A 72089-nucleotide genomic window follows, 5' to 3' on the forward strand; every position below is an offset into this window, starting at 1 on the left:
ACTAACCAAAAGTCTATCAAGTTTTGAATGAATGAATAACTTCAGCGATAAAATATTCATGTGCTCAATACCATTGAGCAATATAAAGGAAAAATACTTTTACACATAAGAGCACAGCTACATCTCACAGACTTAATATTGAGAGAAAGGTACCAGATACAAAGGAGCACACCGTGCCTGGTTCCATTTTATGGAGAGCAAAGGCAGCAAAACTAATCTATTCTGATAGATTTCAGAATAGTCATTATTTTAGGGAGGTATTGCCTGGGAGGAGCATGAAGGAGCATTCAGGTTGGAAATAATCTACATTTTGAAACAAATGGCAGATTCATGCATAATTACAACTAAGGATTCTGTGTAATGCTATAGGTATGGTTCATAGAAGAAAAGCAAACAAAGATAAAGACCTTTCAGGCTGCACTCACTCAGGCGGGGAAGGCCAGGTGCTTATGGCCACTCCCACGCTGATCATTCCAGGCCACGCTGACCATTCCAGGGGCCCGGCTGGGCTGGGCAGGGCAGAGTAGGGTAGGGTAAGGTCAGGTTAGGTTCCGCTGGGCTCTTTTCCCTCCAGGAGCCAAGTAGGAGCAGGATTGCTGAAGTCTCCATAGCAGGACACTCTGTCCTCTGCCTTCCCTTCCTCCTGGTTCCTAAGAGAAGCTTGCATTGCTGTTCTGTGGTTCCAGGTTCAGGTAAGTGATTCTGGGAAAGACGTAGCTTGGAGCGTCTTGTCTTTTTTTTTTTTTTTTTAATGTTTTATTTATTTGTTTTGTGTGCGTGTGTGTGAGAGACAGAGAGAGAGAGAGAGAGAGAGAGAGAGAGAGAGCGTGAGAGCAGGGGAGGGTCAGAGAGAGAGGGAGACACAGAATCTGAAGCAGGCTCCAGGCTCTGAACTGTCAGCACAGAGCCCGACGTGGGCCACGAACCGTTGAGATCATGACCTGAGCTGAAGTCGGACACTTAACCGACTGAGCCCCCCAGGCGCCCCTGGCGTGTCTTGCCTTCCAGTTGATTTGCCGAGGCAGCTGGTGAGAGTAGTGAGAGTGGGTTGAGAATGAGGGACGGGAAGCTTACCCCCCTCTGTGTTCTTGTGCCCTTCCCCAGAGGAGCGGTCCGGGGGTGAGAATGGCTTTGTGTGGGTTGGGGTGGGGGGTGAAGAGCATGTATGGTCGCCCTGGTGTTCTGTGTTCTCCTGATTCCCACGCGTAGCCTGGCAGCCTCTTTCTGTGATTTCTCAGTCCTCACTGTCTTTATTTCCTCCCTTCACATTCCCTGAAGTCTCTGTTCTCAAACATACGCCTCTGATGCAGGACGCCAAGAGAGGACATGTCAGAGTCGTCAGGTAGTTGCTGTGGGGTTCCGGTCAGCCAGCTCAAGCTCCTGTCCTCAAAACCATCCCAACTCCAGACCTTGTCAGTACAAGGAAACCTGCCCATGGGTGGTCAATTGCATGAGCCCTTGTTGCTTTGGTCCTCATCACCAGTGATGGTCACTGAAGACAGGGAGGGGTAGGACTAGATGATCCACAGAACAAATAACTTCCTCCCTTGGCAAAAATGGTGACACGTGAACTAACAACTCAGTATTTACAAGCAGTCAACTGGAAAGAATTTCCAGAATCGAGCAATATTTGCTCACCTAGGCTCCCTCCAACTCTAAGCAAAAAGTACAATTAATGAAGCAAAGCATACAAATTATAGCAGGCACTGTGAAGTCATTAAAGGTGCTCCATTCCAGGCATAACAACCTCTTAATGATATCTGTTGCTCAGAGAGCCATCACCTTTGAATACTATAACCTGTGTGGTTGCACTTTACAAACAGTGACAAAGGCTTACAAGGCAAATAGATAGTGAAATATTACATAGCAAGTAGTTTGGTGGACAATAATGATGCCCGATGAGTCCTGTGTCTCTGTGAGCACACCTTTTGTAATGGATCTTTTTTTTCTCCCTTCAAAGGTTGAATTTATATCTCTACATGCTGATCTTTGGCTGGCTTGTAACTAGTTTCTTTTCTTCTTTTATTTCTTAATTTATTTTGAGAGTCAGCAAGCAAGCAAGCAAGCCGGGTGGGGTGGGGTGTGTGTGTGTGTGTGTGTGTGTGCGTGCGCGTGCGCGCGGGTGCACACATGTGTGACAAAGAGACAGAGACAGAGAGAGACAGAGAATCCCAGTCAGTCTCTGTACTGGCAACACAGAGCCCAATGTGGGGCTCAATTCCATGAACCACAAGACCATGACCTGAGTGGAAATCGAGAGTCAGATGCTTAACCAACTGAGCCACCCAGGTGTCCCAAATAACTTGTTTCTATTTACAGGATGTTTCAGATGTGACATTGCTCACCTTCCAAGGCTAAGCCTTAATATACCTTGTGGGTTTCTGTGTTTGTCCTTTAGGAACCTTGACCTGTCCATGCTCTGAAGAATTTAGGAATGAGTGACCCAATGGAGGGATAGGCCCAGCGAGTCTAAGCTGCTATTGCAGCTGGTACCAGGTCCACGTGAGAGGGCATCTTAGATCACCCCGGCTCAGCTGTGTGTATTTGCATGAGTGACCTCAGGTGAGCTCAGTGGAAGACACTCCTAGTCAACTTAAATCATGGGAAATAATAAAAGATTATATTTTTAGGCACTTACATTCAAGATGGCCTGTTATGGAGCCAGAGCTTGAGTTCAGTCTTGGTAAACTTTAGCCTGATGAGATCAGACTACTTATTTGGTTCATGGGTTTAAGCAATTTATTTAACTTCTGTGAGCTTCACTCTTCATGTATAAATGTGTGATATAAGTAAGTACTGTCTTCTTAGGTTTTTTAGTTGATTAAATGAGGTAATACATGTATTCTTAACCAACTCTCTGTATTGTCACTGTGGAACAAAGCCTAGTGGGAAAAAAGTACTAGAAATGCTTATGTAGAATTCAAAATTTTACTACATCTGACTTAAAGTTTTTTTTGAACAATCCTAGGAAAGGCTTTGAAACATTTAAAATACACAGTGGACCAAGAGTCAAAACATTTCTCACAAATAATCAGCAAGGATATGATGGAATCTATCATTGAAATCAAATAGTGTTTCCAATATATTTACTGATGGCATAATGTTTTTTATAAAATACTTATGTGGAAAAAGTTTATGAGAAAATGGCTTAAAGTTTGATGTCAACCTACAACATTTATATAAACACAGTTAAAAATATGAAATAATGTACTTCTAAATTTTAAAATAAAGACTTTATCTGCATTATAGGGTTACTGATATTTATATGCTTCCTACTTTTTAGGTGTTTTCCAAATTGTTGTACAATGACTAGAAATTACCCTCATGGTCAGAAAAAAAAGATAAATTAATAAAAATGTTTTTCCTTGACAGAATTTTGAAGAAAGAAAAACTTGTCAGGATGTAACATTTGTTCTTGGCAATTATTTTCCCACTTTTGAGCTCCCTGAACCATTTCAGTTAGAGTCCTTGCCTTTCCATTTTCCTTATTCTTAACCCTCATAAATGCTAACATTAGAAATTATGAAGATAATATATTTACTTTAGACATGTGACAGAGTTAGAGTTATCAAGGAACTTCCAGAAGGAACACATAATCACTAAGTGTTAGCTGAAATTGTGAGGATTTTAGGACCTGTGATATGTTTTGACTAGAGTGCTTTGGGACCATATATATTCCTCCTTCTCAACTATTGTATCTGTATCAGTTTAACTATCGATGCATAATTAAACTGTCCCAACGCAATGTGTAACTATTATTTGTTACCTCTACAGTTTGTGGTTTGTCAAGAAATCACTTGATATATGCTGGGCCTGGCTGAGGTGAATCTGCTCCAAGTTTGTCTCATTATGCTCTGGACACCAAGAGGTGAGTCTGGGCATACCTTTCCCATGGTACTTGCAGATGCAAGAATTTGTAGAAATATGCATGAAGCCTAGGTTTGGAACTGGCACCTCATCAGTTCCACTTTATTCTGATTACCAAGTCAAGCTATGTGGCCAAGGTCCGTTTCAGGGAATGGGCAAGGAGACTTACTCAGCATGAAAGGACATTGCAAAGTTTCGTTCATGGCAGAGGGCATGGGTACAGCAAGGAGTGAAGAATTGGGGACATGAATGCAGTCTGCCATGTGAGACTTCTCTCTATTTACTGTATTAGGAAATAGATTTATTCACTTTGGTAAACTAGCTTTACTTAGGTTTATGCAAGATGTTATATTCAGAGTAATTAAAACTACTTTTTAGTAAACAAAATTATCTTCACCATTTGCAAGTTTAAATACCGCTAATACTGCATTTATAATTTTAAATATCTATGTGCTAGGTGATGCATCCATTATTTCAATTAGCACAATAACCTTTTGAAGCATTTATTGCTACTCCATTGAAGACAAAAGAGACATGCGTGCAAAAAGGTTCTATAATTTGCCACAAATAGTACAGCTGTCAAGTGGCTGATACAGCATTGTAAATAATGTCTGGCTACCACAGGATGAACAGTCATTAAACCAGTGTCTCCTAATTTACTCTCCTTTCGTAAATATTAGAATTATATATTTCTTAAATCCTATGTTGGACTAAATATATAAAAAGAAAATAGATATCTTTGTTTCCTATTTGAACCTCATTGCTGACTCTATCCCCACTGCATATGTTACCGGTATTTTCATGCTGAGAATGATATTATTTGTTGAGGAAAGAATTACAAACCACTGCAAAGCCATTGAGCACTTCTCATGTGTCCCCGTGGTCTCATTCTTACTTAGATGTGTGTAGGGAACATAGAAGCATAGCTGTCTCTACTCCCATTATTTCAGGTACATGTGGGAAAATTATGGACTTTGTGCATGTGAATCCCACATGCAATTTTGAAAAATTACTCCCTTGTCCATATTCTACCAGATCTAAAATGAGATGCCCAAGGTACATGCGCATAGTGTTTAACATCTGGTCATTTTCTTGCGCTGTCTCCTGTTTCAATAAAATCCTTGGAATATTTCCAATTGCAGTCACATCAATTCCCAGAATCCTTGTAAAAATTTACTTATAAGAATATGATGTAAAGATTAAACTGAAAAGTGCTATGTAAGCAAAACATTATTACAGTCGTGGCTGCCAGTAAGCATTTGTGGCATCTCAGACTAGCCCATTGTTCTAATCACAGTGTAGCCATTTATTTCATTTCTCTCTTCCTGTGAGGAGGAAGAGATACACTCTAGCCCATTTATTGGTGCTTGTACTGTACAAGTCACTATGCCAGGCATTGTGACAACACGTGAATGTGATCCTTGACCTTGAGGAACTCAAGAGAGGAGAGAGTCATTTATGGAAGCTCTTAGAAGGACAACTATGAATGGAGCTATAATGGAGGTATACAGAGTTGTATGGAAGCATAATGAAGGAAGATAGGACAAAATGTCACAAGCTAGCTTTTGAGGTCTGAGTAGGATTTTGATATGATAGAGAAAATAAACATGGGTGAAAGAACAGAAAAAATGGATTACATTATGTTATGTAGACTCGTGGAGACAAAGTAAACTGTGTAGGCAAAGGAGCATGGGTTAAGGCAAGGGATATAGAGTGACGGAAGGGATGAAAGAGGAGAGGTAACTAAATAGGTAAGCTCAAGAGTGGAGGGATTAAACCCCTTACTAATGAATCCGAACTTTACCTTTTACATCAATTGCCTCCACGTACTTTATTAAGCAGCTTTATTGAGGTATAATTGATGTACTAAAAAATCTACATATATTAAATTTATTTAATTTGCTAAGTCTGGACATATGCATACACCTAGATACTATCCCCACAATCATGCCTTGTTTGCCTACTTTGTGATATGAATGCTTAACATGTAATCTACCATCTTCAAAATCTTAAATGCACTATTACCATATTGTTGACCATAGGCACTATATTGCACTGCAGACCTCTAGAATTTATTCATCTTGAATAGCTAAAACTTGGGAAGTTATTGTTCAATGAGTACAGTGTTCTACGTTTATTCATGTGCTTTGCTTGCTTACATTTAACAGTTAAAACAATTGAGAACACACCCAATACCACTATATGTATGTTGATAAAATCCATACATGAATTACAAATGGAGTGTATATCGCATTAAAATATATGGAAATAGACTTTGAAAATGGAGAGATGTTAATCAAAGAACACACCCTTCAGTAGTAAGATGAATATATTTTGGGGGTTTAAAGCATTACATGGTGACTATATTTAATAGTATTGCATAACATACTTGAAATTTACCAAGACAGTAAATCTTAAGTGTTGTCACCACATTAAAAATAAATGGTAACAATGTAAGATGATGAATGTGTTAATTAGCTTGATTGTAGTAATCATTTCACAGTGTGTGTGTGTATTAGATCATCACTTTGTACACCTCAAATATCTAGTATTTTTGTCATTTATATTTCAATAATGCTGAAAAACAAATGGACTCTATGAGCTAAAAAAAATAAACCATTCAGAAAATTATTAATGGACTAAATTGTTTTAATGAATTAATGTTAAATGTGATTAAATAGGCTTAATTATTACTACTTTTTCAAAATTTTCATTTTAACTCTAGTTAACACAGCGTTATATTAGTTTCAGGTGTACAAAATAGTGATTCAACACTTCTGTACCTCACAAAGTGTTCATCATAAGTGTATTCCTTAATCCCCATCCCTTATTTCACATCCCCCACCCGCCTCCCCTCTAGTAACCATCATTTTATTCTCTATAATTAAAAGTATGTTTCCTGTTTGTCTTTCCCTCTAGCTCTTTCTTTCTTTTCCTTTTGCTATTTTGTTTCTTAAATTCCACATATGAGTTAAGTCATGGTATTTGTCTTATTTTGCTTAGCATTATACTCTCTAGCTCCATGCATGTCATTGCAAATGGCAAGATTTTATTTTTTTAAGGCTAAATAATATTCCAGAGTGCACGTGTGTGTGTGTGTGTGTGTGTGTGTGTGTGTGTGTGTGTAATATCTCCCTATTTTGGCTATTTTAAATGCTGAAATAAACATAGGCATGCAGGTATCCCTTTGAATTAGTGTTTTTGTATTCTTTGGGTAAATATCCAGTTGTACAATTCCTGGATGATAGGGTAGTCCTACTTTTAACTTTTGAGGAACCTCCATACTCTTTTCCAGAGTGGCTGCACAGTTTGCATTCCCACCAACAGTGCATGAGGGTTCCGTTTTCTCCACATCCTTGCCAACACCTGTTGTTTCTTGTGTGGCTGATTTTAACCATACTGACAAGTATGAGGTGATATCTCAGTGTAGTCTTGATTTGCATTTCCTTGATGGTAAATGATGATGAGCATCTTTTCAAGAGTCTGTTGGCTGTCTTTATGTCTTTGGGGAAATGTCTCTTCATGTCTTCTTCCAATCTCTTGACTGGATTATTCACTTTTTGGGTATTGAGTTTTATAAGTTCTTTCTGTATTTTGGATACTAACCCTTTATCAGATATGTCATTTACAAATATCTTCTCCCATTCCAGAGGCTGCCTTTTAACTTTGTTGATTCCTTCCTTCACTGTGCAAAAGCTTTTTATTTTGATGTAGTCCCAATAGTTTATTTTTGCTTTTGTTTCCCTTGCCTCAGGAGATCTATCTAGAAAAAAGTTGCTGTGGGATGTCAAAGAGGTATTGTCTATTTTTTCTTCTAAGATTTTTATAGATTCAGGTCTCACATTTAGGTCTTTGATCCATTTTGATTTAATTTTTGTGTAAGGAGTAAGAAAGTGGTCCCATTTTCCCAGCACCATTTGTTGGAGAAACTGTCCTTTTCGTAATGGATATATTTGCATGCATTGTGGAAGATTGATTGGTCATATGGTTGTGGGTTCATTTCTGGGTTTTCTATTCTGTTCTATTAATCTATGTGTCTATTTTTGTGCTAGTACATTACTGTTTTGATTACTACAGCTTTGTAATAGAATTTGAAGATCAGAATTTTGATGCCTCTAGCTTTGCTTTTCTTTTTCAAGGTTGCTTTGGCTACTTGGGGATTTTATGGTTTCATACAAATTTAGGATCATTTTTTTCTAGTTCTGTGAAAAATGCTGTTGGTATTTGATAGGGATCGCACACAATGTGTCAATTGCTTTAAGTAGTATAGACATTTAAGCAATATTTGATTTTCCAATCCATGAGCATGGAATGTCTTTCCATTTCTTTGTGTTCTCTTCAATTCCGTTTTATAAGTGTTTTACATTTTTCAGAATGCAGGTCTTTTACCTCTTTCATTAGGTTTATTCCCAGGTATCTTATTATTTCTAGTGCAACTGTAAATGGGATTATCTTCTTAATTTATCTTTCTGCTGCTTCATTATTGGTATATAAAAATGCAACAGGTTTATGTGCATTGATTTTGTAGTCTATGACTTTACTGAATTCATTTGTCAGTTTTAGCAGATTTCTGGTGGAGTCCTTCCGATTTTCAATATCTAATATGTCATCTACAGATAGTGAAGGTTTGACTTCTTTCTTGCCAATTTGGACGCCTTTTCTTTCTTTTTGTTGTCTCATTGCAGTGTCTAGGACTTCTACCTATGTTGAATAAAAGCGGTGAGAGTGGACATCATTGTCTTGTTCCTTACCATCGAGGAAAAGCTCACAGTTTTTCCCCATTGAGGATGATGTTAGCTATGGACTTTTCATATATGACCTTTAATATGTTGAAGTATGTTCCCTCTAAACCTAATTTGTTGAGGGTTTTTATCATGAATGAATATTAAACTTTGTCAAATGATTTTTCTGTCTATGAAATGACCATAGGGTTCTTATTGTTGTGGTGTATCACACTCACTGATTTGAATATTGAACCACAGTTGCAACTCAGGAATAAATCCCATTTGATTGTGATGAATGATTATTTTAATGTATTGTTGCATTAAGTTTGCTAGCTTATCCTGAAGATTTTTAGATCTGTGTTCGTCAGGGATATTGGCTTATAGTTCTCTTTTCCAGTAATTTCTTTATCTGTTTTTGGTATCCAGGTAGTGCTGGCCTCATAAATGAATTTGGAAGTTTTCCTTTTTTTTTTTGGAATAGTTTGAGAAGAATAGATATTAATTCTTGTTTAAATGTTTGGGAGAAATCACCTAAGCCATCTGGCCCTGGACTTTGTTGGGAGTTTTTTGATTACTGATTCAACTTCATTGTTCGTTATTGGTCTGTTCAAGTTTTCTATTTCTTCCTATGTTTCTAGGAATTTATCCATTTCCTCTATTTTGTGTAATTTTTTAGCACGTAGGTTTTTATAATATTTTCTTACAGTTTATATTTTTGTGGTGTTGGTTGTTGTTTCTCTCATTTGTGATTTTATCTTAGTCCTTTCTCTTTTTTCTTCATAGATTTGGCTAGAGATCTATCAATTTTGATTTTTTCAAAGAACCTACTCCTGGTTTCATTGTTCTGTTCTATTGTGGGCTTTTTTTTTTTTTTTAGCTTCTATATCATTTATTTCTGCTTTAATCATTATGATTTTCCTTCCTTCTGGTTTTTGGTTTTGTTTGTTCTTTTTCTAGCTCCTTTTGGCATAAGGTTAGAATATTTGAGTTTTTTTTCTTCTTGATATAAGCTTGTATTGCTCTATATTTCTCTCTTTGGACCACTTCTGATGCATTCCAAAGGTTTTGGACTATCATATCTTCATTTTCCTTTGTATCCACGTATTTTAAAATTTCTTCTTCTATTACCTGGTTGACCCATTCACTCTTTAGTAGCATGTTATTTAACCTCCGTATACTTGTGGTCTTTCCAGACTTTTTGTTGTGGTTGACTTGTAGTTTCATGGCATTGTGGTCAGAAAAGATACATGGTACGACCTCACTCTTCTTTAATTTGTTGAGGCCTAGTTTATGGGCTAATATGTGATCTATTCTGGAGAATGTTTTGTGTGCAGTTGAAAAGAATGTGCATTCTGCTGTTCTAGGATGGAATGATCTGAATATATCTTTGAACTCCATCTGGTCCAGTGTGTCATTCAAAGTCAACGTTTCCTTTTGATTTTCTGTTTGGACGATCTGTCCCTTGATGTAAGTGGGATTTCAAAGTCCTTTGCTGTTATTGTATTGTATCAATCAGTTCCTTTATGTTCATTATTAACTATTTTATGTATTTGGGTGCTCCTATATTGAGTGAATAAATATTCACAACTGTTATAACTTCTTGTTGGTTTGTACTCCTTATATAGTGTCCTTCTTTGTCTCTTGTTAACAGTCCTTGTTTTAAAGTGTGGTTTGGTATAAGTGTTGCTACTTCTGCTTTCTTTTGACATATCTTTACATGATAGATGTTTTGTCATCACCTCACTTTGAATCTGTTGGTGTCTTTAGGTCTAAAATGAGACTCTTGTAGGCAGCATTCAATCTGTTGGTGTCTTTAGGTCTGAAATGAGTCTCTTTTAGGCAGCCTACAGATGGGTCATGTTTTTTATCCATTCTGCCACCATGTCTTTTGATTGAAGGGTTTTGTCCATTTACATTCAAAGTAATTATTGATAGATATGTATTTATTGCCATTTTAATACTTGCTTTGTAGTTTCTGAGATTTTCTCTGATCCTTTTTTGTCTTTCTCTCATTTATTAAGGATATTCTTTAGTGATGTAATTGGATTTTTTTCTCTTTATGCTTTGCATATTTATTAGTTGTTTTTAATATATGATTACCATTAGGTTCATATATAATCCCATCTGGTAATATAATAATAACATTCTTATTAAGTTGATGGCTATTAATTTGGACCCATTCTTTTCTCCTTCCCACATTTTAAGTATATGTTAAATTTTATATCCTTTTTTGTTCTAGTTCCTTAACTGATTTTTGCAGACATATTCATTTTTTACTGATTTTCTTTCCTGCCTTTATACCGTATTTTTGGTCTTTCCTTTCCACTCAAAGAATCCTTCTTAATATTTCTTGCATGACTGCTTTAGTGGTCACAAACTCCTTTAGTTCCGTTTGTCTGGAAAACTCTTTCTCCTTCTATTCTGAATGATAGCCTTGCTGAATAGAGTATTCTTGGCTGTAGATGTTTCCCATTCAGCACTTTGAATATATCATGTCACTCCCTTCTGGTTTGCAAAGTTTCTGTTGAAAAATATGCTAGCCTTATGGGTTTATCATTGTAAGTTACTGATTTCTTTTGTCTTGCTGTCTTAAGTTTTTCTTTATCACTATAATTTGCCAATTTAGTTACACTGTGTTTTGGTATGGATCTGCTGTTGTTGATTTTGATGGGAGTTTTCTGTGCCTCCTGGAATTGGACATCTGTATCCTTCCCCAGATCAGGGAGGTTTTCAGCTATTATTTCTTCAAATACATTTTCTGTCTCCTTTTCTCTCCTTCTCCTTCTTCTTCTTCTGGGACATCTATAGTACAAATATTATTGCATTTGATGGAGTCAATGAGTTCCCTAAGTCTATTCTCATTTTGCATAATTTATCTCTTTTGTTCAGCTTCATTGCTTTCCATTACTGTGTTTTCTAGGTCACCTTCATTCCTCTGCTGCTTCCATCCTATTGTTCATTCCTTCAAGTGTGTTTCTCTTCATTTTTTGAGCATTTTATCTCTGCTGAGTTATTCCTCATCTCTGTGTTAAGGGTCTCACTCATCTCTTCCACTCTTTTCTGAAGTCCAGTGAGTATCTTTGTAATCAGGCATTTTAGTTATGTATGTTTTGCTTAGATTCTGGTCACGGCCTTTTTCTCTGGTTTCATTTGGGATAAATTTATCTGTCTCTTCATTTTGTCTTCCTTTCTGTGTCTGTTTCTGTGTGTTAGGAAAGTCAACGGTGTCTTTTGCTCTTCGAGGTAGCAACTTTATTAAAAGGAGATCATAGAGTGCTCTGCAGTTTCCCAGACAAACAAAACTAAAGGAGTTTGATGACATCTTGTTGTAAACATGAACCTTCAGGAGAGTATCCTATATGTGCTTACGCCCTCTTATTATGTCTGAGTCACTTTTCCTTTCTGTGCAGTTGTCTGCATTGACTCTCTGCCTATTGTGGGCTGTGCTTACTCTCTCTGATGCCAGTGGGTGGGATTCAGGCAAGCCATCTCTGAGAGGGCATGTCCACCAGGGAACTTTAGAGTTGGGCAGGGGTGTTAGCAAAAGCTGTGCCGGGCCACTAGTTCTATGCCAGATCCCCTGAAGTGCTGTGGTGACTGGGGACTGTGCTCTAGGGTGGCTGGAGGAATGATGCTTGGTATGGCATGCAGTGATGGCTGGGCAGGGCCGGATCCATTGCACAAAGCTGGCACAGCTTGGTGGCTGGGCAGGGCGTATCCACTAATAAAATTTACCCTGAGTCCCGGGCTGAGTCTAGCAGGCTTGGGAGGAGTATAGTGTACCGCTAGCAGGTTAGGTAGCAAGTGCATCTGTAGTACCACCTCTCAAGGTGGCTCTGTGGTTATGCTGGGGGAGGGCGGGGGAGGGAGGGGCAAAGGAGGAAAATGGCACCTGCCAGCTTCCTCATTTTTGAAATCCCCTAACATACCCTGAAATCAGTATAAACGCATCTGTCTCCCATTTGCTTCTGGTGTTGTGTAAACTGCCATTTTTATGTTGCCTCTCTGCACAGTCTGCTGCCATTTTATGGGCAGCAATGCAGCTCTCACTCATCCTCTTGGCTGGCCCAGTGCTGAATCCGCTGACTGTTAAAGCTCCAGCCTCCAAGTCTCACTGGTTTGACAAACTCACAGTATTCAGACCTTCTGGTTTTTAAAGCCACACTATGGGGATAAGTCTTCCCCATGGGAGCTCGCTGGTGCCTGCGCCCATTTCTCTGCCCTCTCCTTGTGCAGAGCTCCCTCCCTGTGGTCAGCCTACTTCTGCCTTTCTGACATTGCTAAATTTTCAGATGCAGCTTCTTCTCTTAATTTAGTAGTGGGGTTTGTCCTGCCAGTCTTTAGACAGCTCTCTGGTTCATTGACTTGGGTGTGGATGGTACCTTATTGTAAACATGGAACAAGGAGAGCTCAGTGTCCTCCTGCTTCATCGTCTTCCCAAGCTCAATCTCCCATTATTACTACTTTGTAAATCATGGTTTAATGATCTGTAGTAGAGCAATTCAAAAGACTGGTATGGAGTTTATATCTACATTTTTGTTTTAAATGCTGACATACAGGAAAAAAATAACTCCTAGAGATCCATAGATCCATATGAAAGAAGTACATCATGGTGTACATTTTTCAGTCCCAAATACAAATTTTGCAAATTTGTATTCATGATGTTGTTGAAAATACTACTTAGAAGTAATGTTTATATATTTTATAGATATAAATTTGAATCTCTTTACTTGAAATATAAAAGTCTGTAAAATTGTGTTTTTATTGTATACAGATAATAGAGACTTTATAGGCAACATACTTATACTGTTTCGGCCAAAAGGAATTTAAAAAATCACATGGTGATGAAAACATTCCAAATATTCATCTTTGAAATGCTCTTTCAGTAGTACAAGTTCCTATCATAGGCCTTCACTTTTTAGTCATAGCTAAAATATTAATATGTCACTTTTACTTGGGAGGTTCAGATAAGCCTAAAGAAAAAGCATCAGTTTGGCAGCTTGTTTTTAATTTTTAAATGTTTTTTATCTATTTCTGAGAGAAACAGCATGAGCAGGGGAGGATCAGAAAGAGAGGGAGATACAGAATCTGAAGCAGGCTCCAGGCTCTGAGCTAGCTGTCAGCACAGAGCCTGATGCGGGGCTCAAACCCACAAACTGTGAGATCATGACCTGAGCCAAAGTCTGACGCTTAACTGACTGAGCCACCCAGGCGCCCCTGGCAGCTTGTTTTTAGTTGTGCTTGAGTCATGACTGTTATCTACAATCTGTGGTTTATTTCCATCAATATCTTTAAGCTACTGTCCAGTTTGTGACAGTTTCATTATTAGATAAAATAATGTGAAAATATAATTGTGCATAAGTAAAACGCAATGTGTAACATTGTGCTCAAAGCAAACCAAAGGGTAAAGTGTGTGGAATTCCCACTCTTCCCTAAAGATACCTTGAACTTCCATAAAGAGACAAAATGAAGATGTATGTATGTCAATGTACACTACCTTCAAAGAATATATGAAATATAAATAGTGCTTATTTTCTCATAAAATTAATACATACACATTTTGTAATATTTTCTTGCATACAGCATGTGTGCCAGTGGAGAACGTGCCAATTGATACAACAATGCCTAAAAACCTCACACTTGGGAATGCTTGATGAAGATAGGATAACAAAATGCACACCCCAAGGTTTACCAAGGCAGTGATATCTTCCAGCTCCCTCAGTTTTCTGGTCCCCTAACGTGCTCCAAAGAAAGTGCTGCAGTATTATAGAAATGACAGAAAATATTGTTAATACCTATTTAAATCATAAGTCCAGTTTTTCCACATTTATTAGTATCCTTTAAATTGGAAAATGTGTTAAAGAAGAAAGTTTTTAAATATTAATATCGATTTTAATATAATTATAATAGCAGATAGAGAGTGCTACATTTTAAACTTAATCATAGTGTTTAATTAATTTTGAATAAGTAATCCATTAAGTTCATTCAAAACAGAAAGGATAAATAAGAATTACAGTGAAAAATTTCTCTCCCTCCCTGTCTCCCTCTTCTGAAAAAGGAACCCCTATTAATACAGTTTCTTATGTTTCTTTCTAAGTTTCTCTATGCATAAGAAAGCAAGTGAAACTATATATTCTATTCGGTTGTTCGTTTTTTTTTCTTACATAGTTTATTGTCAAGTTGGTTTCCATATAACACCCAGTGCTCATCCCCACAAGTGCCCTCCTCCATGCCCATCACCCCCCTTCCCCACAACCCCATACACATTAGCCCTCAGTTTGTTCTCAGCATTCAAGAGTCTCTCATGGTTTGCCTCCCTCCCTCTCCCCCACTACTTCCCCCCCCTCTTCTCCCTCATGGTTCTCCGTTAAGTTCCTCCCAATCCACCTATAAATGCAAACATAAGGTATCTGTCCTTCTCTGCCTGACTTATTTCGCTCAGCATAACACCCTGAAGGTCCATCCATGTAGCTACACATGGCCAGATTTCATTCTTTCTCATTGCCATGTAGTATTCCATCATATAGATAAACCCCATCTTCTTGATCCATTCGTCCGTGGATGGACACGTAGGCTCTTTTCATGTTTTGGCTATTGTTGAGACTGCTGCTATGAACATTGGGGTACATGTGCTCCTGTGCATCAGGACTACTCGATCCCTTGGGTAAATTCCTAGCAGTGCTATTGCTGGGTCATAGGGGAGTTCTATTATTAATTTTCTGAGGAACCTCCACACTGTTTTCCAGAGGGGCTGCACCAGTTGACATTCCCACCAACAGTGTAGGAGGGTGCCTATTTCTCCACATTCTCACCAGCATCTAGAGTCTCCTGATTTGTTCATTTTACTCTGACCGGCGTGAGGTGGTATCTCAGTGTGGTTTTGATTTGTATTTCCCTGATGAGGAGGGATGCTGAGCATCGTTTCATGTGTCTGTTGGCCATCTGGATGTCCTCTTTGGAGAAGTTCTGTTCATATCTTCTGTCCATTTCTTCACTGGATTGTTTGTTTTTCAAGTGTGGAGTTTGAGGAGTTCCTTATAGATATTGGATACGAGCCCTTTATCTGATACGTCATTTGCAACCAAGTTTTCCCATTCTGTCAGTTGCCTATTAGTTTTATGGATTGTTTCCTTTGCCATGCAGAAGCTTTTTATCTTGATGAGGTCCCAGTAGTTCATTTTTGCTCTTGATTCCCTTGCCTTGGGGATGTGTCAAGTAAGAAGTGCTGCAATTGAGGCCAAGGAGGTTGTTTCCTGCTTTCTCTTCTAGGGTTTTGATGGTTTTCTGTCTCACATGAAGGTCTTTTATCCATTTTGAGTTTATTTTGGTGTATGGTGTGAGAAAATGATCTAGTTTCATTCTTCTGCATGTTGTCCAATTCTCCCAGCAACATCTGTGAAAGAGACTGTCTTTTTTCCATTAGATATTCTTTCTCGCTTTGCCAAAGATTAGTTGGACATACAATTGTGGGTCCAATTTTTAATTCTCTATTCCATTGTTCTATGTGTCTGTTTTTGTGCCAATACCATACTGTCTTGATGATGACAGCTTTGTAGTAGAAGCTGAAGTCTGGGATGGTGATACCTCCCGTTTTGGTTTTATTTTTCAGTATTACTTTGGCTATTTGGGGTCTTTTGTGGTTCCATACAAATTTTAGGATAGTTTGTTCTAGTTTTGAGAAGAATGCTGGTGCAATTTTGATTGGAATTGCATTGAATGTGTAAATTGCTTTGGGTAGTAATGACACTTTAACTATATTTATTGTTCTGATCCATGAGCATGGAATGTTTTTGCATTTCATTGTGTCTTCTTCAATTTCCTTCATAAGTTTTCAATAGTTTCATCATACAGATATCTTATACTTTGGTTAGGTTTATTCGTAGGTATTTTGTGGGTTTTTGCACAATTGTGAATGGGTCAGTTTCTTCATTTCTCTTTCTGTTGCTTCATTATTGGTGTCTACAAATGCAACCCATTTCTGTTACATTGATTTGGTACCCTGCGACTTTCCTGAATTCATGGATCAGTTCTAGTAGGCTTCTGATGAAGTCTGTCGGATTTTCTATGTAGAGTATCATGTCGTCTGTGAAAAGTGAGAGTTTGACTTCTTTGCCAATTCCGATGCCTTATATTTTCTTTTGTTCTCTGATGGCTGATGCTAGGACTTCCAGCACTATGTTAAAACAACAGTGGTGAGAGTGGACATCCCTGTCATGTTCCTGATCTCAGGGGGAAAGCTCTAGTTTTTCCCCATTGAAGATGATGTTAGCTGAGAGCTTCTCATAGATGGCTTTTATGATATTTAATTAAGTTCCTTCTATCCCAACTTTCTTGAGGGCCTTCATTAAGAAGGGATGCTGTATTTTGTCAAATGCTTTTTCTGCATCTATCGAGAGGATATGGTTTTTATCTTTTCTTTTGTTAATGTGATGTATCACATTGATTTTGTGATTATTGAACCAGCCCTGTAACCCAGCAATGAATCCCACTTGATCATGGTGAATAATTCTTTTTATGTGGTATTGGATTCGATTTGTAAGTATCTTGTTGAGGATTTTTGCATCTGTATTCATCAAGGATATTGGCCTGTAGTTCTCTTTTTCTGCTAGGTCTCTGGCTTGGGAATCAAAGTGATGCTGGCTTTGTAAAATGAGTATGGAAGTTTTCCTTTGATTTCTATTTTTGGGAATAGCTTGAGAAGAATGGGTATTAATTCTGTTTTAAATGTCTGGTAGAGTTCCTCAGGAAATCCATCTGTTCCAGGGCTCTTATTTATTGAGAGATTTTGGATAACTGATTCGATTTCCTCACTAGTTATGGGTCTGTTCAGATTTTCTTTTTCTTCCCATGTGAATTTTGGTAGTGAGTATATGTTTAGGAATTTGTCCATTTCTCCTAAGTTGTCCAATTTGTTGGCATATAACTTTTCATGGTATTCCCTGATACTTGCTTGTATTTCTGAGGGGTTTGTTGTAATAAGTCCTTTTTCATTCATGACTTTGTCTATTTGAGAGCCCTTTCTTTTCTTTTTGAGAAGCCTGGCTAGAGGTTTGTCAATTTTGTTTATTTTTTCAAAAAACCAACTCTTGGTTTCGTTATTCTGTTCAACTGCTTTTTTGGTTTCTATATTGTTTATTTCTGCCCTGATTTTTATTATTTCTCTTCTCTTGCTGGGTTTCAGGTGCTCCTGTGGCTCTCCCTCTAGTTCCTTTAGTTGCGCTGTTAGATTTTGTACCTGCGCTTTTTCTAATTTCTTGAAATAGGCCTGGAGTACAATGTATTTTCCTCTTCGGACTGCCTTTGCCACATCCCATAGAGTTTGGATTGTTGTATTTTCACTTTCATTTGTTTCCAATATTTTTAAATTTCTTCTCTAATTGCCTGATAGGCCCATTCGTTCTTTAGTAGGCTGTTCTTTAACCTCAATGTTTTTGGAAGTTTTCCAGACTTCTTCCTGTGATTGATTTCAAGTTTCATAGCATTGTGATCTGAAAGCGTGCATGGTATGATCTCAATTCTTTTCTATTTGTTGAGGGCTGCTTTATGTCCCAGTATGTGATCTCTCTTGGAGAATGTGCCATGTGCACTTGAGAAGGAAGTGAATTCCATGGCCTCAGGATGTACAGTTCTGAATATATCTGTCAAATCCATCTGGTCCAATGTGTCATTCAAGTCTATCGTGTCTTTAGTGATTTTCTGTCTAGATGATCTATCCATTGCTGTAAGTGGAGTATTAAAGTCCCCTGCTATCAGCACATTCTTATCCATAAGATTGTTTCTGTTTGTGATTAATTGTTTTATGTATTTGGGTTCTCCGTATTTGGTGCAGAGACATTTATAATTGTTAGCTCTTCCTGATGGATAGACCCTGTAATTATTATACAATGCCTTCTTCATCCCTTGTTACTGTCTTTACTTTAAAGTCCAGTTTGTCTGATATAAGTATAGCAACTCCCGCTTTCTCTTGACTTCCAGTAGCATGATATACATTTCTCTATCCCCTTACTTTCGATATGAAGGTGTTCTTAGGTCTAAAATGAGTGTTTGTAGACAGCAAATAGATGGATTTTGGTTTTTTATCCCTTCTGCTACCCTATGTCTTTTGATTGGAGCATTAATCCCATTTACATTCAGTTTTATTATTGAAATATATGGGTTTAGAGTCATTGTGTCCTTTGTGGATTCATGCCTGTGGCGGTGTCTCTGGTATCTTGTGTTCCTTGCAACATTTCCCTCAGAGAGTCTCCCTCAGGATTTCTTGGAGGGCTGGTTTAGTGGTGACAAATTCTTTCAATTTTTGTTTATTTGGAAAGACTTTTCTCTCTCCTTCTATTCTGAATGACAGGCTTGCTGGTAAGAGGATTCTGGGATGCATATTTTTTCTGTTCGTCATATTGAAGATTTCCTGCCATTCCTTTCTGGTCTGCCAACTTTCAGTAGATAGGTCTGTCACCACTCTGATAGGTTTCCCGTTGTATGTTAGGGCCCTTTTCTCCCTAGCTGCTTTCAAAATTCTCTCTTTGTCCTTATATTTTGCCATTTTCACTATGATATGTCATGCAGATGGTTGATTCAACTTATGTCTGAGGGGAGTTCTCTGTGCCTCTTGATATTCAATGTCTACTTCCCTCCCCAGGTTGGGAAAGTTCTCTGCTATAATTTGTTCAAGGACTCCTTCAGCGCCTTTCCCTCTCTCTTAATCTTATAGAATTCATATGATAAAGATATTATTCAATTTGATAATATAACTAAGCTCAAAAACTCTCCTTTAATGTTCCTGGATCAGTTTATCTCTCTTTTTCTCAGCTTCCTCTTTTTCTATAATTGTGTCTTCAAAATCACTAATTCTCCTTTCTGCCTCTTCAATCCATGCATTGGATGCCTCCATTTTATTATGTATCTCATTTTAGCATTTTTAAATTCATCACAACTATTTTTAAGCTCCGTAGTCTTTGTAGCAATAGTTTCTCTGATGTCTTCCATGCTTTTTTCAAGCCCAGCGATTAATTTTATGACTAAGGTTCTAAATTATTGTTCAGTTATGTTGCTTATATCTGTTTTGAGCAGTTTTTTAGCTGTCATTTCTTCCTGGAATTTCTTTGGAGGAGAGTTCTTCCATTTCATCATTTTGGTTAGCTTTCTATCTCTTGTTAATTTTAAAATGTTGTTATGCACTCTGCCCCTGTGGATGCTGCTATATTCAGGAAGGCTTTTTGACTGTCCAGGGCCTTTCCATTCAGGAAGTGTTCTTTGAATGGTGTCACTTCTTTGTCTTGTGAGACTTTTGGTTATTTTGTTTCCCTACTCGTAGTGGTATTTGGGACTCTCCACCATGTGTACTTTGGCTTGTTTCTTGAGGTAGCCCTGGAAAAGAAAACAGACAACTACACAGGGAACAAAGGTACACAAACACATGGACAAATCCAATAAACATGCAAACTGTAAGGAAAAAAAAAGAAAAAAGGAAGGGACAAAAAATAAAACAAAAAAAGAAAGAAAAGAGGAAGGGAAGACAAATAATAGAAATTAAGAATTAATAAAAAATTGAAAAAACAAGAAAAGGAAGGAAAAAACCCAAAAGATAAAGAACAGTGAAAAGGCATAAAACCAGATTTCCCAGCTACAAATAAAGAGCCAGGTGTATGCAGTGCTGATGGAAAGCGTATATAAAAAGAGAAATGAGAGGGTGGGGAGGACGAGAAATTGGAAGAGAAATGACCAAGGCAGAGAGACTAAGAGGCTTACTTCAGAGGGAGATACTGTAGCATATGTTTAGAGGCGAGGAGAAAGAAATGAAGATGTTACTCAGAGAAACTATATAGTCTGATTACTCCAGAGAGAGAGAGATAAAAAGGTAGCAGTGGAGTGTACATGTAGAGAATGGATTAAATGTGACTGATTAAACAAACCAGTGACCAGAGTGCCCTGACCAGCAGAGTGGGGGGTTATGAATGAGAAAAGGGAGAATATATCTGAATAGAAAGAATTATCTAGAATTAATCATGGCAGTGCATCCATGTTGGCCTTGTCCCAGGCTCAGGTTAAAAAAAAAAAAAAAGCAGCTCTCTAGCAGGGATGGGGGGCATGGGCATGGTTTGGTGTAGGCTGGTCTTAGCCTCCATTGTGTCCTGCTGGCCACTCCCTGAGGTCTCACCTTGGTGGTTGTGGGGAGAAAAATGGTGTTACCCCAGTCCTTTCTCCAAGTGTTGCAAATCACTCCTTTGGGTCTGATCTCCCTGTGCTGCAAGCATAGCCAAGGTGGGCTGTGTTCTATGCCCCATGCCCCACCTCGTTTCTTGCTTTATTGATACTGCCCAAAACACAGTCCAGCAGGTTGCTGCTTCCCTGCTGATGGGTGGGGGCGTGTGGGTGGGGGGATTGTCCTAGCCTTAGATCTGCTGGGGTTAAGCTGCGGCACAACCTGGGATCCACCGCCTCCTTGCTGCTGTGGGTCAATCCTGGGGAACTCAGCCTAGGCCCACGGCCTCAGCAGAGCTGCTGGGGGTCAAGTCTGGGGAACTCAGCCTCAGGCCTGCAGAGTTCATGCTGCCTGGGATGGTGCTGGGAGAGCAGTAGAGCAGTTTTTCCTGGTGCCCTCTGGGACCAGGGGCACCTAGTTCAAAGTCAGCACCACAGCCAGAACTAAAAAGCACTCACTTTCCAAGCCGAGGTTTTTATCTTCTGCAGGGACAGTTCTATGAGCAGTTTCAGCTTCTCTTTCTTTTCCCCTAGACTCACCGCAGCTGCCCGCAAGCCGGGCTCCCTCCCCTCCCTCCGTGTCTCTGGTCCTGGCCTGCTTTTAGCTTCCCCAGTTCGCACTCACACGCTTATGAGGTTGCCTTCCCAGTGTACCCTGTCTCTTTCTCTTCCCAAACTCCTGTAGCTCAGTGTTCCATGACTTCAGGCCTTCCCTGTTTGACAGATGGGTACAAGCGAAATGCATGGAGCTCCCTACTTCTCCGCCATCTTGCCTCTCTCCAAGAAGAAAGTTTCTTTAAGCCAAGTAGGGTTAATTGATCTAGCTGTAAGCAAAAGAGTTAATACGTGAAAGTAGGAGAAAACACATATGTGAAGCCAGGAACAGTAACTAGTAACTATAATATGAAAAATTGCTTAACTCCCATGAATGTCATGATTTAAGCTAACCTATATTTTGTAGACATAAGTTTTTCAGAGAAAGGTCAAGTGCCTGTGATGGTATGTGAATCAGAATGCTGAAATTGTGAACAACCATTGTAGACCATACAGATTTTCAAAATGAGTCAAACTGAAATTGCATGATGTGAAAAACAAGGCTCTGGGGTGTGAGAGGTAAGCTTTTGATGGTGTTTGACCAGGCAATGCGGCAATAATTGGATTCTGCCAATGGATAGAAAATAATTCCGTTTCCTTGCCCTCAAGGTATTCACAGTTTAATGGGACTTATGGACTTATACAGATTATTACAAATATTGCATTGTGAGTAGCACTCCACTCTACTCTGTGAAGTAGTTTCAGATCAGTCTTGACAGGATATGATGTGGGTCTTAAAAGATAATAGAAACTTACACAGTAGAAATGGAGGGAGCAGTGTTCTGGTTCTATAAAGGAGGTGGGTAATGAAAGACATGGTTGTGTTTAAAACATTAAAAGAACATGGCATGTTCAGCAAATGGTGATAAATCTGATTTGGTTGAAGATTTGTGTATTTGTATAAAAAGAGTATGGATAGGGGTGCCTGGGTGGCTTAGTCGGTTAAGCGTCCGACTTTCGCTCAGGTCATGATCTCGCGGTTCGTGGTTTCAAGCCCCGCATCGGGCTCTGTGCTGACGGCCAGCTCAGAGCCTGGAGCCTATTTCAGAGTCTGTGTCTCCCTCTCTCTCTGACCCTCCCCTGCTCACGCTGTCTCTCTCTCTCTCCTAGAAATAAAATAAAAAATATTAAAAAAAAAAAAGAGTAGCAAGATCGGGAATAGACTGTAGATAGCCTTTTAGATCAAACACAGGAATGAAGATTCTACCATTACTCTGCCTTATTTTACAGTATCCTAGTAACACATCTTGATTTGACTTGTAACAGGTACCTGGTGTACATTGGGACCAATAGTGGTCCTTATCAGATGACAAACATTAGCATTATAATTATGCTTGACACCCTGTTTAGCCCTTGGGTTTGGGTTCTGCTTCCTTTATTCCTAAGCATTAGCTAAATGGTCTATGAGAATATACAGATCTGGAAACACAAAAGTTCAGTTCCACCAGCCTCTTCAATCATTATTCTTAGGTTTTGTCACCACTAGGATCTTCTGAATGGACATTTTGCTATCAGCACCCGATGCCTTCTAAGCAGCAGAGTACAACAAACAGGCTTTGGCATCAGACGGACATTGGCATTATTTTCCTTTTACTTACTAGTAGTGGTAAAGAACTTAAACTTTGAGTCCTATTTTCCTTAGCTGTAAAATTGATGTAATAATGCCTACCTCCTAGCAGTGTTATAGCTTTTAGCAGCTAAACGAATGTTAATTTTCAAGGCCATCCCTCAGTTTTATGGGTAATGTACTGTGGCCTGCTTGGTTGCTTTTTCTCAGATGGTGCAGCCATCCCGTACCCTCGCTCAGTACTCATTCCACCTCTCTCAGCAAATCAACTCTGTACCAAGGTTCCATATTGTCTTTAGCATGCATTGTTTTGTTTTGTTTTTTTTTCTTTTCCAGCTCTGAACAGTTTCCCTTTGTTTGAAGTCTTGTCATCTTTCCAAGGAGTGAGCTACAGGTAAATCTACACAATGTGTGTAGATGTACCTATGGGCACAACTGATCAGTCCAAGTATAAGTAGCTAGGCAAACAGATTCTTGCGAATTCTTAATTTAGTCTAAAATTTACTCTCAAGAACATGGCTTAGTAATGTCAAAATTTGGAAGCAGCCAGTGACCATATCTTATGTCTAGTATCTTCAAAAGCAGAAATGACATGCTTATAGCTAGAATTATATATATATTTTATATGTAAAATATTTTTATATTTTATTTTATATTTATAAATGTATACAGATATATTTATATAAATATTTATAAATATTTAATGTTAAATATTAAAATAAAATAAAATAAAATTTTATTTAATATTTATAAATATATATTTTTATAATTTTATATTATATATTATGTACATATATATATATGAAGCAGACCTAGATATATGAATTGAAAGTAGATTTGGCAAGTTTAAGGGGCATTTCAATATCTAGCTTTAATTCTTAATATCTAGCTGTATTCCTGCACCTTGAGATTTATGATTCATTGAGTATCCTCATAGTCAATCTCTCTTTTTAGCTTCGTACCACTAAGCATCTGTTATTTGCAACATAAAGCTACTTTGTGATACAGGTATGCATATATTTCTTCTCAGGGACTCAAACTGAATCTCTGCTTTTTTATATAAGGTCATATACCCAATACACAGGGTTTCACATAAGTTAATACTAACACTCATTTTTCATACAGGTGCTCATTGCTCCTCCAATTCCAAACATCGATTGCTCTGTGTACATCTAAGTTAATGATTATAATTGAATAGTCATAGACTCAGTTAAAATTTTTTTTTCTAGCCAGGGGTGCTTAAAACCTATTTTATTATTGTTTTAATTAGTTGAATCATTTCCCTTGACTAGTAGGAGTAGTATTATTTTAGGAGGAAATTCTAATATAGCCACATTTCTGAGACTCTGTGTTCTCAAAATTTTTTTCTTAATGTGACTGTTTTTGCTTTGAATTCTGGCTTTAATAGTGTTATGGCAAGGCTAATAATATTGGAACCCACAGTTTCTTTGCTTAAATGACACTTTAAGGGAGATACTGGCAGTATTTTATCTCAGATATCTCGCTTTCAGCACAGAAGAACTTGGACCAAAAATGTGGTATATGAAAAGGCTACTCCCTCAACATCATCCTTCTCCTTTATTTCAACACACAAACATGTTTAAAGCAAGACAAAGAACAATATTTTGAAGTATAGAATAAATGTTAAACTGTGTATTCACTGTTTTTGAAATGAAACAGATAAAACATTATAACTATATCATTCCAGACCTATCAGATTGCTGTTGTAGATCCTACTTGATTCTTCTGGCTTTTGATCTTTATCATCTGTCAGCTTGATTCTGGCAATTTTGTATCCTACTGTGTGGACTTCAATTGCCCACAGATCTATAAAATTGCAGTGCCATTAAGCACCAAGTGAAACCTTTTCTTTCTGATGGCCAACAGAGGGGAGGAAAAAACCAAACCTGAGCTACGCATCTGCTAAGGAATGGGCTTTATATTATACATATACAGAGACCCCTTCCCACCCTTGATAAATTTGAGGATCACAACTCTTCTTCCTTTCAGGAACACAACACATTTCCAAGTATCTTATGGAACAACTTGACTCCTTTATATTTTATGTCAGTTTAAATTCTTAAAGTAAAGTTCATTTTATTTTAATACAATGTTAATACTTTTGAAAACAGATTTTTTTAGTGGGATAAATCATGAAAAGTTGTTGCTTAATTTAAGGAACTACTTTCTTAATTGAAAATAGATGAGTATTTGTATTTGTTTCCTCAAGCAGTTAAATAGGGTTGGAAGGAAGGAGAAGGGAGACAGTATGATAGAATCAGTTATATGGTCAGCATGTTAGGAAGTAACCATGATGTGGAGACTGATGGCTAGACATGTCATAGGACATAAGTCACAAAAGTGGATGGGTTATGAAGTGTTCACCTGATAGAGAACAGTGAGCAAAAGTGAGGAATCAGAATGTCATGGGGTGTCTTAGTCCATTTGGGCTACTTTAACAAAATACCACAGACTGGGTAACTATCTTTTTCTCACGGCTGTAGGAGGCCAGAAGTCCAAGATCAGGGTGCCAGCATGGTCAGATAAGGGTTATCTTCTCGATCCTAGACTTCTCATGCCTTCCCATGCCAGAAGGGGCTAGACCTCTCTCTGAAGCCTCTTTTATAAGGCACTAATGCCATTCATGATGACTTAAGCACCTCCCAAAAGTTCCACCTACTAATACCATCACCTTTTGGAGGTTAGAATTTCAATATATGATTTTTTTTAGGGGGAATACAAAAATTCAAATCCTAGCATGGGGTATATAGCGGAAGAGCAAGTAAGCCTACTTAGTTTGTGTTGAAGGCATCAAAAGAGAGCTAGTGGTATAAAGGAGCAGCTGTCCAGCAGCACACAAGGATTGATTAGAGAAAACACTGATTATATATGATGTGTCTAACATACTGCATGCCAGATCCAAAATCATAGACTCTTGTGTGTAGGAACCTAGCTTATGGATGCTCATGAAATATCAGTATAGTCAGGGATTTTTTTAATGTTTTTCTTTATTTGAGAGAAAGTGTGTGTGTGTGTGTGTGTGTGAGAGAGAGAGAGAGTGCGCACCCATGAGCCTGACCAGGGGAGAGGCAGAGAGATGGGGAGAGAGAGAATCCCAAGCAGACTGCACTGTCAACACAGAACCCAATGTGGAGCTTGGTCCCATGAACCATGAGATGATGACCCAATCCGCAACCATGGGTCAGACACTTAACTGACTGAGCCACTCAGGTGCCCCAGGGAATTTTTATGTACTCATTACAATTTTCTATTTATACAAGTTTCTAGGAGAGATCATAACTCAACACTGCATCCTGGGCACAGTTAGAAGACTGATGAGGCAAGCCCATAAGGTCTACTTACAGGATAGACTAAATCACCTGCTGGGAAAGTGAACTCAATTGAAGTGAAGAGTATGTCAGGCCCACAAGATTTTAGTTCTTTATTCCTTAGTCATCAAAAGGGTATAGTTCTCTGTTACTCATTTTCATGACCCAGTTTTACATGTTTTATATGGTCAACCAACTAGTGAGAGAGGAGAGCTTCAATTAAAAGCCAAAATTATGTGTGATTTAAATCTCTTAATATGTTACAGTGCAAAATGTAACTCAAGGTGGAGAGAAAGTCTGATAAGGTGGCTGCAAACCAAGAGACAGAGGAAGGAATAGGAATCAGTTTGTTCTCTATTATCATGATAGGCCAAATTATTAAAGCATAGAAAGCAAAATTATGCTGATTTTTAAAAATTTGAGTTAGATTTTTTTAAATGGAAGTATAGTTGACTTACAGTATTTGTTTCAAGTGTATGACATAGTGGTTTGACAATTATATACATTAATCAATGCTCACTGTGATCGATTTAAACATAGCTACAACTGGTCACCATGGAAACTTACTGCAATATTACTGACTATACTCCTGTGCTGTATTTTACATCCCTGTGACTTATTTATTTTATAAGCGCAAGTTAGTACCTTTTAATCCCTTTCATCTATTTTGCCCATCCCTCCACCCACCTCCTCTCTGGAAACCACCAGTTTGTTCTCCGTACGAAAGGGTCTGTTTGTTTTTGTGTTTCTTTGTTCATCTGTTGTTTTTCAGATTCCACATATGAGTGAAATCATATGGTATTTGTCTTTCTCTGACTTATTTCAATTAGCATTTACCGGCTAAGTCCAACCATATTGTTGCAAATGCCAAGATCTCATTCTTTTTTAAGGCTGAGTAATATTCCATGAATAATATTCCATGTATACACACACATACATATATATACGTCCACACACATATATATGTACACACACACACACATATATGCCACCTGTTCTTTGTTCATTTATCATTGGACATGTGGGTTGCTTCCATATGTTGACTATTATAAATAATGCTATAATGAACATAGGGTTACATATTTCTTTTTGAATTAATGTTTTTGTTTTCTTTATAAACACCCAAAAGTAGAATTGCTGATTATATGGTAGTTCTATTTTTAGAATTATTTTGGTGGAACATCCACACAGTTTTTCACTGGCTGTTTTAATTTACATTCCTACCAGCAGCACATAAGAGTTCCTTTTTCTCCACAGCCTCACCAACACTTGTTAACTTCTTGTCTTTTTGATATTAGCCATTCTGACTGGTGTGAGATAATACCTCATTGTGGTTTCGATTTGCATTTCCCTGTTAATTAGTGATGCTAAGCACCTTTTCATGTATCTGTTGGCTATTTCACTATCTGTGTGTCTTCTGTGGAAAGCTGCCTATTTGGACCCTCTGCCCATTTTTTAATTGGAGTTTTTTGGTATTGAGTTGTATGGGTCCTTTATATATTTGGGATATTAACCTCTTATCAGATATATGATTGCAAATATCTTCTCCCATTCAGCAGATTGCATTTCATTCTGTCAGTGGTTTCCTTTGCTGTGCAAAAACTTTTCAGTTTGATGCAGTCCCAATTGTTTATTTTTCTCCCTTGCTTGAAGAGACAGTTCCAAAACAATTATTGCTAAGACTGATATCTAAGACTTTACTGCCTACGTTTCCTTTTAGGAGTTTTATGGCTACATGACTCACATTTAGGTCTTTAATCCATTTTGAGTTTACTTTTGTGTATGCTATAAGAAAGTGGTCTAGTTTCATTCTTCTGCATGTAACTATCCAGTTTTCCCAGCACCACTGTTCGAAGAGATTGTACTTGTATATTCTTGCCTCCTTTGTTGTAAATTAATTGACTGCCAGTTTCTGGGCTCCCTATTCTCTTCCATTGATCTGTGTCTGTTCTTGTGCCACAACCGTACTGTTTTGATTACTTAGTTTTGTAGTATACTTTGAAATTGAGGCCTGTGATACCTTAATTTTTTATCTTTTTCAAGATTGCTTTCACTATTTGGGATCTTTTGTGGCTCCATTTCAATTTTAGGATTATTCTAGTTCTGTGAAAAAAGCTATTGGTATTTTGATAGAGAGTGTATTGAATCTATGGATTTATTTGGATAATGTAGACATTTAACAACATTCATTTATTTGTGTCATCTTTAATTTTTTCATCAATAGTTTTCAAAGTACAGGTCTTTCACCTCCTTGGTTAAATTTATTCCCAAGTATCTTATTATTTTGTCACAGTTGTAAAGGGATTTTCTCAATTCTTCTGATAGTTATTAATTTATAGAAACACAACATATTTCTCTGTTAGTTTTGTATCCTGCAACTTTACAGAATTAATAGTTCTAATAGTTTTCTTGTGGAGTCTGTAGGTTTTTCTGTATATCGTATAATGTTACCTGCAAATGGAGACAGTTGTACTTCTTTCCTTACCAGTCTTGATGCCTTTTGCTTTTTGTCTGACTACCATGGCGAGGACTTCCAGTACCACGTTAAATGAAAGTGGTGCAAATGGGCATCTTCGTCCTGTTGCTGATCTTAGAGAAAAAACTTTCACCACCACGTGTAGTGTTAGCTGTGGGTTTGTCATTCGTGGCCTTTATTATGTTGAGGTATGTTTCCTCTATGCACAATTTGTTGAGAGTTTTTATGTAAGTAGCTGTTAAATTTTGTCAAATACTTTTTCTGCATCTAATGAGATGTTCATATAGTTTTTACCCTTCATTTAAAAATGTGAAGTGTGACATTGATTTGTGAATTCTGAAACATCTTTGCATCCTTGGAATAAATCCCACTCGATCATGGTGGATGATTTTAATGTATTGAATTCAGTTTGCAAGTATTTTAGTGAGGATTTTTGCATGTATGTTTTCATCAGGGATATTGGCCTATAATTTTCTGTTTTGTTTTTATTTTGTAGTATCTATTTGATTTTAGTATCCAGGTAATGCTGGCCTTATAGAATGCATTTGAAAGTGTTCCACTCCAATTTTTTGAGTACTTTGAGAAGAATAGGTATTGTCTTCTTTAAGTGTCTAGTAGAATTCAGCTGTGAAGCTATCTGGTCCTGCAATTTTGTTAATTGGAAGAGTTTTGGTTACTGATAACATTTATTAATTGGTTATTAATTGGTTATTATGAATTTATTAATTGGTCTGTTCAGATTTTTCAATGTCTTCCTGTTTTAGTCATAAAAGACTACATTTTGAGAAATTGATCCATTTTTTTCTAGGTTAATTTGTTGGCAGATTTTTAATAGTAGTCTCAGAATCCTTTGTGTTTCTGCAGTGTTGGTTGTAACTTTTCTTCATTTCCGATTTTATATTTTGGGTTCTTCTTTTATTTGATGAGTCACTTAAAGGTGTATCCATTTTTAAAAAATCTTAAAGGTGTATCCATTTTTAAAAAATCTTTTCTGAGAAGCAGCTCTTAGTTTCATTGATCTTTTCTGTTTTTTAGTCTCTATTTATTTCTACTTTGATCTTTAAAATTTCTTTCCTTCTATTAACTTTCAATTTATTCTTATTTTACTAGTTTCTTTTTAGACTTCCTGTTTGATATTTTTCTTGTTTCTTGAAGTAGGCTTGTGTCATTATAAATGTCCCTCTTAAAACCACTTTTGCTGCCTCCCATTGATATCGGAATGTTTTATGTCTATTTTCATTTGTCTCCATGTGTTTGCATGCTTTCCAGTTTTTTTTTTCCTAATGTAGTTTCATTTTCATTGTGGTCAGAAAAGATTCTTGATGTGGTTTCAATCTTCTTGAAGTTACTGAGATTTGTTTTGTGGCCTAACAAGTGCTCTATCCTGGAACACATTCTGTGTGCACCTGGAAAGAATCTACGTTCTACTTTTTTTGGATAGAATGTTCTCTCTATATATATCTATTAAGTCCATCTGGTCTAATGTATCATTTAAGGTCACTGTTTCCTTATTGATTTTCCAACTGGATGATCTATCCATTGATATAATGGGGTGTTAAAGTCCCCTACTATTATTGTATTACTATTAGTTTCTACCTTTATGTCTGTTAATCATTGCTTTATGTATTTAGGTGCTATGTTGGGTGCATAGGTATTTACAATTGTTACATCCTCTTGTCGGATTGATCCTTTCATCATTATGTAATGCCCTTCTTTGTCTTTTGTTACAATCTTCATTTTAAAATCTATTTTGTCTAAATATTGTTACTCCAGATTTCTTTTAATTTCCATTTGCATAGAATATCTTTTTCCTTCCCTTCACTTTCAGTCTGTATGTGTCTTTAGGTCTGACATGAGTCTCTTGTAGGCAGCATATAGATGGGTCTTGCTTTTTTAATCCATTAAGTTACTCTTTGTATTTGATTGCAGCATTTAGACCATTTACAGCATTGATAGGCATGTACTTATTGCCATTTTGTTGTTTCCTGGTGGTTTTGCCAGTTTTTCCCTTCTCCTTTATTCTTTTCATGCTCTCTTCCCTTGTGATTTGATCACTTTCTTTAGTGTTATGTTTGGATTCCTTTCTCTTGTTGTCTATCCAAGTTTATGGTTACCATTAGGTTCAAGTGTAACACTTTATGTATAGCAGTCTATTTTAAGTTGATGGTCTCTTAAATTCAAATACATTCTAAAAGCACTACATTTTTGGCTTGGCTTACACACACATTTTGTTTTTTGACATGTTTCACATCTTTTTATTTTGTGTATCCGAAGATGAATAATATATAGTTGATTTTACTACTTTTGTCTGAGTCTTCATAAGTGGTTGATGCACTACCTTTACTATATGTTTGCTTTTACCAGTGAGAATCTTTTTCTTTCACAATTTTCTTCTAGTTACAGCCTTTTCTTATCTTTTTTTTAATAAAATTTTTAAAATGTTTTATTTATTTTTTGAGAGAGAGAGAGACACTGTGAGCAGGGGAGGGTCAGAGAGAGAGGGAGATACAGAATCTGAAGCAGGCTCCAGGCTAGCTGTTAGCACAAAGCCTGACATGGGGCTGGAACCCATGAACCATGAGATCATGACCTGAGTTGAAGTCAGACGCTTAACCAACTGAGCCACCCAGGTGCCCCCAGTCTTTTCTTTTCTGCTTGAAGAAGTCCCTGTAACATTTTTTGTAAAGTCATTTTAATACTGATGAACTCCTTTAACTTTTATTTGGGGAACTTTTTTTTTTTTTTTTTAAATCTCTCCTTTAATTCTGAATGATATCTTGCTAGGTAGAGTATCCTGGTTGTAGGGTTTGTTTTTTTCTGTTTCAGCACCTTGAATATATTGGCTATTCCTTTGTGGTCTGCAAAGGTTCAGCTGAAAAATCAGCTAATAATCTTATGGGTGTTCCCTTGTAGACAGCTAGTTGCTTCTTGATGCTTTTAAGATTCTCTCATTAGCTTTAATATTTGACATTTTAGATTATGTATCATAGTATGGACCTCCTTGGGTTCATCTTGTTTAGGGCTCTCTATGCTTCATGGACCTGGATCTGTTTCTTTTCCAGGATAGGTAGGTTTTTAGCTATTATTTATTCAAATAAGTCCTCTGCTCCTTTATGTCTCTTCTCCTTCTGGGACTCCTATAATACAAATGTTAGTATTCTTGATGTTGTCACGAAGGTCCATTAAACTATTCTCATTTTTCAAAATACTTTTTTTCTTTTTACTGTTCACCCTGGGTGATTTCAATTACCCTGCCTCTAGATGAATGATTTTTTAAAATATATTGTTAGATTCAATTTACTAATACCATGAGGATTTTTCATCCATGTCCATTAGAGATATCAGCTTGTAGTTTCTTTATCTGGTTTTGGTATCAGCATAATGCTGGCCTAATAGAATGAATTTGGAAGTTTTCCTTCCTTTTTATTTTTTAAAATAGTTCGAGCAGAAGAAGTATTAGCTCATCTTCAAATGTTTGATAGAATTCCTCTGAGTCCATCTGATCCTGTACTTTTGTTTGAGTTTTTTTTATTCCTGATGGAGTTTTTTGATTAATGATATAATTTTATTGCTGGTAATCAATCTGTTCAAATTTTCTATTCATCATTCAGTTTTGGGAAGGTTCTATGTTTCTAGGAACTTAATCATTTCTTGTAGGTTGCCCAATTTTTTGTCATATTATTTTTCATAAAGTCCCATAATCATTTGTATTTCTGTGATATTGGTTGTTATTTCTCTTCTGATTTTGAGTCTGTTTGGGGGTGGGGAAGGTTGAGTCTGGTTAAACACTTATCAATTTTGTTGATCTTTTCAAAGAACAAGCTCCCGGATTGTATGACCTGTTCTATTGTATTTTCAGCTTCTATTTTCTTTATTTCCACTCAGATATTTATTATTTCATTCCATCTGCTGGTCTTGTTTTGTTTGCTAGTGTTTTAGTAGTGCCTTTAGCTGTAAGGTTAGGTTATTTATTTGAGATTTTTCTTGTTTCTTGAGGTAGATCTGTATTTCCACAAACTTCCCTCTTAGAACAGCTTTTCCTGCAGCCCAAAGGTTTTAGACTATTGTATTTTCATTTTTCATTTCTCTCCATGTATATTTTGATTTCTTCTTTGATTTCCTGGCTGACTCATTTATTGTGTAGTAGGATGTTATTTAGCCTCCATGTATTTGTGTTCTTTCTGGATATTTTCATGTGGTTATTTTGTTTCACAACATTGTGTTGAGAAAAGATGCATGGTATGACTTCAACCTTTAATTTGTTGAAACTTGCATTGTGGCTTAATATGTAATCCATTCTGGAGAATTTTCCTTGCGCACTTGAAAAGAATGCATATACCACTGCTTTGAGATGGAATATTCTGAATGTATCTGTTAGATCCATCTGGTCCAGGGTGATATTTGAAGCCACAGTTCCCTTGTTGATTTTCTGTTTGTTTTATCTATCCATTGATGTAAATGGGGTGTTAAAATCCCCTATTACTATATTACTGCCAATTGCTTCTTTATGTATTTAGGTGTTTCCACATTGGGTGCATAAATTATTCCTGTGTGCACCCTGCTGTGCCCTGTTTACATTTAGTCCAACTGCCTGCAATTACTCCCTTTGCCTGCTAGGAGCACACTAGGCAGTGTTTGGTCCCTATGCTATTGAGAAGCCTCTCCAAGGCTACCCCAGGCTCAGAGGTTGGTTGGGTTGGCAGTCATACTAAATGTCTGCACTCAGCCTCTCTGTACGGCCAACAGAGGCTCTGTTGCTGGAACTGTGGGAATGCTGGTGTGGGGGGTTACTTCTTCCTCACCCCAGGGCAGGCATTGTTTTGGAGTGATCCTGTCCCTGCCCGGGCTGCTTGCGCGGTGCGGTAGGACGGGAGCTCCCTTGGAGGAAGGCACACGGGCCGGATGGGTCCACAGGGGAACATGGAGCAGGGCATGTGGTGCTGGCAAGTGAGGTGGAGAGTGTCAGCGCTGGCTCCTGCAAGTGTCCTGCTATCTAGGCTGGGGGAGGGGAAGAAAAATTGTGCCTGCCATTGCTCTTGTTTCTGGAGAAATCTCGGAATCTCGGCCCCAACCCGGTGCACATTTTGAGACTAGTAAATCTTTCATGTACATCCCAGGTGCTTTTCAAACTGCTGCTTCTGTGTTGTATCTTTGGCCACGTTACTTACTATGCTGGCTTTTAAGGATGGGGACTCAGTTTCCTATTGCTCTGGCTCTCCCAGAGTTAAGCCTCACTGGTTTTCGAGGCCAGATGTTATCAGGAATTGCCTTCCCAGTGTGAGTTCCGCGTGCCTGTGGTACCATGTGTGGGGGCTGATCCTCTTGCTTCTCCATGCTTGTGGTGTCCTTCCCATTTGTGGGTTTGGTTCCCAGACTGATCCTTTTGAATGAGGCTTTCTCTCCAAAATTAACTGTGAAAGGTCTGTTTTTGCCAGTTTTCAGATTGTTTTCAGAATGAGTTGCATATATGTCGCTCTTATCTCAGTAGGTCTTTGGAACAAGGTGAGCTCGGGATCCTTCGATCATGCCATTTTCCCTGAACTTCAGATTGACAGTTAATTTCTTTTAATATTTTGAATATGCCACCCCGCTCTCTCACGGCCTGAAAAGTTTCTCTTGAGAGATCTACTCATAGTCTTAAGAGTGTCCCCTTATCTGTAACTTCTCTCTTTTCTCTTGCTGCTCTTAAAATTCTTTGTCTTTGACTTTTGACAATTATTATATGTCTGGGTATATCCCTATTAGGGTTTAATCTATTTGTGGTCTTTTGGGCCTCATACATGTAGATGTCCATTGCTTTCTCCAAGTTTGGGAAGCTTTCAGCCATTATTGCTTTAAATATACTTTCTGTTCCTTTTTTTTCTTCTCCTTCTTGAATTCCCAAAATGCAAATATTGTTTCTTTTTATGAGTCCCATAATTCTGTAGATTTTATTCACTCCTTTTCAATTGTTTTTGCTTCTCTGGCTCAGTAATTTCCAATGTCCCATCCACTGAAGAGCCAAAAATTAAGTCCTCCATTAAGAGAAACCTCGGGCTGCACGTAGCCCCAATCCCAGTCCCAATCTCAGACTGTTCAAGGCTAAAGCCATCCTCGGACCACCCTCAGTTCAGCTAATCAAAAAACATTCCTATGGTCTGAGTCACGGCTGGGAACCGCAGACAGTTATTTTATGCAAACTAGCCAATTTCTCACTGCTTGCCTGATCCCCACGTGGGCCCTTTGAACTCACCTCATAAGTGGTCATTTTCAAAGGATTCTCAAAAGTCATGATTGGGTCCCACCAAAAGTAATGAACACCTCACAGACACTGAATGGTCAAAGCTGTAATTGTAATTGGTGCTTATGTGATGATGCTACATGTACTGTAACACCTCCATCCCTTACTCCTTAAAAACCCTATTCGCTGTTGTTCTTGGCTTCATCTTGCTGCCACGACACCGGTAGGCAGATGAGCCCCTGCTCGAGCTTGTAATAAAGACCCTTTTGTACTTGCATTGGTGCCGGCTCCTTGGAGGTCTCTGGGGACTCGCGAATAGGGCACAACACCACCAGTTCACTCACTGATTCTTCTGCATGATCCAGCCTACTTTTGAAACTCACTATTGAATTCTTCAGTATAGTTATTATATTTTTCAACTCTAAGATTTCTGGGCTTTTTTGGATGGTTTCTATTTCCTTGTCAAACTTCTTGTTTTGTTCATGCATTGCTTTGCTAATTTCCTGTAGTTGTCTGTGTTTTCTTGTAGTTCACTCAGGAGAATTATTCTGAATTTTTTTTGACAGTTCACAGATCTTCATTTTATTAGAGCCATTTGTTGAGCTTTATTAGTTTTCTTTGGTAGTGTAATATTTATCTCATTTTTTATGATCCTTGATTCTTCGTATTGGTATCTGCATATTTGAGTAATGAGGCTCCACTTTCAGACTTTACAGGTTTGCTTTTGCAGGGACAGTTCTTTACCAGTCAGCTCAGGTTTCTGTGTATCTGCTAATGCAAGCATAACTTGTTTTATTGTGCTTCACATATGCTTACAAATTGAAGGTTTGTGGCAACCCTATATTGAGCAAGTCTATTGACAGTATTTTTCCAACAGCGTTTCCTTACTTTGTATCTCTATGTCACATTTTGCTGATTCTTATGATAATAAAACAGTTTAAAATACCATATCTGTGATGGTGATCAGTGACTGCAACTCATTGATAGCTCAGACCATTAGCATTTTTGGTAGTATTTTTAAATTAAGGTGTTACCTTAAGACATAACATTATTGCACACTTAATAGACTTTTATGCAGTAAGAAACAAAAAAATTCACTTGACTCACTTTTTGCAATATTCACTTTATTGTGGTGGTCTGAAACTGAACCTGCATTATCTCCATGGTATACTTGTAAGGGTTTTAGGCAGCTGGGGCCTGCCAGTAGTGTCTGTTTTGGGGTGCAGCAACTGTTTAAGCTCAGAGGATGGGAGTATGTGCCACTGGATGAGAACAAGTAGATAGGACTGCGGGTTTGGTTCCCTGTCCACTTGAGGCTACAGAGGATGGGCTCCTCCATTGTATAAATTGTCTGGCAAGGCTTACTAAATGGTTGAGCCTTGGCACTATATTCAGAAGAAGATGGTGCCCTGAATTAGCTTCCCTGCCCTGACAGGGCAGCCAACAAAGACCTGCATGGCTTGTTGTTTTGGGAGTCCAAATCAGGCATAAATGTGTGTATTAAATTTCCTAGTCAGGATAGACCCCCATTTTACTCTGCAGATGGGGGCAGTCACAGGCAATTCTCTCTGTTCAAATGCTACATAAGGTTGTTGAATGTATTTCACAACTTCCTGTGAGCTCTGGTTAGGTTTCCTGGTTAAGCAGGCTCAGGCCTACATTCAGCCATGAGTGAGGCTGCAAATTAGATTTCTGGCCCAGGCACAGGGGAAGAAGCACCTCTAAAACCCATAAGGTTGTTTTTATAACTCAGGCTGACCCATACCCGAAGTTCCCTGGCAAACAGGGTCACTGGCTTTGCTCTGCAAACTATTGATTCTGTCTGCCCTTCTCCACTGAGCTGCACAGCTGTCAGTTTTTCACTAGCTCTTCAGGTCAGATGGGACTGGAAGACACTCCACAGTGGGTGGGGCTATGGGTCAGCCTCGTTGTCTGAGGTTGAGGCTGTTCAGGCTACTCTCAATTTCTCAGACAAGCTGTCTGGTTGGGAGCTACCCTCAGCCTTGGCTGTAAATTAATCCCTTGTCCCTGCATAGCAGGAGAAGTTTCCATACCTAGTACTTTCTTTGCGCTAGGGGTAGTCCACTTCTAGGAGTTGTCCCCAACCCTTCTGGTCATATGGGACAAGAAGCCACTCTCCATAGCTGGTTTGGCTGTGACTCAGCACCTTGTCTGGGCCTGGGTATACCAGGCTGTAGTGCTAGCAAATTCTTCATTTGAAGATCTGAATCAGGCAGATCGGCACCCTGCCAAGTTCCCTGGTCAGAGTGTACCCCTAACTTGGTTCTGCAGATAAGCAAAGCTGCTGGTTGGGATTACTATTTGGTCCCTACAGGTATGAATTTGGTCTGTCAAGGTCCATGTGTTGGTTGTTGCGAGCCACTCCCCCACTTTGTTATCATGGAATTCCCAGGGGCTGGGCCTCCCACATCCCTTGTGGTGTGAGGTCTGGTTTTCCCACTGCAATAACAGGAGACACAGGGGAGACCTTTCCACATGATGCTGTGCTGTCCTGAGAGAGGGACAATGTGCTCAGTACGTAGGCCACTTCTCCCTTCTGTCTTGGTGTCTGGGGTACAAACGGATGCTTTAGCCTTACTTCCGTGTTCTAGGAGTCTCTCATGGTGTCATGTTCTTGAACAGATATTAGTTGTCCTTTTTGTGAGAAGAGTAAAGTCATGAATATCCTATGTCAACATCTTGAAGTCACTCCTCCCATATATTTTAATTGTGGGCTAATGGAAAAAGACATAGATTAAATATTTATTTGAATTAGGTGAGAGCCAAATTATTGTGTCACATAGTCTAAATGATAGTTTCACACTGGTTTGGAAAAAAGTAGTAAAAGATCAATTGACCACAAGACATAAAGTGATCTCGGCATGCTGAACACTCAGAAAAAGCGAGACACTAGGAATAGTCATTACTATGTTCACACTGTGAGGAGCAATCTCCTTTCTGGAAAGCCTCACCCTTCATAGGAAACTAATATTGTGAATTCGAATTTTATTGGCTATATAAATGTTTTTAATTTGTAAGTATGTTTCAGTCTATAGGCATATAGTCTATTTTTAACTTCATGATTGTGCATATTGAACTAGTCATTGAAATAAAAATAAGTCAACACCTGGGGAAATGTTTAACTTTCAGTGAGATTGTTCAAGCGTAGGAGAAACAAAACTACCTCTCTTCTGAGAAATGCATGGTTTGGAATATTTCAGAACCACTGAAGGCAGGGATTATGACTTGGCCCCAGTGAATCCAGAGTAACACTAGCTAAACTTTGTGCCACCTATTTCTTCAGCTATAATGAAGAAAAAACTGTAAGACCTGTGAGTGAACAATGCCAACTATTTTTTATAAGATTGAAGAATTCCTATTAGAACAATTTTTAATGTTTTTAAAATTCTTCCTCGAATCATATTCAGCTATAATAATGTAACAAATATCTATAAGAACCCTCTACTATATGCTGTCAAATTTAGGAGGTAGAAACATTACTGCTTGGTATATTACAAAAATCAGGCTCAGAGGGATTAAGTTGTTCAAGATAAAATAGAGGAATGATGACACTTAATTGTAAGTCTTCTGATGTTTTCCATGACCACACCAGCTTCTTCTGATCATGTACTTCCTTCTATCCAAAAACTTACTTAGAATAGACAAACTGAACTTTGGCCAGAGTATTTTATATATAGCAAAATAGATAATCTCTCCTTTAATCAGACACCACTGACCTACCACAGGACTTGAGCTTTGAGTCTTTCTAGTTTCTCAAATAGTTTCACATTTATCTTGCTTTTTATGATTAATAGTACATATTTCTAATGCTACAAGGCCATTTAAAATATATGCTTTCTGACTTGAAGCAGGCAGAATAACCTGAGAGAATTTTCGTTGTCACAAAGAAAACTGCAACAATGGAACATCAGGGATATTGAGAATTCAAGTTAAAATTATTTATTCAAATCGGCCTTCTTTTACCAGCTCTGCTTTCTTTTCTTCCTTGGGGCCTTTTAGAAAGAGGGCTTATTAGAGTAGGAAAATACTGGACTTTTCCAAGATAATAACCAAAGTTTGTAAGGGTGGTCAAACAAGTTTTATAATGTACTTGCCCTTTGTTTCTTTACTCATTGATTGACAAGTGTAATTGGAAATTGCAATCAAAGTTTTGCCTAAATGATCACAATTGAATAAGACGGAAGGAAAGGCAAGTACTTTCTTGAAGATACAAGGCTAAAAAGAATAAAAAAACAGAAGATACTCAAGTTGTTATTTCTATGTTTAAAAACCTAATCAAAAATTCTTTTCCTCCTATTACATATTAATTGACACCCGTGGTCTGAGACCTATTTTAGTTTAGTATATGGAAATCCTAGAGCAAAAGATCCCAAGCTTAGTATTTTCAGCAGTTAAAGGTTTTTGATGTCATTTACTTTTATTACTTGCATTGTAAAGATGTGAGTGCCTTATACCATGAAGGATGCATTGTTAGCCTTCATGATATAAAATATGTGAAGCATGTTATAAAGATTTTCTGAAGCAAATAGAATTGAAATGAACAGAGGCTTTTGTAATACATATTTCCCTACATTTTAAAAGAAAACATATTGAATGAATTTTTAATCCATTTCTATTTAACAACACTCTTATCCTGTACTGACTGCACTTAATTAAAATAATGTTTTAAAATGGAAAACAAAGACAGGTATCCATTTTTACCCAAATTAAACACTTTCTAAAATATCTCTGACATTATTCACTGAAGTTGTATATCATGTAGGGAAAAGAACAAACCAGGTTGTTACTAATTTCAATCGTTTTAGAGAACTCATAAATTAAAAGTAAGCCATGGAACTTGAGATGCTATACTTTGTGAGCCCTCTGAAAAGCTGAATACAACTGTACTGTGTCATAATTAGCTGCATTTTATATTTTTCATATCAAGTGGGTAGTTACCAGCCTCCCCACCACTTTTACCTACCCTCCAGTATGGATAAAGAAATTACATCCCTGTAGGAAAGCGTGAGAATGCTTAATTGGCACAACCTTTTGGAAGACAATTTAAAAATATTTTTGCAATGGTACGGAAAATTTATATATGACCACTCAAAGGTATAACTTGCTCTGAACTCCTAATCCCTCTTAATAGTGGCAGTGTCTGGTAACATCTATTAAAATGACCAATTCAAAGTAAAAACTCTTTCAGGTGACCTCAGGTTTTTTTTGTAGTTAAATGACCACACTTTTCAGGTTCATTTCACTTCTTCCCATTTCCATAGATGACATGGGGACATAGGGAAAATTTATATGGAAGGCAACAGGGGAAGGTTATCTGGGTAAAGACCGATCTTTCTCCGTGAATACCTACTGACCTCCAGTTGACATAGAGTTTCTCTCCTGATTCTTCCTTCATCTGCTGTTGAAGGACAATCAGCCAATTCTCCTTGCTTACTAAGATTTCCATCTTGGTTCTTGGCAGTTGTGGTTTATGCTCTGACACTTGGTTGTGTCCTCTACCTAGACCTCAGAGAACCATCCTGACTTAAATCTTACATGCCTTTCCACTCTCTCCACAGGGTCTCGGGATCCTCTGGACCTCTTTTCTGTCTGGTGAAAATTGTGGGAAAATGGAGAGAAACACCTCAGACTCTCTTATGAAATACATAAAATCAGCATTCTTGCTCTATTTACAGCCACTCTAGCTCTGTATTGAGAAATTGTGAAGCTATTTTTTCCCCCAGGGAAAAGATAACAGCATCATATGCTCTTCACTTCCCCCTTTTAAAATTACGAATACTACTTTTTCCCCTTCTATTCACTTACCTCTTCCACTTAAACATAGGGAAATGCTTTAGGGGATAGAGGGGCTGAATATTATGTCAGATGCAGACACTATCTCAACATAGTCTCATCCTTTTTGGCTCTCTTCATGTTCCTTCCAGCATTGTAAAATATTTTTCCCCATTCTTGTGTAACTGGAACTTACCTGAAATTATATTGTCTTCTCTACACTGTAGACTATAGCAAATCTCTGTACTCAGATCCAAAATTTGTTCTTCATATGTAAAGTTTTCAAGACTTTTTCAAGTCTTCAAAAGCATCGTTAAAACTCTGTTATCTCCATATGCATCCTAAAAACTCAAAGTTTTAACCTCTAGCTGAGCAATGGCTTCTTTTTCAAGGCAGTGTCCAGTATCCACCAGAAGCAATAAATTCAGTCAACTCCGTAGGTTGAGGAAACTTAAGTGTACAAGCCTTTCAGAAAATGCAAACTCTGAGAGGTAATATCTTTTTAAATATTAAAGCTACATTGATAATATTTAAAAATATGCATACACACATGCAAAAAGTAAATTTGCAAGAATGTTGAATGCAGCATTGTTTTTGATAACAAAATAATGGAGTCAATTAAAATAGCCATAAATTTGTGAGTAACATATGCATAGAATGCAATAATATACAGCAGTTAGAAAGAACGAAGTAGACATGATTGTTATACTTTTACCTAAGAATGTAAATTTAAAAGCAGTTTTCATAAAATGTGTTTAATATGCACCAAACTGTTTTCCTCTCAGGGTAGTATTATCAGGTATTTTCAGTTTCCAGTTTTCCCTATTACATATTTCTACAATGTTGACATTTTAGGCGTAAGAGTATATCTCAAACCAATAGGCAACATCACACTTACTGGTGAAATACTAGTGGCATTTTTATTAAATCCAGGAAGAGTATGATAGACATGTCATTATTCATATTGTCTTTCAGAATGGATTAGATATAAGATTAGAAGGGAGAATTATTAAAATGGTAAAAAATAAATTCCATATTTATAATAATATATTTTCTTATAATACTAAATAGAATTAACAGATAATCTATTAACACTAAAGAAGTTCAATAAAGTGGTTATGAAATTAAAAAAATTAATAGCTACACTATAGAATTACAGAATAAGCCACTCAGATTACCAACATTTAAAATATAGAGAAATAAAATTAAGAGAAAATGTGAAAGTTCTAGAAAAGAACATAATTTGAAGAGAACTATTAGTACATGAAGATAAAGCCATAAAACATTCTATTTTGGGGGCGCTTGGGTGGCTCTGTCAGTTAAGCCTCCGACTTCGGCTCAGGTCATGGTCTCACGGTTAGTAGGTTCGAGCCCCGCGTCAGGCTCTGTGCAGACAGCCAGCTCAGAGCATGGAGCCTGCTTCAGATTCTGTGTCTCCCTCTCTCTCTGACCCTCTGCTGCTCACGCTGTCTCTCTCTCTCAGAAATAAATTAAAAAAAAAAAAAAACCATTAAAAAAAAAACCAAAAAAACCATTCTATTTTATTCGATGAGAATTTGTTAGATTGAAAAGATGTCCATTAACAAATTGATGTATATTTGGATTTTTTCCAAATCAATTTAAAGATTAAATGTACTAACAATATCAGACTGATGTATATGAACATATGAAAAATAAATCAACCTCAAGACTATCAGTAATTCTTCACTATGGTAAACAAAGTCCTTAGTAATTTGGCTATCTCATTTAATTCACCTCTCCTTTCCTCAGGCACAAACAAGTTCATTAGCAATTAATATAATACAATTTATCTAAACCTATGTAGTACCTAGTATACACTGGGAGCATAAATAACATTTAGTATTGTGAATAGATAGTTCTATGGTAAGTGCTTTACATACGTTGTTTCATTGGATCTACACAATAATCCTATAAAGGATAATATTTTTATTTTTGATATTAAGAAACTGATTTTGAAAGATGTCCAAATTCATACTACTAGTAAGAAGAGAAGCTAGGATTCAAAGCCTTTAGTTATATTCCTTTCTTTAAATAGAAAATTAAATATGGCCTTCAATGTTTATATATTTCAGAAAATTGTGGTACAGCCATATGATTGACTATTACATAGCCTTTAAGATCTTTATGAAAACATTTATGTTGTGTGAAAATCCTCATAATGATTAAAGTAAGTGGAATAACTATTAGGGGAAGCTATTGCAAAAGAAAACACACTTTCCACTTGTGACCATGCATTTAAAAAACAATATTTGCAATTAACATGAATTCAATGGAAAAAAAATCCCCAAATTAGCAATTTTATATAAGAAATACCTGTAAATCCTGAAGTAGGATTTTTAAAAAATATATAGGATGCCAGAATTTCCACCTCTATCCCTTAAATGTTAATTGATACAGGAATTGCTGTTCTGCCATAACAACTAAAAAGTCAGGCAAAAATATATGAAATAGTGATTTTAAGATATTGTACAACAGTGTAGGACTATAATCTTTGAGAAAAAGAAATCAAAATGGGCCCTACAATTGGCCCAGCCTATTTCCTAAATGCATGTTCAAGGTCACAGTGCAGGAAACCAAGCAAACTCCTGTGGCTCTGTTGAGTTGAGGAGATAGTGGTCAGAGTTTGAGGAAACCATGGTGGCTAGAACTTGTAGATAGGGTATTGGAGAGGAATGAGATGCACAGAGAGAAACCTATAAAGCTCTACAGAAGAGACCTCTTGAGTATATGGTTAAGTACTAAACTGTACATGTGCTGGGTAAAACTTCATGAGGCTAGAGAAAGTAACACCAGAAACAAGTAGGCTGAGTAGTTGACCGTATAGTGTGGTTATTACCATTACATTAACTGCCCTTCAGGTTTCTTCTTTTTTTCTAGGATTTTTTTAATGTTTATTTCTGAGAGAGAGAGAGAGAGACAGCATGAGCAGGGGAGGGTCAGAGAGAGAGAGAGAGATACAGAATCTGAAACGGGCTCCAGGCTCTGAGCTAGCTGTCAGCACAGAGCCTGACGCGGGGCTCGAACACACGAACCCTGAGATCATGACCTGAGCCGAGGTCGGACGCTTAACCGACTGAGCCACCCAGGTGCCCCATTTTTTTTTAATTTGTAAATGGAGAATGAAAGTAATTGTATTTCTCTCAAAAGATTGGCAAAGTTTATTGAACACTGGTTTTCTTATCAGGTTATCTGGTTGAATTCAAATTCCATGAAGGCAAGAACTAGGTTTTGTTCACCTCTGTATCCACTGTGGCTAGAATTGTGCCAGCATATAGCAGTGATCAGTAAATGTTTATTGAATTTTAATAAACTAGGATATAAAATATAAAACACTTTAAATAATGTCTAGCATTGGGCTCAATGAATGCTCTATAATTAGAAGAGGCAAATAGCATCAAATATTTCTGTAATAGCCACATAATTTTTCAAACTTTGGGACCATCTTAGCACTCTAGGTGAAGTTGATTATGTTGTCGAGACTAAAAATATTCTATAATACGTATATGAGGTTTATTTTATATATTTATGTGCATGCAGATATATACGAAAGCCGCTTTGCCTTGATATCCTCTGCTTTCATACACCAGAATTAAAGGCCTGGGGAGGCCTTATCCCTAATATCAAAGAAAGACAAAAGAGGGTTGCAGTTAATCAAGGATAGATTTCTGTGAAGGTGCTTTTCTACAAGCATTTTCAAGTGTGAAATATACAGAGTAATTTTTTGTGTTTTAGTAAATGCACCATAAAATTCTGTAAAGAGAACTTTCACTATTTTTTAGGCTTCAGATTCTTTTTCTATCACAGTGATATATCTAGTTATTACCAAAGCTGCCTATACTTGACATCAATCATATCTATCCTTTCTCTGCCTCTGCTGTGATAGGGGACAGCATTATGGGAGGGGGCTCTACACAGCATGCTTTTGTTGCTGCAAATAGCAAGATTGCATGATGGTAACCGAGAGGTCACTCCTGATATTTAATAATAATCAGGCACTGCCAATTGCCTTCTCCTGGCTAAAGCCTCACAGTTTTGGTTTTGTAAATGCAGAAATCAGGTGAAAATTAATGAGATTTTGCTGTATTGATAATCAATACCAGTTGTAACAACTCAATCAATCAGAATCCGTGTTAGTCGTCAAGATGAACACAATGAACAACGTGTCCTATCTAATTAGAATATTTGACGTGAGAGTCATCAGTAAAACAGGTATGTGGTATCTAGCTCTCGACACACTGCATTTCACATCTCTCTCTGAGTCCTAGCCTTCCTCCTCCCCTGTTCCTATAAACTCTCAGTTCTTCCTTCCCATCAAAGAGAGTCCAGGAATATTCACCCACCACTGTCCTGGCCCTAGTTCTTTTGCAATTAGAAACATGAGTATTCAAAATTGGCAAACTGTAAAACAGAAACAAAAACAAAAAAACAACCAAAAACTTCCATTATAATTTTTTCAAAAAATAAATACCTCATTAACATATTCATCACTTATATTGGCATTTTCACTTAGTAAATGAACCTAACATATCAATGAAGTACTAATTTTATGCTATGACAAATTTTTATGGTATTTCATAAGATGGGGTGCCTGGGTGGCTCAGTCGGGTAAGCGTCCAACTTCGGCTCAGGTCATGATCTCACGGTTCTTCGGTTCGAGGCCCGCGTCAGGCTCTGTGCTGACAGCTAGCTTGGAGTCTGAAGCCTGTCTTTGGATTCTGTGATTCCCTCTGTCTCTGACCCTCCCCTGCTCACGCTGTCTCTATCTCTCTCTCAGAAATAAATAATTTTTTTAAAAAGATGGAATTCTGCCTATGTACATGATCATATGTAAACAATGAGCTATTCTCTTCGGACATAATGGAGAGCATAATTTTTCTGAGATATAACTGACATATTAGTTTTAGGTATACAGCAGTGATTTGCCCTTTTGTCCACTGCAAAATAATCACCACAGTAAGTGTAGTTACCATATGTCACCATATAAGGTTAATACAATATTATTGACTATATTGCCTATGCTGAGCCCTACATCCCCATGACTTGTTTATCTTATAATAGCAAGATTATACCTCTTGATATCCTTCACCCACTTTGCTCCCTCCCAACACCAGTTGGCATCCACTAATCTATTCTCTATATCTATGAGACTGGGGTTTGTTTGTTTTTCTAAGATTCCATATGTAAGTGAAATCATGTAGTACTTAGTATAATGCCCTCAAGGTCCACCCATGTTGTAGCCAATGGCAAGATTTTTTTTTTATGGCTGAGTAGCATTCCACATATATATATATATATATATTGTGTGTGTGTATATATATATATATGTTTATAAATATATATTCTCTTATTTATATACATATATATAACATCATATCTTTATATATTCATATACTGATTAATGGTTGTTTCCATAACTTGGCTATTATAAATATTGCTGCAATGAACCTAGGGGTGCATATATCTTCCTTGAATTATTGTTTTTATTTTCTTCAGATACTCCAGTAGTGGAATTCCTAGATCATGTGATATTCCTATTTTTCCATAGTAGCTGTGCCAATTTACATTCATACCAACAGTGTTTCTCCATATTCTCACCAACACTTATTATGTCTTATCTTTTGATATCTCTCTTCTGAGAAGTGTGAGCTATTATCACACTGTGACTTTGATTTGCATTTCACTGATGACCATCTCTTGTACCTGTTAGCCATCTGTATGTCTCTTTTGGAAAACTGTCTATCCAAGTCCTCTGCTCATTTTTATTTACTTTATTATTTATTTATTTAAATTCAAGTTCACTAACATACAGTGTAGTCTGGGCTTCAGGAATAGAACCCAGTGATTCATCTCTTACTTATGTTACCTAGTGCTCATCCCAAAAAGTGCCCTCCTTAATGTCCATTACCCATCTAGCCTATCCCCCATCTTCTTCCCCTCCAACAACCCTCAGTTTATTCTCTGTATTTAAGAGTCTCTTTTTTTAAAAAATATTTTTTATTTATTTCTAGGAGAGAGAGAGAGACAGCGTGAGCAGGGGAAGGGTCAGAGAGAGAGGGAGATACAGACTCTGAAATTGGCTCCAGGCTCTGAGCTGGCAGTCAGCACAGAGCCCACCCGCGGCTCGAACCCACGAACCGCGAGATCATGACCTAAGCGGAAGTCAGACGCTTAACCGACTAAGCCACCCAGGCGCCCCTGTATTTAAGAGTCTCTAATGGTTTGCCTCCGTCTCTGTTTTTATCTTAGTTTTCCTTCCCGTTCCCTGTGTTCATCTGTTATGTTTCTCAAACTCCGCATATGAGTGAAATCATATATTTTTCTCTTCTTTTGCCTACCATAATACCCTCTTGTTCCATCCATATTGTTGCAAATAGCAAGATTTCATTTTTTTTTTTTTTATCGCTGAGCAATATTTCATTTGGTATATATATACATATACCACAACTTTATCCATTCATTAGTCGATGGACATATGGGCTGTTTACATAGTTTGGTTATTATTGATAACACTGCTATAAACATTGGGGTGCATGTACTCCTTTGAATCAGTACTTTTGTATCCTTTAGATAAATACCTAGTAGTGCAAGTGCTGGGTCATAGGGTAGTCCCATTTTTAATTTTTTGAGGAACCTCCATACTGTTTTCCAGAGTGGCTGTACCAGGTTGCATTCCTACCAACTGTTGGTGGGAATGCCCATTTTTAAATCCAACTTTTTCGCTATTGAGTTATATGAGTTCTTTATATATTTTGATTATTAACCTCATTATATATATGATTTGCAAATACATTTTCCCATTTAGTAGATTGCCTTTTCAGTTTTTTGATGGTTCTGTCTGCTATGCAGAAGCGTTTTAGTTTCATGTAGTTCCATTTATTTTTGCTTTTCTTTCCTTTGCCTTTGGAGGCAGATCCAAAACAAATAAAACAAAAACAAAAAAAAATTAAAAAACAAAAAACATTGCTAAGATTATTGCCAGGCAGCTTTGTTCCTATATTTTCTTTTAGGGGTTTAAGTCTTTAATCCATTGAGTTAATTTTTATACATGGTGCAAAATAGCAGTCCAGTTTATTGAAGAGATAGTCCTTTCCCTTTGTATATTTTTTTCTTTGTGAAAAATTAATTGACCATATATATGTGTGTGGGGGGGGTTATTTCTGGGCTTTCTATTCTTCCATTGATCTATGTGTCCGTTTTGTGCCATACTGTTTTGATTACTATAGCTTTGGAGTATAGTTTGAAATCAGACCATGATATCTTTGGCCTTGTTCTTCTTTCATAAGATTGTTTTGGCTATTTAGGGTCTTTTGTAGTTCCATATAAATTTTAGAATTGAGTTCTGTAAAAATGCCATTTGAATTTTGATAGGAATTGCATTGAATCTGTAGATTGCTTTGTTAGTAGGGGATATTTTAACAATATTCTCCTAATTCATGAGCATGGAATATTTTTCCCTTTGTGTCATCTTTAATTTTTATTTTATAATTTTGTTTTACATTTATTTATATTTGAGAGATAGAGACCGTGTACAAGTGGGAGAGGGGCAGAGAGAGAGAATGAGACACAGAATCTGAAGCAGGTTCCAGGCTCTGAGCTGTCAGCACAGAGCCCGATATGGGGCTCAAACTCACAAACCATGACCTGAGCTGAAGTTGGATGGTTAACCAACTGAGCCACCCAGGTGCCCCATCTTCAATTTCTTCCAGTGTCTTTTCAGTGTACAGGTTGTTTATTTCTAGATATTATTTTCTTGATTTCCCATTTGATAGTTCATTATGCAACCGATTTTTATATCTTGGCACTCACCTCAGTATACTTGTAAACAATATACTTGTACATTTTCTACTGCTATTATTATGAAAGACAAATTTTAGCTTCCTTGATGCCCCTATTCCTCATTTATCGCCTCCATCCTTGCCATTTTACCCAAGATAGTTTAAATTTAAATTTCTAATTAAATTGTTTGTAGACTGCTTATTCTCCTTTTCTGTGTCTTTCAAAGTGGATGGAGTCCCACTTGTTTCCTGCTATTTACTCCACACAGGAGAGGTGACTTATTTGACAGATAAACTTAGAAAAATAAAGGAACATTTTCTACTCATATTTGACTTTCTTCCTCTTCAGAATGAGCTGTCCACAGTAAGTTCTGTTTGCTCGTGCTCCTTCTGGGTGTACTTTGCTTTTTCTGTGGGGGAGAGGCTTGCCTTATCCAATGTTACTGTGAGTGTGTTGGCAAGCTCACTTGGGATTTAGTTAAGAGGTCCACATTACTCTTACGCTAAGCTATATCCTCCACTTTTATAAGTAATAATTCTACTCTACTCTGCTGTTCTTTATTTCTCAATTTGTTTAGATTCTATATAGGAAAAAGAAGGGGTATTTATTAGGCCCCCTCAAAGATATCGGTAATATCAACTATCACCAAGTCCATAAAATTGATGCACTGCAGAACCAGGTAGAGTACAATGACCTTGTATTTTCCTCCAGTCTTCCTTTGTGGGCCATTATAGTCTTTTGTTTCAATTTGGACTGGTTACACTCTAGACCCATTGCAGTTGTCATCTTGGAACTTTCTTTTGGGTCTGTCTATTGTGATCTCACTGTTTCATGGATCCCATTTCTCCCTCATTCTTGAGGCACCCTTTACTTTGGTAAAACACATTTTTAAGTTTTTTAAAAAATTTTTTAATGTTAATTTTTGAGAGAGAGAGAGAGAGAGAGAGAGAATGTGTATGGCAGAGGAGGTGCAGAGAGAGGGGAATAGAGGATCCAAAGCAGGCTCTACACTGACAACAGAGAGCCTGATGTGGGGCTCGAACTCACAATCTGTGAGATCATGACCTGAGCTAAAGTAAGATGTTTAACCAACTGAGCCACCCAGGCACCCCAGTAGAAAACATTTTTAAGGAACCTCCTGAAAATAATACTTAAAAGGTAAATTGTTTTAGACTTAAAAATTTATTATATCTTTCTTTAACCAGAATGGAGTGAGGATGGGCTTTTACATGGGAAATTATTTCCCCTGACCATTTTGAAACTGTTATTGTAGTCTAATTTTTTTTTCAAATTTGTATTTAAATTGTAGTTAGTTAACATTTAGTGTAATGTCAGTATTGGGTGATGGGCATTAAGGAAGGCACTTTGAATGAGCACCGGGTGTTTCATGTAAGTGATAAATCATTCACTGGGTTTTATTACTGAAACCAATAATACACTGTAGGTTAACTAACATGAATGTAAATTAATAAATTTAAAAAATAATAATTTAGTGATTTATCACTTACATATTATACCCAGTGCCCAGCACAAGTGCCCTCCTTAATACCATCACCAATTCAGCCCATCCCCCTCCCACTTCTCCATCAACCCGGTTTATTCTCTATAGTTAAGAGTTTCTTGTGACTTGATTACCTCTATTTTTCCCTTCCTCTATGTTCATCTGTTTTGTTTCTTAAAGTCCACATATGAGTGAAATCATATGGTATTTGTCTTTCCAGACTGACTTATTTCACTTAGCATAATACACTGCAGCGCCATCTGCATCATTGCAAATAACAAGATTTCATTCTTTTTAATGGCTGAGTAATATATGTCACTTCTCTATCCATTCATCAGTTGGTGGACATTTGGGCTCTTTCCATAGCTTGGCTACTATTCATAATGCTGCTGTAAACATTGAGATGCATGTATCCCTTTGAATCAGTATTTTGTATCCTTTGGGTAAATACCTAGCAGTGCAATTGCTGAGTCATAGGTAGTTATATTTTTAATTTTTTGAGGAACCTCCATACTGTTTTCCAGAGTGGCTGTACCAGTTCACATTCCCACCAACAGTGCAAAAGGGTTCCCCTTTCTCCACATCCTCGCCAACATCTGTTGTTTTCTGTGTTGTAAATGTTAGCCATTCTAATAGGTGTGAGGTGGTATCTCATCATGGTTTTGATTTGTATTTTCCTGATGATATGTTTTCATTCATGTGTCTGTTGGCCATCTGGATGTCTTCTTTGGAAAAATGTCTATCCATGTCTTCGGCCCATTTCTTAACTGGGTTATTTAGTTTTTTGGGGGGTGTTGAGTTTGAGAAGTTTTTTTAAATAGAGATTTTGGATACTAATGCTTTATCAGATACCTCATTTGCAAATATCTACTCCCAATTCATAAGGTGTCTTTTACTTTTGTTGGTCATTTCCTTCACTGTGCAGAAGCTTTTTATTTTGATAAAGTCCTAACAGTTTATTTTTGCTTTTGTTTCCCTTGTCTCTGGCTATGTGTCTGGTAAGAAGTTGCTATAGCTAGGGTCAAAGAAGTTGCTGCCTATGTTCTTCTCTAGGATTTTGATGGTTTCCTGTCTAGTATTTAGGTCTTTCAGCCATTTTGAATTTATTTTTGTCTATGGTGTAAGAGAATGTTCTAGATTTCCCATCACCATTTGTTGAAGAGACTGTCTTTTTGCCATTGGATATTATTTTCTGCTTTTTGAGGATTAGTTGACCAGATCATTGTGGGTCCATTTCTGGGTTTGGTATTCTGTTCCATTGATCTAGGTGTCTGTTTTTGTGTCAGTACCATATACCTTGATGACTACAGCTTTGTAATATAGCTTGAAATCCAGAATTGTGATGCCTGCAGCTTTGCTTTCCTTTTTCAAGATTGCCTTGGCTATTCAGGTCTTTTGTGGTTTCATACAAATTTTAGGATTGTTTGTTCTCTGTGAAAATTGATGGTGATATTTTGATAGGGATTGCATTAAATGTGGAGATTGCCTTGGGTAGTATAGACACTTCAACAATATTTGTTTTTCTAATCCATGAGCATGGAATGTTTTTACATTTCTTTGCATCATCTTCCATTTCTTTCATCAGTACATTAGAGTTTTCAGGGTACAGATCTTTTACCTTCTTTGGTTGAGTTTACTCCTAGGTCTCCTGTGGTTTTTGGCATAATTGCAAATGGGATAGATTTCTTGATTTCTCTTTCTGCTGCTTCATTATTGGTATATATGATAGTATACAGATTTTTGTACATTGATTTTATATCCTGCGCCTTTGCTGAATTCACGTATCGGTTCTAGCAATTATTTGGTGGAGTCTTTTGGGTTTTCTATATATATATATATTGTACCATATCATCTGCAAATAGTGGAAGTTTGACTTCTTCCTTGCTGATTTGGATGCCTTTTATTTCTTTTGTTTCCTGATTAGTGAGGCTAAGACTTCCAGTACTGTGTTTAATGTCAGTGGTGACAGCAGACATCTCTGTCTTGTTCCTGACCATAGAGGAAAAAAAGCTCTCAGTTTTTCCTTCATTGAGGAAGACATTAGCTGTGCGGTTTTCATATATGGCCTTTCAAATGTTGAGGTATGCTCCTTCTACCCCTACTTTGTTGAGTTTTTGTCAAGAACAGATGTTGTACTTTGTAAAATGCTTTTCCTGCAACTATTGACAGGATTATGCGGTTCTTATCCTTTCCTTTATTAATGTGGTATAACATGTTGACTGATTTGTGAATACTGAGCCACCCTTACAGCCCAGGAAGAAATCCCACTTGATTGTGGTGAATGATTCTTTTAATGGACTGTTGTATTTGATTTTCTACTATCTTGTTGAGAATTTTTGCATCCATATTCATCAGAGATATTGGCATGTAATTCTCCTTTTTAGTAGGGCCTTTTTCTGGTTTGGAAATCAAGGCAATGCTGGCCTTATGGAATGAGTTTGGAAATTTTTTTTCCACTTATATTTTTGGAAGAGTTTGGGAAGAATAGATACTAACTCTTCTTTAAATAGCTGGTAGAATTCCCCTGGGAAGCCATCTGGTTCTGGACTTGTGTTTGCTGGGAGATTTTTGATTACTGATTCAATTTTTGCTAGTTATGGATCTGTTCAAATTTTCTATTTCTTCCCGTTCCAGTTTTGGTAGTTTATGTTTCTAGGAATCTATCCATTTCTTCCATATTGTCCAATTTGTTGGCATATAATTTTTCATAACATTCTCTTATCATTGTATTTATGGGGTGTTTGTTGTTATTTCACCTCTCTCATTTGTGATTTTAATTATTTGAGTCCTTTCTCTTTAAGTCTGGCAAGGGGCTTATCAATTTTATTAATTCTTTCAAAGAACTAGTTCTTATTTTCATTGATCTGTTACCATTTTTGTTTGTTTCTATAACACTCATTTCTGCTCTAATCTTTATTTCCCTTCTTCTGATGGCTTTAGGCTTAATTTGCTTTTGTAGCTCCTCTAAGTTTAAGGTTGGGTTTTTGTATTTGAGACTTTCCTTGCTTCTTGAAGTAGGCCTGTCTTGCTACATACTTCCCTCTATGATTGCTTTTACTGCATTCCAAATGTTTTGGGCTGTTGTGTTTCCATTTATTTTTTTAATTTATTCGTTATTTTCCTGGTTAATCCATTCATTCTTTAGTAGAATGTATTTTAACCTGTATGTGTTTGTGGTCTTTCCACATTTTTTTTCTTGTGGTTCACTTCACCATTCATAGCCTTATGGTCTGTATATATGCATGGTATGATCTTGATCTTTTTGTAATTGTTAAGGACTGATTTGTAACTCAATATGTGATCTATTCTGGAGACTGTCCCCTGTGCACTTGAAAAGAATGTGTATTCTGCTGCTTTAGGATGAAATGTTCTGAATATATCTGTTAAGTTCATCTTGTCCAGTGTGTCACTCAAAGTCATTGTTTCCTTGTTGATTTTCTCTTTAGATAATTGGTTCATTGCTGTAAGTAGGATGTTAAAGTCCCCTGTTATTATTATCAATGAGTTTATTTTTATTTTATCTTGCAGGGAGAGAGAGAGACTCTTAAGCAGGTTCCACACTCAGCATGGAGCCCAATGCAGGGCTCAATCCCACAACCCTGGGATCATGACCTGAGCCGAAATCAAAAGTCAGGCACTTAACCAACTGAGCCACCAAAGTGCTCTGCTTTAGTTTGTTATTAACTGATTTAAATATTCCTGTGTCTCTAAACTGGGGGCATAAATATGTACAATTGGTAGATGTTTTTGGATAGATCCCTTAATTGTGCTATAATGCCCATCTTCATCTCTTGTTACAGTCTTTGGTTTAACATCTAGTTTGTCTATGGGGTGCCTGGGTGTCTCAGTCGGTTAAGCGTCCAACTTCGGCTCAGGTCATGATCTTACAGTTCGTGGGTTCGAGCCCCATGTTGGGCTTTGTGCTGACAGCTAGCCCAGAGCCTGGAGCCTGTTTCAGATTCTGTATCTCCCTCTCTCTCTGACCCTCCCCTGTTCATGCTGTCTCTCTCTGAGAAATAAATAAAACATTAAAAACAAATTTAAAATCTAGTTTGTCTGATATAAGTATGACTACTCCAGCTTTCTCTTGACATCTATTAGCATGATTGCTTGTTCTCCATCCTGTCACTTTCAATGTTGCAATGTCTTTAGGCCTAAAATGAATCTCTTGGGGCACCTGGGTGGCTTAGTCGGTTAAGCATCCGACTTTTGCTTAGGTCATGATCTCGCAGTTCGTGGGTTCGAGCCCCACGTCGGGCTCTGTGCTGACTGCCAGCTCAGAGCCTGGAGCCTGTGACTCCCTCTCTCTCTGACCCTCCCCTGCTCATGCTGTCTCTCTCTCTCTCTTTCCTAGAAATAAATAAAAATATTTAAAAATAAAATAAAATGAATCTCTTGTAGGCAGCATATAGGTGGATGTTGTATTTTATCCATTCTGACACTATATGTATCTTGATGGGAGCATTTACTCCGTTTATGTTCAGAGTGATTATTGATAGGTATGAATTTAGTGCCATTGCATTACCTGTAAAGTTGTTTCTGGAGATTTTCTCTATTCCTTTCCAGTCTTTGTTGTGTTTCATCTTTCCCAAAGAGCCCTCTTTAATATTTCTTGCCAGGCTGGTTTAGTGGTCACAAACTCCTTTAATTTTTGTTCATCTGGATAAAGGATTATTGGCTGCATATTTTTCCCATTCAGCATGTTGAATATATCATGCCACTCCCTTCTGGCTTGCCAGGTTTCTGTGGAGACCTCTGATACTGACGTGATTTGTCTTCCCTTGTAAGTTAGGGATTTCTTTTCCCTTGTTGCTTTCAGGATTCTTTCCTTTTCTCTATATTTTGCAATTTTTACTACACTACGTCTTGGTGTTGGCCAGCTTTTGTTGATTTTGGTGAGAGTTCTCTGTGCCTTCTGTGTTTGGAGGTCTCTTTCTTTCCCAGATTAGGAAAATTTTCAACTATAATTTGCTCAAATAAACCTTCTACCCCCTTTTTCCCCTCTCTTGTTCTCAGACTCTTAAGTTTGCGTTTCAAAACTCCACATTTTAGGGACCTGGCATGGTGCAGACCCATACTATGGCTGGTACGACCATACAAGGCCTTAGATTTCATCATAATGCATTAAAAAAAGGTCAGCATCCAGGTTAGCTACCCTTCGCAGGCATCTCTGCTTGTGTGCAAATGAACAGGGCAGCTCAATGGCATCTCTCAGCTATTTTGTCCCCCGAGAGGCATTGCTGCCTCTCCCAAATGCACTCCACGAAGGGGAACTGTCTCCCTCAGTGCAACTCAGAGTATCCTCAGAGCCTACTGTCCCCTTCTGGGCCTCTCCTTCTCCACAGGAGCACTTCTAAGCCCACCAGGTCAACCCTGGTGATGGCACAGACTTCTAAAACTTCAGACTTTCAGCTCTGCTGCTTATAAAAACTGGCAATAATCACCCCATCTCATTTTCCCAGTCAACAGCTTTGGAGAAGTGTTTTTCTTGTGAATTTCCCTGCATACTGCTTTATCTCTCTCTGATCAGGGCTCTATCTCATCCACCGCACTCAGAGATTTGAGGGAGAAAAAAGTCATATCACCACACCACCTACCTTCCATGATGTGGCCTCTTTTCTCTCTCTCTAGTTGTGCAGTTTGTTCTCTTAGTCCTCAGATCGATTTCCTGATGTTCAGAATGATTTGATAATTATCTAGCCTTGTTTGAGGGACGAGGCAAGCATAAGGTCATCCTTCTACTCCACCATCTTAGTCTGTTTTAAATTCTACTGTTGCTCTTGAGCATCCAATACCATTCAGATTCCCCATCCTTCAGTGTTCCTTTTTTTTTTTAACCTGTAACTGCAATAGGTATTGTTGCCTACCTAACATCCACTCACCCAAAATTTGTTCAGGTATTTATCTCATCCTCAGTTTCATAAGAATTTAAGACAACCAGCTAATGGCATTCCCCTATCTGCCAATATTGTCCCAGAAATGGTTATGTGACATTAATTACTGCATCAAAATGAAGCAGAGGACTTCTAAAACATTATTGGAAAGGGCCCTAACTCTCCTTCTGAATGTGAACCATAAAATTTGTAGCTTTCAGAGGTGCCTGGGTAACTCAGTCAGTTGAGCATCTGACTTCAGCTCAGATCATGATCTTACAGTTCATGAGTGCAAGCCCTTTGTCGAGCTCCATGCTGACAGCTCTGAGCCTGCTTTGGATTCCATGTCTCCCTCTCTCAAAAATAAATATCTTTAAAACTTTTTTAAAAAAAAACTGTAGCCTTCATTGCTACTGTTAACTATCTTGTGTACATTAAGGAAATCAGATTTAGGGGAGAGCGGGGCAGACAGAACTGAGTTCCTTGACCTCAACCGAGATTCTGATCATACTCTTACTGGAAGCTACCCTACTCCTATATTTTATTAAAAGAATTAATTTGATTAAGCAAGTTTGAATGAGAATTCCCTTTCTTTTCATAAGCCCAAAGCATTCTGACTGCTTGCTACAAGGAAGCTTTTCTCTTTATCATTAGTATCCTGAAATTTCTTGATGATGTCTCATAATTTCATTTTCCTTCCTTTTGCTAGACATTTGGTGGCCCTTTCAACCTAAAAACTCATTCTTTGATAGTAGGATACATTGTTGTACCACAATAGCCTTCCTTTTTTTCTGCTTTCTCATTCTGGACTGTGAACATAAACAGAGAGACAGGGCCAGAAAAACCTTCTATAATAATTCTTAAGTGACCTGTAGAAGATTTATGGGTCAGCTGCAGATGGAGTTTTATCCCCCTTGAAATGTATGCAAAATACTGTATTTGTGTACATATTCTCCATTATTCTTGATAGAGAATCTAAGCTACTTTTTATTCTTTTATCATTCTCAGATGATCCAGTCCTTGGGTGTGACAGGACCATTAACTTGCAAGAGAGCACAATTACAGACTAATGACTGGTTGAGAGGGAGGGAGCAAGAAATGTAAGTAGTTCATGGTAGTAGCTCCTGACACTCTGTATGACATGAATGGCTGTTGGATTTGCTTCATCTAATAAAAGAAAACGAGGTTAAAAGGTTAACCAGCATATCTGATTTGTTAGTCCAGTGAATGGACAACTTTGTGGCTATCCGTTGAATATAATTCACAAAATGAATAAGACTTGATATCTTACTTTAGAAAAAAATGAAAGAATCCTCAATAACAAAATTAAATTTGCTTTGTGTGCCAAAGTCTCATCTATGGTTTTATTATACTGTGTGATGTGTCTTATGATCAATAATATTCTATGTATGACTGTATTTACTTGAGTTTTTAATGAAAAAAAGAAAATGAAACTGTTTTAATGGAAACTCTTTGCAATTAGTTTCCAAAATAGCTTCTTAAATTGCTCAGTTTCAGGAATATTTTTGGCAAAATGATGTATTATAGTAAGTACAATAATAGTTCTAAAAACAATCCTTACAATCTTTCACTTTAACATTTAAAATTGCTATTAAGTTAATGTTGGCGTCATTTCAAACAAGCCATCTTTAAATAGTTCGCTTTATATATTTTTTCTTATAAATTTGTTTCATCAGAATGCCATGCTTTTAGGCCTGCAGCTGGTTTCATATTAGAACTGTGCTAATAAGAGCTCCCTAAGTTATTCCCAGCACCAAAGAATTATAATTTTCATTGGAAGAAGTAACATATTCCATCAATTATCCTCTTTCCTGTGTCTTCAGTCTCTTTCTGGCATCCTTTTCTCAGCTTAGAAACACAGTTAGAGCTCAATTGGTTGAAGAAAATCCTTCTAATATCTACCTCCTTCTCTATTCACTGCATAGTCCCTTTGTTGATGTATAGGAAAATGGTATGAAAAGTATTCCCCTGAATGCTGGTTGTAAATAAGTGAGGAGAGGAAGGTGATGGAAGGTGCAGAATCGTAACCTGGGCTGAAGCTTTGAGACCTAAGAACAGGAGCAGGTGAAAGGGTGGAATAAGTCTATATTAAGTGGTATTTGTTAATAGAATGAGGTTTTAGTTACATAGACCTGTCTCCAAATTTCAACTTTGTCAAATTCCTACTAAGACACTGGAGAAGTAATTTAACCTATATGGGCCTCCATTTCCTTATGTGAAAATGAGGGACTAGTAGTACCCACCACATGATGTTAGAACCACACTTTAGTTTGATAATATAAAAGCTTAATAAATGTTAGTTGCCATTACTGCTATTATCAAAAGCTGATACTACTAATGCATAGCTAAGTAAAACTTGAAGGACAACATTCCAGGGAAAAACAGATGCTAAGGGTCAGTTAATTGGAACCAATAAGGAAAAGCAGCCCATAGGAAGAATATGGCAGCAACTAGAAACTACAAGATAGAGCAAACTGCATTTGGTTGTCAAAGAGATGGAGGAAGCTGAAGATGTGCTGAACATAGAGGATGAAGAAATCTATTTAAAACAGCTGTGTAAAGTATCATTTATATTCTCCTCCAACAATGAGAGCAGTTCAGGGATTAACTAACATTTGCTGGTAAAATTTTCTGTTTGGGAGTGAATATGAAATGATGGATTCCCATGACCCTTTCTTTAATCTATACACTTAATAATGCACTAGGTAATAAAATGGCCATGGTGTTTTCCTGGGTTAAGTATCATTTATATGATGTTTCTAATTACCAGGAAAGTCAGAGTGCAGGATGCAGCATTTGGTGTCAAGAAGTAGCATTGATTGGCCATGAAGAATATTGACATGAAAGGAGGAATGGAGGAGAACAAAAATCTGTTACTTTTTGTACACTAAGTACACTACACATTCTGGAAGGTATAGAAATTTAGTTAATCTTCACTATAATCTATTGTACATTTGTTTGTGATGGATGCAGGGTTTATAGGGCTTTAAAAGCACTACAAAAACCAGGTGAATCATATATTGTTTGACAGATTCAATACTATAGAGATTATGAATTAGCTTGATTATGGTTATTTCACAATGTATACGTATAACAGTTTTTAATTTGTACACTTTGAACCTATACCATTAAAAGAAATTTATGCACCAGAGCACAGTTGAAAACAGTAATGCAATCCTGGCCTGCAATTAGTGGAGTTTAGCCACCAAATTTATTTAAGGAAAGAATAAATGAGGACTCCATCTGTACCACTGTCATCACATAATGCTATACCACCTAAAGAAGCAACAGCAGAAGCTTAATACTGGGTGTGTTTGGGGGGAAGGAACAGATCTTTCTAAATTAACCCAACCCATCACTAAACACATAATAATAAGCCTCAAAGTGAGGAACCAGTATTTAGAATTGCAACATTATCTAAAATGTCCAGTTCCTAGCAAAAGTTATAAGGCATGCAAGGAAATAGTAAAGTATGAGCCAGACACTGAAATAAAAGGCAGCAACAAAAACTGTCTGTGGGAGTAACAAGAGGCCAGAGTAAACAAAATAAATCAATTCAGCCATTATAAATATGTTCTCAGAAGAAAAGATAAACATAAGAAGGGAAGTAGATGAGATGTCAAATAAAGAATATCAATACTTAGAAATTTTAAAAATATTACCAAAGGAAAATCTGGAGTTGAAAGTGATAATAGCTGAAATAAAAATTAGAGGGGCTCAGCAATAGATTTGAACGGGCAGAAAAAAGAATGAAGAAAAATGAACACACCTTTAGAGAAATGTGGGACATCATTAGACATGCCAACGTACATAAAATGGGAGTACCAGAAGGAGAGTGTAAAAAGGAAAAGAATTAATGGCTGGAGAGATCCCAAATTTAGTGAAAACCAATGATGTACATACCCAGGGAACTTAAACTGTAGGTAGTATAAACACAAAGAGACCTACAGATAGACACATCATAATAAAAATGCAGAACATCACGGGCAAGGAGAAAACCTTGAAAGCAGCCGGAGATAAATGATTTCTCTACAAATAAACCCTGATAAGATTAACACCTGAATTTTCAGCAGAAACAACTTACGTCAGCAGGCAGTAAGATAATGTATTTAAAGTGTTCATAGAAAAAATTCTGCCAACCAAAAAACCTGTATCCAACAAAAATATCAAAAATGAAATCAAATAAAAATATGTTGCTTTCAGACTTGTCTTACAAATAATTCTAAAGAAATTTCTTAGAAATTTAGTTTGAGGGGTGCCGGGATGGCTCAGGTCATATCTCACAGTTTGTGAGTTCAAGCCCTGCACTGGTCTCTGTGCTGACAGCTCAGAGCCTGCTTCAGATTCTGTGTCTCTCTCTGCCCCTCCCCTGTTCTCACACAAATACACACTCTCAAAAAATAAACATTTAAAAAATTAAAACAAAGGGAGAGGCAAGATGGCAGAGAAGTAGGGACCTCTGTGCAATTTGCACACATCTCTCAAATAGAGAAGGCCTGAAGTCATAGGACACTAAGCCATACGAGTTTGGGAAGACAACCTCATAAGTATGGCTACCTCAAGAAACAAGCCAAAGTACACAGGGTGGAGAGTCCTAAATACCACTATGAGTAGGGAAATAACATAACCAAAGTCTCAACAAGAGAAACCAAGAGATACCATTCAAAGAACACTTCTGAATGGACAGGCCCTGGACAGTCAAAGAGCCCTCTTTTTAATACAGCAGCACCCACAGGGGCAGAGTGCATAACAACCTTTTAAATTAACAAGAGATAGAAACCTAACCAAAATGATGAAACAGAAGAACTCTCCTCCAAAGAAATTCCAGAAAGAAATGACAGCTAAAGAACTGCTCAAAACAGATAGAAGCAACATAACTGAACAAGAATTTAGAACACTAGTCATAAAATTAATCGCTGGGCTTGAAAAAAGCATGGAGAACATCAGAGAAGCTACTGCTACAAAGACTATGGAGCTTAAAAATAGTTGTGATGACTACATGGCAATGAGAAACAATGAAATCTGGCCATGTGTAGCAACATGGGTGGACCTTGAGGGTGTTATGCTGAGTGAAATAAGTCAGGCAGAGAAGGACAAATATCATATGTTTGCACGTATAGGAGGATTAGGAGGAACTTGACGGAGGAACAAGGGGGAGAAGAAGGGCGGAAATGGTGGGGGAAAGGGAGAGAGGCAAACCATGAGACTCTTGAATGCTAAGAAACAAACTGAGGACTGATGGATGTTGGCGGGAGGGGGGAGATGGGCATGGACAAGGGCACTTGTGGGAATGAGCACTGGGTGTTATATGGAAACCAATTTGACAATAAACTCTTTGTAAAAAGAAAAAAAAAGAAACATTCCTTTAAAAATGTGCATTAAAAACATTTGGCAAATTAAAATAGTTGTGATGAATTACAAAATGCTATAAGTGAGATACATAATAAAATGGAGGCATGCAATGCATGGATTGAAGAGGCAGAAAGGAGAATTAGTGATTTAGTAAACACAATTATAGAAAAAGAGGAAGCCGAGCAAAAGAGAGAGAAACCGATTCAGGAACACAAAAGGAGAGTTTGAGAGCTCACTGATACAATCAAACAGAGTATCTGTAAAAAAGGAATTCCAGAAGAGGGAGAGAGAGGGAAAGGTGCTGAAGGAGTCCTTGAATAAATTATAGCTGAGAACTTCCCCAATCTGGGGAAGGAAACAGACATTAAACTGCAAGAGTCACAGAGAACTTCCCCTCAGACTTAACTTGAATCCATCTTCTGCATGACATATCATAGTGAAACTTACAAAATGTAAGGACGAAGAGAGACTTTTGAAAGCAGCTAGGGATAAAAGGGCCCTAACATACAAAGGGAAACCTATCAGAGTGGTGACAGACCTATCTACTGAAACTTGGCAGGCCAGAAAGGAATGGCAGGAGATCTTCAATATGATGAACAGAAAAATATGCAGCCAGGAATCCTCTATCCAGCAAGCCTCTCATTCAGAATAGAAGGAGAGATAAAAGTCTTTCCTAATAAACAAAAAATGAAAGATTCATCACCACTAAACCAGCCCTCCAAGAAATCATGAGGGGGACTCTCTTGAGGGAAATGTTGCAAAGAATGCAACATACCAGAAACATCACCACAAGCATGAATCCCACACGAGACACGATGACTCTAAACCCATATTATTCAATAATAACACTGAATGTAAATGGGCTGAATGCTCCAATCAAAAGACATAGGGTAGCAGAAAGGATAAAAAAAAAAAAAAACCCAAAATCCATCTATTTTTCTGCCTACAACACACTCATTTTAGACCTGAGGACACCTTCAGATGGAAAGTAAGGGGATGGAGAAATGTATATCATGCTACTGGAAGTCAAAAGAAAGCTGGAGTTGCTATACTTATATCAGGCAAACTGGACTTTAAAGTAAAGATAGCAACAAGGGATGAAGAAGGGCATTATATAATAATTACAGGGTCTATCCATGAGGAAGAGCTAACAATGATAAATGTTTACACACTGAATATGGCAGCAACTAAATATATAAAACAATCACAAACAGAAACAACCTTATGGATAATATTGTACTAATAGCAGGGGACTTTAATACTCCACTTACAGCATTGGATAGATCATCTAGACAGAAAATCACGAAAGACACAATGGACTTGAATGACACATTGAACCAAATGGATCTGACAGATATATTCAGAACTGTACATCCTGAGGCCATGGAATTCACTTCCTTCTCAAGTGCACATGGCACATTCTCCAAGAGAGATCACATACTGGGGCATAAAGCAGCCCTCAATAAATAGAAAAGAATGGAGATCATACCATGCATACGTTCACATCACAAGGTTATGAACCTTGAAATCAATCATAGTAAGAAGTCTGGAAAACTTCCAAAAACATTGAGGTTAAAGAACAGCCTACTAAAGAACAAATGGGCCAATCAGGCAATTAGAGATAAATTAAAAAATATAGGGAAACAAATGAAAATGAAAATACAATAATCCAAACTCTATGGGATGTGGCAGAGGCAGTCCTAAGAGGAAAGTACATTGCACTCCAAGCCTATTTCCAGAAATTAGAAAAAGTGCAAGTACAAAATGTAACAACGCACCTAAAAGAACTAGAGTGAGAGCAACAGGAGCACCCCAATCCCAGTAGGAGAAGAGAAATAATAAAAATCAGGGCAGAAATAAACAATATAGGAACCAAAAACAAAAACAGTTGAACAGATCCATGAAACCAAGAGTTGGTTTTTTGAAAAAATAAACAAAATTGACAAACCTCTAGACAGGCTTCTCAAAAAGAAAAGAAAGAGCTCTCAAATATACAAAATCATGAATGAAAAAGGACTTATTACAACCAACCCCTCAGAAATACAAGCAATTATCAGGGAATACTATGAAAAATTATATGCCAACAAATTGGACAACTTAGGAGAAATGGACAAATTCCTAAACACACAGGCACTACCAAAATTCACACAGGAAGAGATAGAAAATCTGAACAGACCCATACCTGGTGAGGAAATCGAATCAGTTGTCCAAAATCTCCCAACAAATAAGAGCCCTGGGCCAGATGGCTTCTGTGGGGAATTCTACCAGACATTTAAAACAGAATTAATACCCATTCTTCTCAAGCTATTCCCAAAAATAGAAATCAAAGGAAAACTTCCATACTCATTTTAGAAAGCCAGCATCACTTTGCTTCCCAAGCCAGAGACCTAGCAGAAAAAGAGAACTACAGGCCAATATGCTCGATGAATACGGATGCAAAAATCCTCAATAAGATACTTGCAAATCAAATCCAACAGCACATAAAAAGAAACACCCACCAAGATCAAGTGGGATTCATTCCTGGGTTACAGGGCTGGTTCGATATTAGCAAATCAATCAATGTGATACATCACATTAACAAAAGAAAAGATAAAAACCATTGATCCTATCGATAGATGGAGAAAAAGCATTTGACAAGATACAGCATCCCTTCTTAAAAAAGACCCTCGAGAAAGTCGGGATAGAAGAAACTTACTGAAACATCATAAAAGCCATCTATGAGAAGCCCTCAGCTAACATCATCCTCAATGGGGAAAAACTGAGAGCTTTCCCCCTGAGATCAGGAACACGACAGGGATGTCCACTCTCACCACTGCTGTTTAACATAGTGCTGGAAGTCCTAGCATCAGCCATCAGACAACAAAAGGAAATAAAAGGCATCAGAATTGGTAAGGAAGAAGTCAAACTTTCACTTTTCTCAGTCGACATGATTCTCTACATAGAAAACCCAAGAGACTACACCAGAAACCTATTAGAACTGATCCAAGAATTCAGCAAAGTTGCAGGGTACCAAATCAATGTAACAGAAATTGGTTGCATTTTTATACACCAACAATGAAGCAATAGAAAGAGAAATCAAGAAACTGATCCTATTCACAATTGCACAAAAAAAAAAAACCCAAAATACCGAGGAATAAACCTAACCAAAGATATAAGAGATCTGTATGATGAAAACTATAGAAAACTTATGAAGGAAATTGAAGAAGAAGCAAAGAAATGGAATAATATTCCATACTCATGGATTGGAAGAATAAATATAGTTAAAATGTCAGTACTACCCAAAGAAATCTGCACATTCAATGTTATCCCAGTCAAAACTGCACCAGCATTCTTCTCTAAACTAGAACAAACTATCCTAATATTTATATGGAACCACAAAAGACCCTACTAGCTAAAGTAGTATTGAAGAAGAAAACCAAAATGGGAGGCATCACCACCCCAGACTTTAGCCTCTACTACAAAGCTGTCATCATAAAGACAGTATGGTAATGGCACAAAAACAGACACATAGACCAATGGAACAGAATTGAGAACTCAGAAGTGGACCCAAAAGTATACAGCCAACTAATCTTTGACAAAGCGGGAAAGAGTATCCAATGGAAAAAAGACCGCTTCTTTCACAGATGGTGCTGTGAGAACTGGGCAGCAACATGCAGAAGAACGAAACTAGATCATTTTCTCACACCATACACAAAAATAAACTCAAAATGAATAAAGGACCTGAACGTGAGACAGGAAACTATCAAAACCCCAGAAGAGAAAGCAGGAAACAACCTCCTTGACCTCCACCGCAGCAATTTCTTACTTGACACATCCCCAAAGGCAAGGGAATCAAGAGCAAAAATGAACTACTGGGATCTCATCAAGATTAAAACATTCTGCATGGCAAAGGAAACAATCCATAAAACTAATAGGCAACTGATGGAATGGAAAAGATAGTTGCAAATGACATATCAGATAAAGGGCTAGTATCCAAAGTCTATAAGGAACTCACCAAACTCCACACCCGAAAAACAAACAATCCAGTGAAGAAATGGGCAGAAGACATGAACAGACACTTCTCCAAAGAGGACATCCAGATGGCCAACAGACACATGAAACGATGCTCAGCATCCCTCCTCATCAGGGAAATACAAATCAAAACCACACTGAGATACCACCTCCCACCGGTCAGAGTGGAAAAAATGAACAAATCAGGAGACTCTAGATGCTGGCGAGGATGTGGAGAAACGGGAACCCTCCTACACTGTTGGGAATGTCAACTGGTGCAGCCACTCTGGAAAACAGTGTGGAGGTTCCTCAAAAATTAACAATAGAACTCCCCTAGGACCTAGGAATTGCACTGCTAGGAATTTACCCAAGGGATAGAGGAGTGTTGATGCATAGGGGCACAAGTACTCCAATGTTCATAGCAGCACTCTCAACAATAGCCAAATCATGGAAAGAGCCTAAGTGTCCATCAACGGACGAATGGATCAAGAAGATGGGGTTTATCTATACGATGGAATACTACATGGCAACGAGAAAGAATGAAATCTGGCCATGTGTAGCAACATGGATGGACCTTGAGGGTGTTATACTGAGCGAAATAAGTCTGGCAGAGAAGGACAGATACCATATGTTTGCACGTATAGGAGGATTAGGTGGAACTTAGCAGAGGACCATGAGGGAGAAGAAGGGGGGAAAATAGTGGAGGAGAGGGAGGCGGGGAAACCATGAGAGACTCTTGAATGCTGCGAACAAACTGAGATCTGATGGGGGTGGGGAGGAGGGGAAGGGGGGTGATGGTCATGGAGGAGGACACTTGTGGGGTTTAGCACTGGGTGTTATATGGTAACCGACTTGACAATAAATTATTAAAAAAAAAAAGATTGGAATTTTGTTTGGCATTTCCTCCTTTGTTGTGTCTGCAAGACTGGGCCTTGGCCCATGCCCCAGCCCATTACATGGGGACTTCTGACAACGTTTGATCTCTTGGATGTTAAACCTCTCCGAACAATTGAAAATTCCACTGCCACCTCACTATAGACATATTTATCTGAGTGTGTCAGATTTTCACATGTGTCTCCTAGGGCTTAGTCTTTCCTTAATTCAGAGTTCCTTTAGTGTTGGCTCAGTTTTCCAAATTGGAACTTAGCTCATAGTCTTTACGTGATTTCTATTTGTAAGAAATTTGAATGTCCAACTTTCCTAATAAACCACTTATATCTGTATCAACAAAGCAGTCACTTAAAAAAAGCTCCAAATTTTGTTCTCCTTGTAAGAAAAAGATTTTGGTCTCATACAAGAAGATGGTTTAGAGAGTCCTGAAGTGAGTCAGTGTGGTAGGATCAGGAATAGAACCCCAAATCCCTGACTCAATCTTGGCCTGATCCCACAAAATCAGTGTGTCTTTTCTAAAAAGCTTACGAGCAGCTTATCTTCTGGAGATATTAAACAGCTTTCATTAAGCACCTTTTGACAACAGTAAACATGAGAAACAGATTGAATTTCTTTTAGAATGCTTATCTGTTTCAAATCTAAATGGTTTCTTTTATATTTTGCTTTGAGCTAATGAGAAGATGTTAGTGTGGCCTGATATGTTTAATAAGCACCAAATATGAGCTCATTTGAAAATAGCTCATACTACTGAACCCAAGCTGAATAACTGAGTATAGGAACTTTCCAAGTCACTGCAGCAGATTTTGGTCCTAGTACCTGGCTACCTATCTCTCAATTCTCACTCTCTTGCCCATGGTTTTGATATTTCACAACCCCCAAACCCATTACAAAGCAAGTGTAAGCATTCTTTCCAGTGGACTACATTTATTTCCTGAATATTCCATTCTCTCTTAACTCTAGCTATTTATACATTTATTCTACTTCTTGAAATATTTATCCCCTCCCTGGCTAACTTCTAACTTCCAGCCATCTTACTTCTAAAAAACCTCTACTGTGACTGCAGGCTGGGTTAGGTGACTTGTCTTTGTGCTCCCAGAATACCCTGTTTATCATGTCAACTCTTTCCACATCAAACAGTAATTGCTTGTTTATTAGTTTGTTTTCTCCTTTAGACTGAGTGTCTTGAGCATAAGAATCGTGTCTATTTTATTCACCAACTCTACGCCTCATTCATCTTGGTATCCCCAAGACATAGTAAATACTTGTCTATGTATTTGTGTCCTTACCACACTCAACTCCTCTGTATCTGATTGCACTAGTAAACATTAACTAGTTAGTAGCTAGAGGATGGAGGGATGGACAGATCAACAGATGGATGGAAAGATTAACATAAAGGAACCAGGTTCTGATCTGAGCATTTAGCATAAAAATGGGGGAATTGTGATACAGGGTGGAGTTCTGATCCAGGAACTCAATACTTTGGACATATTTCAGGTACAAGTTCAATGCAAGTATGAGAGGCCAAGGAAATGTAAACAAGCAAAAAGTCTGTAAGCCAGGGTCTAGTCCTGGGTGTTAGACATACTTTATATGGTCACTCTCCACAAACCTTTGCTTAGTATTCAAACTCTATATGAAATTCCATTGAAAATCTTTAATCCTAGCAAAAGCTTATACATGCCTTTAAGGAGAGGCACTTCAAACCTCTCCTTTATTTTCCCTGATTTCTTTCAAATAAGCCAATCCTTCTCTTGCCCTCCCATAGTGTCGCATCCTCCTGGATTAGGACGTTTAGCTCACTCCGACTGGCAAGGCCTGAACATGTAGAGGAAACATTGTCACCGTCTCTGACCTCAAGTCACACAGTCAAGAGAGGGCTTGACTACAGAAAGCTGACTACATACAAGTCCCAATGAGCATATATGCTTGCCTTCTCACTGGCCTATAAGCTGTTTGAGGACGGGGACTGCTTTGGTTCCTCTTTGTAGCCCCAGTACCCATCTAGCTCAGGGGCTAGCAACAGAGTGCTGTTTAGCCAACATGGATCTGACTTATAAAGATACCTGTTGTATTAGGTTTCTTACTCACAGGTGAGTTAAGAAGCATACGGAAATATCCTACTCAGCTCTTCAGCAAATATTGGCTATATGTACCAAGGACTCAGACGCTAGGGATACAGTAACGAACAAAACAAAGTAACTATCTTCATGAAGCTGACATTCTAAAGTGGGGAGACACTTAGTCGGTTAAGCGTCCGACTTTCGCTTAGGTCATGATCTCGCGGTTCGTGGGTTCGGGCCCCGCGTCGGGCTCTGTGCTGACTGCCAGCTCAGAGCCTGGAGCCTGTTTCAGTCTGTGACTCCCTCTCTCTCTGACCCTCCCCTGCTCACGCTCTCTCTCTCCTAGAAATAAATAAAACATTAAAAAAAATTCTAAAGTGGGGAGACAGACAGTAAATGGCTAACATCATACAACTCAGATATTAATGGATGCTGTGAAGTAAAATAAGTAGGACAAGGAGATCGTGATTGAGGGTTGGGAATATGGGGGGAATAGTGACTATAATATATGATACTCCGGGAATGCCTCCCTGCAGAGGTGAATAGAATAATTCATGAGGAATAATTCATGATGGAGGCATATTCCAGGCAGATGGAACTGAAAGTTCCCCTAAGGCAGTAACATACTTTGAGTGTTTTAGGAGCAGTTAGAAGGATAGCATGACTGGAACAGGAACGGGGGGAAAAAGGGTAAGAAGGAGGTCAAGGGAGACAAAGGTCAGATCATGCAAGGTTTTGTAGGCCGTAGTAGAGTTTGAATTGTATTTTAAGGGAGATGAGGAGCCATTGACAAGTTTTTGGCAAGGGAATGACATGATCTTATTTACATTTTAGAGATTTTACTCCAGAGGTGCCTGGGTATCTCAGTTGGTTACGTCTCTGACTCTTGGTTTTGGCTCAGGTCATGATCTCACCATTCATGAGTTCAAGCCCACATTGGGATCCATGCTGATAGCATGGAGCCTGCTTAGGATCCTCTCTCTCCTTCTCTGTCTGCCCCTCTTCTCTCTCTCTCTCTCTCTCACACACACACACGCACGCATGCACGCACACTTTCTCTCAAAATGAATAAACTTAAAAAACTTTTTACTCCAGTTTCTGTGAAGAGAATGAACTCAAGGGTACAACAGTGAAAGCAGGGCACTGTTCAGGGCACCATTAGTTCATTTTTTTTTTTTCAGTAGCCTATGAATATAATGTTGTTGGCTCAGACTATGGTGGTAGAGGTAGACATGTTAGAAAGGGATCAGATTTGCAGTATTTTTGAAACTAGGGGCAACATTATGTGCTGTTAGATTAGATACAGGGAGGGAGAGAAAGAGAAGAGTCAAGGATGATACCAGTTTAGGGAGGCTTGAGAAAAGGAGTTCCTCATTTCCTAGGGGAGAAACATGTTTGAGAAGAATCAAGAGTTTGCTTACTTTTAGATGTTTGTTAGACATCCACGTGAAAATGTCTAGTAGTTGATTAGAAATGTGAATTAGGAGTCCAAAGGGGAAACTGGAGCTGGGACTCAAGAACATATACATGACATTTAAGATAATGGGACCTGGTGAGGTCACCTGGAGAGTAATTACAGAAAGGAAAATAGGGGCACAAGGATCAATCCCCAAGGCCCTTCATGGATTCAATGTAAAAATATAAATTATTATAAAATAGAGAATATGTCAACTATTATAATGATAATACTTATTACACTTTATGCAGAATGACAGAAAATAATTCATTCACTCAACAAATATTTATCATGTGCCTGCTGTGCTCCAGGCACTGTTTTAGATGCTTTGGATACAGCAGTGAAAAAAGAAACCTCAAATTTTCTGCCTTTATGGAATTTTCATTCTAGTGTGGGAAAGAGATAGAAGCACACTATAGTATGTCACAATAATAGCTAGAATTAAATTAAAAAGGTCTTTGCAGCACTCTTCCTTCTGCTTGATGCTCTTGCCCCAGAAATCCACACTACTACCCTCAAAGACTTCCATCTTTGCTTTGATGTCATCTTCTCAGTGTAAGTCTCCCTGATACTTCTGTTTAAAATGCCAAATCCTCACCCCACTCTCCATTTCTTGACTCGCCTACTTATTTGCTATCCTTTTTTCTATAGCATTCATCACCATCTCATTTCATATTTTTTCTGTATACTTATATACTCATTTATTATTTGTCTCCCCAACTATAATATCAGCTCCATGGTGGCAGGGAATTGTTTTTAACTTTTCTGTTTACTCTTCCACCTCAGAACCTGGGGCAACTTCTGACATGTACTACATACTCAATATTTGCTAAATGAGTGAATCAATTTCTCAATGAGTAATCACTATCATCATTGGGAACATACTTTATTTTACGAAATACTTGGAGTATTGCTCCAAACAATGTAAAGACTACTGTATTCTTTTGTACTTCTGATACATTTAACCATGGAGATGAAATATAGATATTCTGTAAAAAATCAATGAGTTCACTGAAGAGAGTTAAATAATGCAAATAATCTTCTGACAGCTTTTAAATTCTAAGGCAGAACATAATATAATTCTTAATTGAATGCCTAGGTTGGGTTTATCATAGCTTATCTATAAATATTATTCAAATAAATGGCCTGAATAGAATTGTAAATTTTACTTATTGAAGGCAACTTTATGGTACTCTGGGGTTCCTTGTGTGGTCAACTTCAACAGTAAAACTAATGCTTGTTTAACAAAATTTAAAGTATGATCTTATAATTTAGAATGCACGTGAAGGCTTACAGTTGTACTTTTATATTCAGGACATGATGATAGTCACTGTTCTGACTACTGGGTGCCAAGTTCTTGATCATGCATGCAATCCTCAATTACAACCTTGTTTAAAAGTAAAGAATGATCTGTTTCATCATGTTTTGATTTATGATGATTTCTAGGTAAACACTGAGGTAAAAACAGACTACCAAATTTATGAGGAAGGAAATCTGTTGTTCATTTTAAACCTCCCATTACACTTTAAAAAATCGTATTTGCAGAGCAAATAATAAGTTGAATATATTATTGGAACAATTTGAATAAATACTTAGAATGCAGTGTGCTAAATATCATGTTAAAGGTATGAAAAAATATTACGAAGAGAGAGAAAGACGGACCCAGCTTGAGGAGGTTGGAGAAAATTTTACAAAATAAGTTACAGTTGAGCCAGAATGAAGTGTTTTTCCACATAAGAAATAGAGGGCGGGCATTTCAGATAGATACATCATCACAGGGATAAAAGAATTACATAAAAGTTATGGGACAATAAATATTTCAGTGGGGCCAACAGACATTTTATAGACATAGAGTTTTCACTGGAAATGAAACTAAGATAAAACAGTGAAGAATGGAGGCAAGAGAGGGAAGGAACTTGTAGTCTATGCTACTGTACTTGGATTTTTCTCACAAGTATGTTTAAGGCAACAAAATGTGTTTTAGAAAGAATAGCTCAAGTAGTCCATGGAGGTTAGATGGAAAGCAGAGACATTTCCACCCAGGGATCCAAGTTAGGAGGCAGCTACAACAGTGCTATTGTTGAACTGACACAGCAGTGGATATGGAAGTAAGGGATCCGATTTAAAAGACATTTCTATGGTATAATGACTTTATGATTTCAGTCCTAATTCATGTTAGATTTGTAAAAATAAATAGAACTACAGGGCCCCTGAGTGGCTCAGTCAGTTGAGCATCCGACTTCGGCTCAGGTCATGATCTCATGGTTTGTGGGTTTGAGCCTCACACTGAGCTCAGTGCTGACAGCTCAGAGCCTGGAGCCTGTTTCAGTTTCTGTGTCTCCCTCTCTCGCTCATACTCTGTCTCTCTCTCAAAAATAAA

General features: G+C 37.7%; 1 long non-coding RNA gene across 1 annotated transcript; it reads left to right on the forward strand.

The window, feature by feature from the left end:
- The first annotated feature begins 2406 nt into the window (after window positions 1-2406).
- On the forward strand, window positions 2407-57107 carry LOC120243674. The gene is made up of 3 exons (XR_005531369.1): window positions 2407-2562; window positions 3775-3868; window positions 56948-57107. It is a non-coding gene; the product is annotated as an uncharacterized LOC120243674 (long non-coding RNA).
- The last annotated feature ends 14982 nt before the right edge of the window (window positions 57108-72089 follow it).

The sequence above is a fragment of the Hyaena hyaena genome, unplaced genomic scaffold, assembly GCF_003009895.1.
Source record: "Hyaena hyaena isolate Hyena2069 unplaced genomic scaffold, ASM300989v1 scaffold_351, whole genome shotgun sequence".
Taxonomy (NCBI): domain Eukaryota; kingdom Metazoa; phylum Chordata; class Mammalia; order Carnivora; family Hyaenidae; genus Hyaena; species Hyaena hyaena.